Source organism: Quercus suber, unplaced genomic scaffold (assembly GCF_002906115.3).
Source record: "Quercus suber isolate HL8 unplaced genomic scaffold, Cork oak 2.0 scaffold_169, whole genome shotgun sequence".
In the NCBI taxonomy this organism is placed as follows: domain Eukaryota; kingdom Viridiplantae; phylum Streptophyta; class Magnoliopsida; order Fagales; family Fagaceae; genus Quercus; species Quercus suber.
The window spans coordinates 140414-206432 of record NW_027069629.1 but is presented as its reverse complement, the minus strand read 5'-3'; the positions used below and the strand labels follow the sequence as shown (position 1 = coordinate 206432).

Below are 66019 nucleotides of genomic sequence, written 5' to 3'. Positions count from 1 at the left end.
TCTGATGTAGCTTTTTTTAATATTATTTTAATAGACACGTCAGCATTTACTGTTGGACCGTTTGCCACGTATGATATTTCTGTTAAATGAGTAACGGCAGGGACAAAAATGGAAGCGTTTTTCAGGATAGGGACTAAAAGCGGTAAAAATAAAATTTAGGGACTAAAATGGAAATCGCCTGAAAATGTAGGGACTAAAATGTGCTTTTCGCCTTAAAAATCTCTAAATGACATTAACCTAAAACACTTTTATTCCATGAGAAAAAAGTCACATGGTGTGGTAATAGGAGTTGGAATATTCAATTCCTCTATGCTCTTGATGATTGGGAGGTGGAGAGAGTGGATGCTTTTTACAAGTATATTTATTCCAAAATGCCAAGGGGTGAAGGGGTTGGTAGTTTGTTTTGGAAGTTAACTTTGAACGGTGTTTTTGATGTGCACTCCTTCTATAATTCCTTATCTACTCCTTCTACCATTCATTTCTCTTGGAAGTATACTTGGAGTAGGGGTATGCTTGGGTCGGGTTGGATTAGGTTGAAGGGATGTTTTGACCCAACCCACCATGGTGGGTTAAAAAAAATCCAACTCAATCCAACTTAACCCATCATAGGAGTACAACCCAACTCAACCTAACCCACATGGATCAGATTGGGTCCGGTTGAACCCATGGGTTGAACTGTTTATTTATTTATTATTTATTACTACTATTATTATTAACTTGAGCAAGAAAAATATATATCCCACCTGCCACTTGAGTTGATAAATAAAATATTCATAAACTAGTATTTTAACTCAGTTATAAACGAAACATATCCAACTGAGTTGATAAACAAAATATACATGAAGTAGTATCCCAACTTAGTTATAAACAAATAAGAGTGGAATGGGAGAGCGGGAGTGGGAGGTAGTAGAGAGAGAAATAAGATTGTTAGGGTTTGCAAGGTAATTGAGTTTTAGATAGGTAGGGTTGAATACGAGAAAACATTATTAATTATATAATATATTTCCAAAATATATATAATTTAAATTTTAAATATATAATTGGGTTGGGTTGGGTTAGGCGGGTTTGTAATTGTTATGACCCGCACCTAACTTGACCCACTATTAACAAAAATTTCATAACTACATACATGGTCCATTATATAAGTTTTCACACTCGAAGCAAGCACACACGTGTGGACACACCTTAAGCATTAATAATAAGGGATCTAACATCAACACTTTCAAAGATAGAAAAAGATCAACACATTTTAGAGATTGTAGCCTTGCAGGAGACTAGAATTGAAATCACCCCAAGTCCTAAAAAGTGGGTTAATACTTAATCGTCCTTAGTTTGTACATTTAATAAGAAAGATAATTAGTAGGGTGCAAGGTTGAAACTTTTGAGGCCCAATCTAACGTGTCCATTGGACATGGCCCTAGCCCACCAATTGCTATTTTGCTTTTTATTAGGATATATTTTCTTAGGATATACTTATATCTAATCCAACCACATCCGGATTAGGATGCAAAAAGATTAAAATAAAAAGGGGAAAAAGAGAAACAAAAAGAATAATCAAATATTAAAAAATAAAAAAATTGACACTGTATGGTCTGTTTTTTGAGGGGGAGGAAGTTCCTTCCCTCTCAATCCAAACGAATATAATAACTCTTATTGTCTAAAAACCTTTATATTTACTTTTGTGTTCATATGTTCTAATAAGTATTATTGTTTACTTANTTAGTGACTTACTTTTAGTTAGTAGTGATTTATTGATTGCATTAATTGCAAAGATTCTTAAAAATTTTCATATATATATATGTGTGTGTGTAAAGCGTAAAGGATAAAATTTTAAATTAATATAACATTGCTTAGATGTTGTACCATAAAAATTCCTTATTTATATTTATTCATGCGATTGCATTGGTCAATGCAACACAAGATGTGTTATGTTCTCCAAATTTAACTGTGTGGCTTATTTCCCAATATTGTAACGTAGTTTAAATTAATTATGAAACCTAATATACAATACCTCTGTTCTAAAGCTGTACTTAAGTTTTATCAATTAAAAAATATAACCAAAACTTTTAATAAAATGGTATAATAGATTAATAGAGTGCATAAATGCTTATATTAAGTAATAGGCCATTTTTCACATGTATCTTGTAATACAAGCTTCCAGTTGTTTGCGTGGAATTGTTATAAGTAATCAATGCAAAAAGCATTTTGTTTGAGTTCAATAGAAGGATGCCAACCTAGTTTTGAGCCTATCCTTAATCCTCACAAAATTACATACATGGTCCATTATATAAGTTTTCACACTCGAAGGCAAGCACACACGTGTGGACACACCTTAAGCATTAATAATAAGGGATCTAACATCAACACTTTCAAAGATAGAAAAAGATCAACACATTTTAGAGATTGTAGCCTTGCAGGAGACTAGGAATTGAAATCACCCCAAAGTCCTAAAAAGTGGGTTAATACTTAATCGTCCTTAGTTTGTACATTTTAATAAGAAAGATAATTAGTAGGGTGCAAGGTTGAAACTTTTGAGGCCCAATCTAACGTGTCCATTGGACATGGCCCAGCCCACCAATTGCTATTTTGCTTTTTATTAGGATATATTTTTCTTAGGATATACTTATATCCTAATCAGACCACATCCAGATTAGGATGCAAAAAGATTAAAATAAAAAGGGGAAAAAAGAGAAACAAAAAGAATAATCAAATATTAAAAAATAAAAAAAAATTGACACTTATGGTCTGTTTATTTTGAGGGGGAAGGAAGTTCCTTCCCTCTTAATCCAAACGAATCATAATAACTCTTATTGTCTAAAAAACTTTATATATTACTTTTGTGTTCATATGTTCTAATAAGTATTATTGTTTACTTAAAAAAAAAAAATTAGTCAACAGAAAAGTGACGGTGAAAAACATATGAAGGGGGGGGAGAGAGAGAGAGAGAGAGAGAGGGAGTTAAAAGCATACACAGAAGATATATATATATATATATGTATGTATGTATTTATGTATGCGTGTGTGACATCTATCTTTAAAAAAAATATAATTTTTTGGTTAAATTGTGTAATCTGTTAGGGTTTTAAAGTCATAATTGAATTATAAAAAATAAAAGTCATAGCCTTGAATAATTTCCACCTCCTAGTTTGAGACGACAATTTTCTTTCAACCCTTTACTTTCTTCCACATCATATCTTTCAACTCATAAAATGCTTGTTTCCTCGGCCAATGAAATTAGGCAAACCAAGTTATTTCTTGAGATATCCTAAAATCTTGAGTCCTTAATTGAATAATGATGGATTTTTTTTTTGGTTGTTTAAGGGGTATTCAAACTTGGGAAAGAAAAAAGGGAGGTCTTAGCTCTACTCACCCTTTGTCCTAAAGTGGCCTAAAACAAAACAATAGTGTGTATATTGGTACATGCTTATTTTGCAGCTCTATTAAAGATAAAACTGTAATAATATGATGACCACTTCTATTAGTTGTAACACATTTGAAAGAGCCTCTAACCTTAGCATGTTTGATTAAAGATGTAACCCCACCAATACAAAGAAGGAATAGATAGCAAGATAAAAGATCCTCCTACTTCTAACCCTTAGGCCCTAGAAGGGATAAGGACATTATATCCTTTAGGTGAACCATTAAGATGAACTAAATAGGAAATATAAGATAGACATGTTAAAATTATGATTAAATGATTAAATTTACAATTTCTTAATAACTTAAGCTTCTAGGAGAACATGTAATTTATCAAGACAACCTATGATTAACTTTATCCATTTCTCTTCACACCCAACTTTTCCATTATTTCCCTTATGAAGGCCCACTTAATCTTACTTACCATAACTTTGCTCATAGCCAACTTCACATTCATCACTCCCTTCAAACCACTTTATGCATAAGAAGGGGCGGAACTAGGATTTTATGAATGAGTAGGCCAAAATTATAACAAATAAAAAATTGAATTAATTTAATTGAGTCATACAAGAAATATGAAGAGTTTGGGGGGCCAACCATATTTTTCTTTGTAAAGTTTAGGGGTAAAAATATAATATTTGAGAAGTTTGGAGGGGTCAACTATATATATTTTGAAAAATTTTCAAAAAAATTAGGGGTAATTTTATAATATTTGAGAACTTTGGTAGTTCCGCCCCTGTGTATAAGAATGCAATGGTTTAGAGGTAGCCAAAGTATTATCAGTTATCATTCTTCTAAGGTCAAATTTTACTATCATAAAATATCATTAGAAACACTTATTTCATTCTATTTGCTAAAAATTCTGTGATCAGCTTAAAAATAACATTACGTAAATAATAGGATTGGCAATTAGTGATTGAAGAAGGACAATAGACTCCAAAGAATAAGAACAATATAAGTATATTGAGATGTGTGCAACAAATGACCATAATTCAAAAAGGACAACACAACTACAGTCACAAAGATTCGTAACAAGTATGATAAAAAAAATAATTGACAGATAATATAGACTAGGTGATTTTGATGGATGCATTTGGAGAGGCATTGTAATCACCTCATCAACTGTAAAACGTTTCTACAAAACATCATTCATGTGAGGTTTCACCTGGCCATCCACACAATCCAACACCCTTTATGTATTAAGAGAACCTTTTAAATGTGAAAATTCCTTTATAGTAGTTGAGCATTTCCTTAGTCACCTAATAAATTTTGAACTACCTAGAATTCATTGTCTTTTTTGGTAAAGTACCTAATATTAAACAATTTCTTATTTAATTAAATTATATTTACTAAATAATTTATAATTAAATTAGATATATATATATATATACACAATTTGTTTGATTTTAAATATATTTATTAATATTCAATAAATTTTTTTTTTGAGAATGATATTCAATAAATATTTTTGAGAAGAAGGTTAGATCTTATTATTAAGGGAAGCCTTTTAAATCAGTTAGAAGTATAGACTTAACGTCTATTGAAACATCTTCCATACAAACTAACAATTAAGAACCTATAATTGCTCATCTTGCAAAGTGAATAAGCAACATATCTACAATGTTTATGTACATGAGAAAAGCTAAAAGCTGGGAAAAAAGAGGCAAGGTATTGTACGTCCTTTGCAATGTGACCCATATGGGTATTGTATGTCCTTTGCAATGTGACCCATATGTGCCTAGGAGGAATACTTATAAGAGATTTCAACCACATATTTTATAGCAAAAAAAAGAAAGAAAAAAGAACCATATATACAAAATTCTAATCTTTAATATTCACTCTACAAGTATAAGCTGAGGTTCAAGTCTTTAAAAGGGAGTTTTACACATATATACACTTAAATTAGGCTAAAGTATAAATCCTATCTTATATCAATATATATATATATATATATAGTTAAAAAAATAGATTTATGTTTTTGTTTTCCATTGAGAGTATATAAATGAATGGTTAAAATCATGCAAGTATGGTACTTGCAAAAAAAATACAAGCATAGGTACAATAAAATGATCTCTATTTACAAAATTTTTAAATCCTATATAAATTTAGAATTGATGTAATTGTAACATCAAAATTCAATTTGAAAACCAAGATAAAATTTTGTGATTTTGCACATACTTATCCTAAAATACATTGATTATTTTTTTATTACTATCTTTTTAGTTTTTTTTTTTTAAAATAATTATCCTATAAATCATACATATATAGCTAGAAGTTAGGGAAAGATTGGTGGCTAAATTCATGGGTAATATGGTAAAAATCCCACATATCCAAAGTCCAACTCCTCTCTACCTCCGTTTACTTTTACTCTTTGAAAAAAGAAAAAAAACACACACACACAAACAAAAACAAAAATTATAATTTTTTATATATAAATAATTTATTTATTTATTTTATAACTATTTATATTTTATTCAATAATTTTATTCTCTCTATCTCTCACTCTGCCCCCCCAAAAAAAAAAAAAAAAAAAAATCCCTAAATTGAAACCCTTATCAAATCCCCAATTACAATTACCCACATGAAATAAAAAAAATTAATAAACAAAATTAATTCCCCAAACTCTCTCTCTTACACACTGACTTTTTTTTTCGTTCCCTTACGATTCCATCTCTCTTTCTCTTCCTTCATCTTCGTTGCCCTTCGTTCTTTGTTCTTCTTCTTCGTCTTCACAACCCCAAAAAAAAAAAAAAAAATCTTCGCTCGTGTGAAATTCCCCGCACGTGCGAGCTCGTTCCCCAATTCGTACAAACCCTTAAAAAGCTTTCAATTTTGCTTTTTTTCGTTACCTTTCAATCTTTTCCCCCAAATCTTTGTTCACTGCAAAACAACAAAAAAATCGCCGATCGTGAGTGATTTTTGTGTGTTGTGCCTCCGATCGCCGCTGCTCTCGGTTGTACTTCCCAAGGTTCGATTCCTTAGGGTTTTTTTTGGTTTCTTCAATTTCGATTCACTCACCTTCAAACCTAGGGTTTAAAAATCACGACAATTTTCCCCCAAATTCGGATTTTTGAGTTAATTACACAATTGCCCCTGCTGTCACTACCTTATTACAATCGCCAATTTTTTGTTGTTGTTGAAATTCGATTTGGGAAAATTTTGATTTTGTGTGCTGATTTTTGGGGATTTTTGATTTTTTGGGTGTAGTGTTGGATGGTTATGAGTGAGTTATGCGGTGGAGCTTGGTGAGAAGAAGGAAAAAGAAGAGGCGATGAATGTGCAGGCGCATATGTCGGGTCCTGCTGCTGGTGCTGCTGCGCAGAACCAGGCGGCAGCCTCTGCCACGTCGCAGAACGGGAGCACGCTTGTTCAACAGATGCAGAATTTGGGCGCTGGAGGAGGTGGAGGAGGAGGTGGCGGAGTGCGGGGTTTTTTTGCAGCTGATAATGAGATGATTAGAGCTCGGGCTCATATGCAAGAGAAAATGTAAGCTTGATCGTTTGATTGATTGTTGTTATGTTTGAATTGAATGTGCTTATTTTGTTACTATTGGAAGTTGAAGTTAAGATGGGATTTGTTAGTGTTTGTTTTGTTGTTTTTACATTTTTTGAATTGAATGTGGGGTAATGTTACTAGTGGAAGTTAAGCTTTAAGAGATATTGACCCAATTGAGTAATGTTTAGTGTTGCACGACCGAAGCTTGAATCGGCTTTTAATACCAAATTTTTGTGGTGGGATCTTTTTGGGAATTCAACATTTAAACTAGATTGATCTCGAAGGGGTATTTTTTTTTTTTTGATAGGTCTTCATCTTGAAGGGTTTCTTGAGTAAGGTTTGATGTTTAAGGGTTTAGGTATTGAAAAGATGGGGTTTTGAATGTGTTGGTTGGGGGGGGTTTGATATTAAAACAATTAATTGATCATGAAATAAAGAAAGATAAAGTACTAGGTAATCAAACTTAGGTTATTCTAAGCAATCACAGTCTGTAGAAGAAGGCAATCACACCCTCAAACCTTAATATAATCTGCTGGGATTTATTAAAAGCATTCTTGCTATCTCTTTTATAGGCTCTACCCTTTCTCTTATTTCTTAGATTTTATGGATCATGATTGTACTCTTAGATTAAGATCTTAATGTAGTGATTCACTAGGAAGCACGGACAAGGACACGGGTATGACACGGTGGGCACGATACAGATATAACACAGGTATGGCACTCTAAGTGAAGTGTCCGTGCTTCCTAGGCTGATTCATCTAGTATACTTTTTGTGTACCGGATGTTTCTGATTTAGTGAACTTTCTGTACTTATCAAAAAACTACTCCTAGGATTATGACTCTAAGGCTGTGTTTGTTTCGTGTAAAACGTTTTCCGGAAAATACATATTTTCCGGAAATGTTATTTTCCGGAAAAGGAAAATAATTTTAAGTGTTTGGGTGTATTATGAAAATTGTTGTGGAAAATATTTTTATGTGTTTGGTTATATTAGGAAAATGCTATTTTCTGGGCAAATTCCGGCAACAACACAACAACGACGACAACAACAACAACAACAGCAAATTCCAAATTCCAGCAACAACAACACCAACAACAACAATCAGTTCATCCAAAAAAAACAATAACAACAATCAAATTAAAAAAAAAAAAACAACAACAACAACAATCAAATTAAAAAAAAAAAAAAAAAAAATGATTAGAGCTCGGGCTCATATGCAAGAGAAAATGTAAGCTTGATCGTTTGATTGATTGTTGTTATGTTTGAATTGAATGTGCTTATTTTGTTACTATTGGAAGTTGAAGTTAAGATGGGATTTGTTAGTGTTTGTTTTGTTGTTTTTACATTTTTTGAATTGAATGTGGGGTAATGTTACTAGTGGAAGTTAAGCTTTAAGAGATATTGACCCAATTGAGTAATGTTTAGTGTTGCACGACCGAAGCTTGAATCGGCTTTTAATACCAAATTTTTGTGGTGGGATCTTTTTGGGAATTCAACACTTAAACTAGATTGATCTCGAAGGGGTATTTTTTTTTTTGATAGGTCTTCATCTTGAAGGGTTTCTTGAGTAAGGTTTGATGTTTAAGGGTTTAGGTATTGAAAAGATGGGGTTTTGAATGTGTTGGTTGGGGGGGGTTGATATTAAAACAATTAATTGATCATGAAATAAAGAAAGAAAAAGTACTAGGTAATCAAACTTAGGTTATTCTAAGCAATCACAGTCTGTAGAAGAAGGCAATCACACCCTCAAAGCTTAATATAATCTGCTGGGATGTATTAAAAGCATTCTTGCTATCTCTTTTATAGGCTCTACCCTTTCTCTTATTTCTTAGATTTTATGGATCATGATTGTACTCTTAGATTAAGATCTTAATGTAGTGATTCACTGGGAAGCACGGACAAGGACACGGGTATGACACGGTGGGCACGATACAGATATAACACAGGTATGGCACTCTAAGTGAAGTGTCCGTGCTTCCTAGACTGATTCATCTAGTATACTTTTTGTGTACCGGATGTTTCTGATTTAGTGAACTTTCTGTACTTATCAAAAAACTACTCCTAGGATTATGACTCTAAATGACCTTTTCCTCGAAAGACTAAAAAGAAATCAAGAATTCTAAACCCTATAGAAAAGAACTCTAAACACAAAGTAAGACTCATGGGCTTGTAAAGCTGTCCATTCCAGAAAATCTGGTCTAATCCCTAAACCTCCCTCTTGAGTTCATTAACATGATGGAATTTTAACTCATCCACCAAACCACCCCAAAGGAAATCTGTCTGAATTTTGTCCATAGGATAGGCCACACTAGCCAGGATAGAGGGAAGAAAGTCATAAAGTAGGTGGGAAGACTTGAAAGTGTGCTTTTAATTAAAGTAAACTTCTCCCTTTTGAGAGATAAAATCTTTATCCAACCCGCTAATCTCTTCTTTATTTGTTCAAGAATGCCATCTCAAATAGCTTTAGAATTGAGCTCCTAAAGGCAAGCCCAAATGTATCAAAACTAAGGTTGAAATTTTACACTCTAGGATGTCAGCTAGTGCTCCCATATTCTCAACCTCTCCTATAGGGACCATTTCGGATTTATTCGGATTTATCTTCAACCTAGAGACTGCTTCGAATAGCAAAAGAGTGCAATGAAGATACAACAATTGTTGTGGCATTGCATCACACATAATGAGCATATCATCTGCGAAATGTAAATGTGAGATCTTCATCATATCATTGTTCGCCTTTACTGATACTCCTAACAAAAAATAGTCTTTACAGAAAAGAAAATGTTACTAATTAATGGTAGATTGTCAGTATCTTGGATATGGGTTTATTAATAAAGGATCTGGTAGTGTTTGTGTAGGTATTTGGATGCGATTAAGCTCTCTCTCAGGGTGTTTTTTTTATTCAATTTTTTTATTTTAAATCTGTGTCTTATGTGGACTATATGGAGAGTGGAACCATTGAATACTTGAGGGGGAGGATCCTTCAATTCTGGAGCTGAAACTTTTTTTCTTGCATACTTTGTATGATTGGATGTCTGTGATGAGTGGCCTCTCATTTTCTTTGCTTGTCAAATTTTTAGATTTGTGAACTTTCCGTTGGTATTCTTGGCCTTCCCTATTATATGCCTGTGTGAATTGGGAGTGGTCTGTGCTGTTTCTTTTACTTTTTTTTTTAAATAAAATTTTTATTTTTAATAAAGGTTTCATTAATCTATAGATATGGAAAAAAAACTATTTCCCAATATGCTAGACATTTCAAGATTTCTCTCAATGTGTCCAGGGACTACTGATCAAAATATAAGAAATGATAGTATTGGTGGATGTCCATCAATATCCTGACTTTTGTATGCCTCCCATATGTGGAGTAAAATCATATTATGCTTCATGTGCCAATTAACTCTTGTTTACACTTTATGTTTACACTTAAAGTGTAAACAGGAGTTAATTGGCACATGAAGCATAATATGATTTTACTCCACATATGGGAGGCATACAATCACATAACGATGGATCCCAATTATTGCAAAACCAATTGTATTTGTACAATACTCCTAAGTTAATTTTTGCAAATTAAGTGTGCCTCATAACTTATGTAGTATGATTTATGTCTCCCATAATTAACTTTCCTTAGGCTACAGATGAAACTCATTAGTGAGAATATGCTGTTTTAGTTTTTGACTCTGTCTTTTATGTGGACAGAAATTTTTAGATGTTTCTATCAACATATGCCTAGAATAGACAGCGTAAATATGTTTTTTTTTTTTTTTTTACTAGGAGTGATACATTGTTGAATGGATGATTCATGGTAGTTTGTCGAATCAGCTCTGATTTAATTCTCTTCTTGAGCTCGATTTACTTCCTTTTTTTATTAAAAAAAAAAAAAATCTGAGTGATTTGTGGTGGAATGGATGATTAATGGTAGTATGATTAAATTGGTTCTGATTTAATCCTTTTTTTTTTAAAGTTCTGTTTAAACATTTTTCTTAAATTCCCCTTCCCCTCCCCTTGGGACAAGGAAAAGGGAGGGGGAAGATTGTCCAGAAAATGTGGGACAGCTATTGGACCATTATTGAGGTATCATTCTTGTATGAATATGAACTTGATGTTCTTTTATAATAGTGTTAGATTATTATCCAAGAACTTGCTTTAGACATTTTTGCAATTTTTTATTGCTCAGTGTTGATAAAACTTTATGATCTTCTGCTCTTTTTCCAGCTATACTATCTTATCGCAGCGGCACCAGCAGCAGCCACTTGATGAATTTTTTTTTTTTTTTTTTTTTTTTTAAAATTTTAAATCTGTCTTATGTGGACTATATGGAGAGTGGAACCATTGAATACTTGAGGGGGAGGATCTTTCAATTCTGGAGCTGAAACTTTTTTTCTTGCATACTTTGTATGATTGGATGTCTGTGATGAGTGGCCTCTCATTTTCTTTGCTTGTCAAATTTTTAGATTTGTGAACTTTCTGTTGGTATTCTTGGCCTTCCCTATTATATGCCTGTGTGAATTGGGAGTGGTCTGTGCTGTTTCTTTTACTTTTTTTTTTAAAATAAAATTTTTATTTTTAATAAAGGTTTCATTAATCTATAGATATGGAAAAAAAACTATTTCCCAATATGCTAGACATTTCAAGATTTCTCTCAATGTGTTTGTAACAGGGACTACTGATCAAAATATAAGAAATGATAGTATTGGTGGATGTCCATCAATATCCCGACTTTTGTATGCCTCCCATATGTGGAGTAAAATCATATTATGCTTCATGTGCCAATTAACTCCTGTTTACACTTTATGTTTACACTAAAGTGTAAACAGGAGTTAATTGGCACATGAAGCATAATATGATTTTACTCCACATATGGGAGGCATACAATCACATAACGATGGATCCCAATTATTGCAAAACCAATTGTATTTGTACAATACTCCTAAGTTAATTTTTGCAAATTAAGTGTGCCTCATAACTTATGTAGTATGATTTATGTCTCCCATAATTAACTTTCCTTAGGCTACAGATGAAACTCATTAGCGAGAATATGCTGTTTTAGTTTTTGACTCTGTCTTTTATGTGGACAGAAATTTTTAGATGTTTCTATCGACATATGCCTAGAATAGACAGCGTAAATATGTTTTTATTTTTTTATTTTTTATTACTAGGAGTGATACATTGTTGAATGGATGATTCATGGTAGTTTGTCGAATCAGCTCTGATTTAATTCTCTTCTTGAGCTCGATTTACTTCCTTTTTTTATTAAAAAAAAAAAAATCTGAGTGATTTGTGGTGGAATGGATGATTAATGGTAGTATGATTAAATTGGTTCTGATTTAATCCTTTTTTTTTTTAAGTTCTGTTTAAACATTTTTCTTAAATTCCCCTTCCCCTCCCCTTGGGACAAGGAAAAGGGAGGGGGAAGATTGTCCAGAAAATGTGGGACAGCTATTGGACCATTATTGAGGTATCATTCTTGTATGAATATGAACTTGATGTTCTTTTATAATAGTGTTAGATTATTATCCAAGAACTTGCTTTAGACATTTTTGCAATTTTTTATTGCTCAGTGTTGATAAAACTTTATGATCTTCTGCTCTTTTTCCAGCTATACTATCTTATCGCAGCGGCACCAGCAGCAGCCACTTGATGAAAATACAAGAAAGAAGTTTAAGGATATTGTGAAGCGTTTAGAGGAGGGTTTATTTAGATCAGCTCATTCAAAGGTTTTTGTTGCCCTTACCCTTATTTAAGCAAGTGGGTGTCTTCACTGTTTCTCTGTTTCTCAAAGTCACACTAAAAGCATAGCACTTTTCTTTCCTTCTGCTATTATAATTTTTTTTTTTTTCCCTGAAAATGTTTTGCATTCTTGCATTGTTCCCAGGAGTTTTATATATCTGTCTGACTATATTGTTCCTGTTATCTAATGTTTGTAAATTCTGTCATAGGAGGATTACATGAACCTTGAAACACTTGAGAGCCGTTTGCATCAATTGATTAAACGCTCACATGTGAATCCTCGGACTCAATATCCACAGCTTGTTAATTCTTCCTCCCCTGTTGGTACAATGATACCAACACCTGGCATGTCACACAGTGGGAATTCAACCATGATCGTTGCATCTTCTGTAGATGCTTCAATGATCGCTGCTAGTGCACCTACGACTGTCAACCCTGGAAGCCTGTTGCCAAGTGGTGGCATACATGGTGGTTCCTTTAATAGATCTGATGGTAATTGAAATTATTTTACAAGTGTTATTTCTCTTTGCTTCTTTGCACCAGCATTACAGTCTCTACTCTTGCAGGTTCTTTGTCTAATGGATATCAGCAGTCTCCTGCCAATTTTTCCCTTAGTTCTGGTGGAAACTTGTCATCAATGGGTGCTCAAACAATTACAAGCCAAATGATTCCCACTCCTGGATTTAATAGTAATAACAATAACAGTAATATTAATAACAGTCAGTCTTATATGAACATGGAATCTTCTAATAATGGTGGTGGGTTTTCCAATGTTGAGTCAACGATGGTATCACAACCACCGCAGCAAAAGCAGCATCATGGTGGTCAAAATAGCCGCATATTGCACAGCCTTGGTAGTCAAATGGGAAGTGGAATTAGGTCTGGCTTGCAGCAGAAAGCTTATGGGTTTGCAAATGGGGCTTTAAATGGTGGTGGGTTAGGGTTGATGGGGAATAATTTACAACTAGTGAATGAACGAGGTACCTCTGAGGGCTATCTTTCTGCCACATCTTATAATAATTCACCCAAACCTTTTCAGCCTCACTTCGATCAACATCAGCAACCGATAATGCAGGGTAATGCCCCTCCTTCCCTCCTTTCTTGTGTGTGTGTTTATGGCTTCTTTTCTGTGTATTACATCATACTTTATGTGGGAAGATATATGTTAATTTTGACACAAATCAGCAATCTCACAAAGAACAATTTAATGATTAGGTGATGGATATGGAATGAGCAATTCCGATTCTTTTGGGTCTGGAAACTTCTATGGTGCTGCAACATCTGTTGGATCAATAATGAATACTCAGAACTTGAGCTCAGTTAGCTTGCCATCTATATCCAAAGCCAACTCTTCTCTGATAAGCAATCAGTCAAATTTGCAAGCAACGCAACAGGCTGCCTATATAAAGACTCCATCAGTTGATCAATCAGAAAAGATGAATTTTCAAGCTTCAATGACTTCAAGAGACAATCTACTACACTCTCATCAACAGCAGCAATTTCAACAGCAGTCCCATCAGTTTCAACAGCAGCAATTTGTTCAACAGCAACGCCAACAGAAGCAGCTTCAACAGCACCAGAATATGCTAAATAACGATACTTTTGGTCAGTCTCAACTGACATCCGATATAGGCAACCAAGTGAAACGTGAACCTGGGGTGGAGCACCACAATGAAGTTATGAACTCACAAGTTTCTGAACAATTCCAATTGTCTGAGATGCAGAACCAATTCCCGCAGAACTCTGCTGAAGACCGATCCAGGAGTGCTCAACAGATCTCTCTTCCGTCTTCACAGCATGATATCTGCTCACCAATTTCTCAAAATTCTCAACAAATGCAACAATTGCTACATCCAAACCAACTGGTTACGGATTCCCAAAGCGATTATAGCTGCCTTTCTGTTGGAGCACAATCAGAATCTGTACTGCAGGGTCAATGGCATCCTCAATCACAAGACAGGAATCATGTACCAAGGAGTATGCCGCTTGAGCATCATGTGCAAGAGGATTTCCGTCAGAGAATATCTAGGCAAGATGAAGCTCAGTGCAATAACTTATCATCAGAAGGATCTATTATTTGTCGAACTGCTGCTTGTAGAAGCACCACTGAGCCCCCTAATTTAACTGGTGTTACCTGTAGATCTGGAAATCCTAGCCTTGACGCGATGTATAGAAATCAACAGAAATGGCTCTTGTTCTTGCGACATGCTAATCGATGTACGTCCCCCAAAGGGAAATGTCTAGTACCTCAATGTGTAATTGCTCAAGAGTTGTTGTTGCACATTCGTAAATGCAATCTGGCTTCATGCATGTATCCTCGTTGCCGTCATACCAAGGACTTGGTTGAACATTTCAAGAAATGCAGGAATAACAGTTGCCCTGTTTGTGTTCCTGTAAGAAACTATATAGTGCGACAACAATTGAATGCACGATATATTGCACGTTCTCGAACAGAGTCTGCTTGTTTGCCAACTTCAATTACTGCGTCTAGTAAATCCTATGATACCGGAGACACTTCTGCTAGATTGATGTCAAAGACTTCCTCCATTGTTGAAACTTCGGAAGATATACTACCCTCTTCAAAACGCTTGAAGATAGAGCAGCCCTCCCAATCTCTTATTCCTGAGAGTGAAAGTTCTGCAGTATCAGTTTCTGCATTTAGCGAACCCCATGGGTCGCAGGATGTGCACCTCCAAGATAACCAACATAATGAGATTTGTATGCCCGTTAAATCTGAGTTTCCAGAGGTAAAGAAGGAAATTGCTGAAAGTTCTGTACAAGAAAGTCTTGGTGAGATGAAAAAGGACGATGCAAATGATAACTGCAACCAAAGGCCTGATGGTGAATCTATTGCATATAATGAGCCTTCTGGTTTGTCTAAGCAAGAAAATATTAAACTTGAGAAAGATATTGATCCAGCTAAGCAAGAAATTGTGACACAGCCTGCAGAAAATGCAGCTAGTACCACCAAATCTGGGAAACCAAAAATAAAGGGTGTATCATTGACTGAACTTTTCACTCCAGAGCAGGTTAGGGAGCATATCACAGGTCTCAGGCAATGGGTTGGCCAAGTAAGTTTTTTGGATTTTCTTTGCAACTAAGTTCACACTGTTAATTTTATTTATGTAAATGGTTTATAGAAAGGTCATTAGTTTACATTTTTTTTTTATGGTCTAGTTTACAATTTTCTGAACTTATTTGTTAGTCTTGGGATTCACTAAAATATCATCATTGAATTGGTTTATAAAAGAAATGAGGCCTGCTTTTGGAGAGAAAACAAGGGAGTCCATCTTTGAGGTTGTGAGATCCTTTTTTTTCTTCCGCACTACCTATCATAATAACTTTTGGTTATAATATATGTTCTTCATGTTTGTTTTCCTCCCTTATGACTTCTTTTGTTAAAGTGAATATTCATTAAAACAATTAGTCTTCTATGATCATTACATGGATTATTGGTGTTTATCTGCATAAAATAGTTTTAATTGTTGTGCACTAGAAAATATATCCTGTATATTTTACCCTTGGTATGCCACCTTGTCCTACAGTCCTTGATGTATACTTCCTGTATACTCAGGTGACACCCCTCTTCTTATTAATATATTCTTATTACTTATCAAAAAAAATATATATTAGTATATTGTTCTAGGCAAGTAATATGGACTACAATATTCCAATTATGATTTCTGGGGGTCTTTTGCTGTTGGACCTTTTTCTTTATAATAACATTTTATGAAAAAGTTTAGTCCAATAAACTAGATGACAATAATCCCAATTAGATGGTAATTCATTTTTTTTCCTATTTACAGAGTAAAGCAAAGGCAGAAAAGAATCAAGCAATGGAGCATGCAATGAGTGAGAATTCTTGTCAGTTGTGTGCAGTTGAGAAGCTCACTTTTGAACCACCACCTATATATTGCACTCCATGCGGTGCTCGCATCAAGCGAAATGCAATGTATTATACCATGGGTGCTGGTGATACACGACATTATTTCTGTATTCCATGTTATAACGAGGCTCGTGGAGACACCATAGTTGTTGATGGGACTGCCATTCCAAAGGCAAGGCTAGAAAAGAAAAAAAATGATGAAGAGACTGAGGAATGGGTATGTTCTCTCATTTCAATTTGCTTTTATTGGTTTATTGCATGATTTTACTGACTGTTCTTTTGTATTAAACCGTCAATGATCATGTGCAGTGGGTTCAATGTGACAAGTGTGAAGCTTGGCAACATCAAATTTGTGCTTTATTTAATGGTCGAAGAAATGATGGTGGACAAGCTGAATACACTTGCCCAAATTGCTATATACAAGAGGTTGAAAGAGGAGAGCGTAAGCCCTTGCCACAAAGTGCTGTTCTTGGGGCCAAAGATTTGCCAAGAACAATTCTTAGTGACCATATAGAGCAGCGGTTATTTAGGAGACTGAAGCAGGAAAGACAAGAGAGGGCAAGGCTTCATGGAAAAGGTTTTGATGAGGTGATTGCGTGTAACATGCTCTTATTTAATTGTTTTCTGGTGAAGATGATATAAAATGTTGCATTTCATCATGGCATCATATGGGGTTTCTTTGCTGAAGAATGTTAAGTGAAAGCTGCTAGCCATTATATACAACCTTTGATTAAGTCAGCGTTCAGTTTTTGATGGCAGATTCTAACTAGTGCGTACAACAACCAAGCCTTAATCCCAAATTTCTTAAATGTAGAAATTGCAATATCAGGTTTTGAACTTGGGTGCAAATAGTCCATTAACCCATTCATAATTGTGACTATATTTTACAATGGCCGTCAACCTACTGCAACCCTCCTTTTTCTGGGCTTGGGACCGGTTGTGAACAAATATATGACACTCAGCATAGACACATCCTAACTAGTGTATAGTTTTGAAAGTTCTACTAAAAATGGATCAATGTCACTGTTTGTAAACACTATAGAGGTTAAATATCATGAAACACTCATAATGCATTGAATATATAACCTGAAGTTCTGAGGTGAGGAAGTTGGTTTGTTTTTATTTTTTTATTTATTTTATCTTTATTAGGGAGAATGAAGGTTTTGTTTCTGAGTTAGTGAAGTTCTGATCTAGCTGATTTAGTGACCATCCTTTCCTTGAAGCATGTTGTACAAGGGTCTTCTTTAGGAGTCAATATAATGCTGAATTACTTGCCAAGGGTCCATTAGCTTGAGCTCCTGGCACTTTCTTGGAATTTTCTCCCCTGATATTTACAGATTTTTTTTGGGTAGTTACTTTATTTCTGTATGTTTCAGAGCTGATTACTTTCCTGTCTATACTAGATGCTACATAGGAGGTAGCTTGTTCAGTCATTTAGGTGGGATTATAATGTCTTGGGGTATTTATATATTTATTATTTCTTACCTATCAAAAAAAAAAAAAAAAAAATTAATTCTCTAAGAGGCAACTTTAAATAGATTGCTCATAGAAAGGGAAAATCCCCAAAAGAGTTTAACACTCTGGTGCAGGTCAACTAAACGGTCTTCCCATAGCAACTGGGGTTATTGACTTCCAGTTTATGGGGGGTACTGTGAAAAATGTTGGAAGTGATATTGCCAGGTTCCTGGACCAGAATCTCTTGATATTGCTAGCTGATATTAGTTATTAGCTAATTTCAATTAAATTGATATTGCTAGGTTCCTGGGGCAGAATCACTTGTAATTAGAGTTGTTTCATCCGTTGACAAAAAGTTGGAAGTGAAGCAGCGGTTTCTTGAAATATTTCAAGAAGAGAATTATCCGACTGAATTCCCATATAAATCCAAGGTATGAAGAGTCTCCATTGAGTTTGGTATGTCTTTAATATTGACAGAGGCAACACAAAATTGCTATAATAGTAGTTATTCACTAACTAAGTCTTTTTTGTTCCAGGTAGTTTTGTTGTTTCAGAAGATTGAAGGTGTAGAAGTATGCCTGTTTGGCATGTATGTTCAAGAATTTGGATCCGAATCTCAATTTCCAAATCAGCGTCGCGTCTATCTTTCATACCTGGACTCTGTCAAGTATTTCAGACCTGAGATTAAAGCGGTTACTGGAGAGGCTCTTCGTACATTCGTTTATCATGAAATTCTGGTAAGTTCCGGACTCTCACTTGTCTCATTACCTTCTAAGTGACCATTAGTTTGGAATCTTCAATCCAAGCTATTGACCTTCATATATTATGCTCTTTTCAGATTGGATACCTTGAATATTGCAAATTACGAGGTTTTACAAGCTGCTATATATGGGCTTGCCCTCCATTAAAGGGTGAAGATTATATTTTATATTGTCATCCAGAAATTCAAAAAACACCTAAATCTGATAAGCTCCGGGAATGGTGAGCCTTGTAACTCTCAGAACTTGACTTTTTAAATCATTTTACCGTTTTTTCATTCTAATTTAACTCTTGCTTGGAATGCTTTCTGTATCAGGTATTTAGCAATGTTAAGAAAAGCAGCCAAGGAAAATATTGTGGTTGATCTCACTAATTTGTACGACCATTTCTTTGTAACTACTGGTGAATGTAAGGCTAAGGTAACTGCTGCTAGGTTGCCATATTTTGATGGTGACTACTGGCCTGGTGCTGCAGAAGATCTGATTTATCAGATGCGTCAAGAAGAAGATGGCAGAAAACAAAATAAGAAAGGAACAACTAAGAAGACCATAACAAAGAGGGCTTTAAAAGCTACTGGTCAGTCTGATCTTTCTGGTAACGCGTCAAAGGATCTGCTGCTCATGCATAAAGTAATTTTCTATTTCATATCTTTCTGCTTACTGTTTTTCTTGCTAATCAGATTTTCAGAGATCTGCTGATTTTCAAGTGATTCTTATTAAAAAAAAAAGGTTAAATTATATCAAAATCTTATAGACTTCTACAGCATCAAAATGGTATTTTCTTGTTTGTTTGGAGGTTTTATCTTTTGTTCTTACAAGGCTTTCCTCTCCCCCCCAACTCCCCACCCCCTCCCAGCTTGGTGAAACCATCTGCCCAATGAAGGAAGATTTTATCATGGTTCATTTGCAGCATGCATGCACTCACTGTTGTATCCTAATGGTATCTGGAAATCGATGGGTTTGCAACCAGTGCAAAAATTTCCAGCTGTGTGATAAGTAAGAATTCTGCAATCTTTACCTTCATCATTATAGATGGTTTATTTAATGTGACCTATTAAAAAAAAAAGGATAGTTTATATAATGTGCGATGTATGTAAGTATATTCATAAGGGTTTGCTCATGTGTTAAGCTACAATTAATCAAGTTTACGAACACTAACATTTACAGAATCATTCAGTTCCCAAGATATTGATACCGACAATACAAACTACATAAAATTTATAAATATTATTCAAACCTTTTTTATTATCCTAAATCTGATATACCAGTGTACAGATATTTGATCGTAGGCATGGAATATACTTTTAACAAAAATGCTACATATATGCCCTTGCTTCCCAAAACCTTCTAGGCACTCTTTGTGGCAAAACTGCTTGTAAATCTGTTTTCTTTTTCTCAAATGTTTCATAACCTATCAAAAAAAAAAAAAAAAAAGGGTTTAATAATCTCATGCTCATTAATATGAAAATGGACTTCTTGACTGGTTAATTTTTTAATATTATATTTTCAAGACCTTTCTTTTGGGGGTGGGTTTTGTTTTAAGTAATATTTGTTACTGCTGGGGCTTTTAGGAAGTGAACTGATGCTTCTTGCTTAAGTCTGAAATTGAAAAATGCAGATTTTCCTTAATATTATAATTTTGTTTGCAGAAGATAAGAATTGAATGGTCTGGTTTATTTTTAGCTGATAAATTATCTTTTCTTTTTGGTAAGTAATGAAAGAGCTGTTTAATAAATGTTTGCTTCTGACTAGGAATTAACAGAAGTTTTTAATCGTTGTTAGATCCTTTATTCTTAAAACTGTATACTTGTTATTCTACACTGCAAGTTTCTTGTTAGGATTTAATAATATGTTCTTATCTGCATATCCTGTTCCCTTTGTACTATTGGTTCCAGCTTGGTGGAGTAATGTAAACTACATTGATGGGTTTGCTCTTTCTGTTCCTTGAAAATAACTATACATTTTCCTGAGATGGTTTTTTTTTTTTTAGTTCTGATGTTTGCATATGTTTCACAGATGTTATGAATTAGAACAGAAACGTGAAGAAAGAGAAAGACATCCAAACAATCAGAGGGAAAAACATGTCCTCTATCCAGTAAGTTCCTTTACCACAAAATACTTCTATTTTGAAAATGAGCAGTTTTGAAAACAGCTGAGTAAATTGTATTGGCAAATTTTTAACTGAAAAATGGAACATTGCTAAACCCTGCAGGTTGAAATTACTGATGTACCTGTTGATACAAAGGATAAAGATGAGATCCTTGAGAGTGAATTCTTTGACACTAGACAAGCATTTCTGAGTCTTTGTCAAGGAAATCATTATCAGTACGATACCCTGCGGCGGGCTAAACATTCTTCAATGATGGTCCTTTACCATCTGCATAACCCAACTGCTCCTGCATTTGTGACAACATGTAATGTATGTCATCTTGATATTGAAACTGGTCAGGGTTGGAGATGTGAAGTCTGCCCTGAGTATGATGTATGCAATGGATGCTATCAAAAGGGCATTGATCATCCTCACAGGTTGACAAACCATCCATCCATAGCTGACCGTGATGCTCAGAATAAAGAAGCAAGGCAAATAAGAGTTCAACAGGTTCTGCATATCATTATCTTTTTTGTAATTAAAGATACAGTGAAATAATATTTTGTCACTTGCTTTGGTCAATCTTTCAATGTTTCATTGCAATTTTTTTCTGCACACAAGTACCTCTACAAGCCACAATGCTTTAATATACTTGTTTTGTGTTTCCTTTACCTGAAAACATCACATTCCCCCTTTCTTCCCTCATTGTTTAGTATTATCATGAGTCACTATGTCTATGTGGGGTATTTACTTGACAGTTTGTTACATGTATAGTTCTTAGTCCTGAATTATCAATTTGGCCTAGGAAAGTATGGTGATGGGAGGGAATTAGATATTTCCTATAATTGTCCTAACGTTAATACTGTAATTGTCTCTTGTTTTTCCAAAATTTTCCCCATCTTTTGCCCAGGGCCTTGTAGCTCAATTGGTTGGCATCTCTTAGTATTCCCAATGGAGACATCTAGGGTTCAAATCCCTCCACCCCCAATTATCAAATTATCCAAAAAATTTCCCCATCTTTCCTTGTGGTTTTGCATGTCCAATCAAAGTAATAGGGATGTTTTTGTCTAAGGTTTTGCAATAATTTCTGTTAATTATATCTATCATATATTGACCATATGAACATGCAATTTGGAGACCTTGGCATCTTTAAAGATTCGGTCTAACATCATTGGTTATTTCACATTGCAGCTTAGGAAGATGCTTGATCTTCTGGTGCATGCATCACAATGTCGTTCCTCACATTGCCAATACCCAAATTGTCGCAAGGTGAAGGGTCTTTTTCGCCATGGGATACATTGCAAAACCCGTGCATCTGGAGGTTGTGTTCTTTGTAAGAAAATGTGGTATCTCCTTCAACTTCATGCTCGAGCTTGCAAAGAATCTGAGTGCAATGTACCACGTTGCAGGTTTATAAATCAACCTTTTTACTATTATCAAGCACTTGCCAACTTTGCTCCTTTAACTCCTTTTTTTCATTTTCTGTTTGAGTATTAAAGAGTCTTTTTAATAATTTGTTCAGAGATCTAAAAGAACATTTGAGGAGGCTACAGCAGCAGTCTGACTCTCGCCGAAGAGCTGCCGTGATGGAGATGATGAGACAGAGAGCTGCAGAGGTTGCCAGCAATGCTGGATGATCAATTTGTACATACTAATATGGAGTTTTGAAGAAAACCCTCTAGTTAGGGGGAGGTAGACCATAGTTTTTGTGCTGCTCCACCATGACACTGCTGGAAACCAGGCAGTGCTGGTAAAAGTGGTGGGTTTAGACGGTTGGAAGGGGATAAGCTTAGAACACTACAACAGATTGGTTCGTATTCACTTTTTAGGGAAATATTCTTTTCATTTATATCTCCACGACTCATTTCTCCCTCAGCAAGTGAAGTTTATAGACCAGAGCTACCCTCTTCAACCACTTAACAGTGCTGCTCGGGGTATTAGAGTACTGATGCTTGCGTCTCTCACTCTGGCCCGATTTGGTGATTCTTTGATTTTATGATCCTCTTGTATTCTGTAAGAATGTCATCCTTGGGTGGCGATTGTACTATAATTGTTCTAATCTTTCTAGAAAAATATTTTCTTTACAAAGGAATGTCAGAGGGATGTTAGTTCCAAATCCCTCCTTTTTTATATTTTTTGTTTTATATTGACCCTTTTTTTTTTGTAGAATGTCTTATTTAAAGAAGGAAAAATAAGTAGTGTCTCCAAAACTGAAGCATTCATTTTGATTGATACGGTTATGTTTATATGGTCTATACGTAATTGAACAAATAGTTTTTGATTGTTACTCTCTTTTGTTGTGTTGGTTGTACTTTTATAGGTTCTGCACAGAAAACATTTCATTCCATGATTATTGTGCTAAAATCCTATAGTCCCTGTAACTGTAAGCCCAACTAATATGAACTTTGAAGTATGTATGAGCCACAGAAGCTGCGATGTCTCAGCAATTTTTGGTACGATTTGGGCCACCTATCCTTGGAAATTCCAGTACCGCATGGATTAGAATCAACCTTGGAAATCTACATGAAAGTCTTTTCGCATTTCATTGTCTCCAGTGGAGAGAGATGCAAATAAAATCACCTGGCTTTGCTCTTTACTTTAACTCGTTATTCACTCTTGCATTTGCACTCAACACTAACAAAATTAACATTCAGATATGACGGCTTCAATTGTGCTTTACTTTTTTTTACCTTGAGTTACTTTGACAATTCCTAAAATTTTCAGTTTTGGTTTGAAATTTATTTTTAATCCCTAAAATTTAGAACAAGAACGATTTTATAGGTTTTTTTTTGAAATATTTTTTTTAAATTTATTAATTTCATCCTTTCATCTGTCTCCCATTAAATTATTTTAAGTCAACACTCCATTTGTTATATATGGAAACGATTCTCTTTTAAAAGTTTTAAAAGACAAACAAATTGCAACAATTTAAATTTGAGAAATGTGAAAATGTTAAAGACTAATTTAAATTGAAATGTTTTAAATTTGAGAAATGAAAATCGTATTTGGATTAAATTCAGCGAGGAAAAATATATATTTACCTTTTTTTCTTTGACTGTGGGTCAGATTTCATTATATGTATATATAAATTCATTATCTGATTCATAAATTTTCCTCTTTGGTGGGCATTTCTCATGGTTTTTCAACTGAGCACGCATTATCTGAAAGTATTAACCACCAATAAAATGAAAGTAAACAAGAGGAAAGTGGGTACTCTACGTGGCACATTCTCATGCCCTCTCTCTCTCTCTTCCTTCCCTCTCTTACAAACCACAAATCACATTCTGTGATCTAAAATCCATCTTCCACTGTTGGCTTCCTCTCTCTGACTTAGATTTCTCTTTCATACACCAAATACAAATCCTTTCATAGAATTATCCACTTCTTAATTATTCTCTCTTTTTTTTTTTTTGTTTTTGTTTTTTTGGTTTATATTCAAAACACATCAGTTTGAGAGTTTGTTAATGGTTGAAGAAGCATCATTAGCAACACCATGAATGCCACTACAAGTCCCAGTTTCAGTAACAGCAATACATACCATTACCAAACCAATCACAAAAGACCCACAACCAGTTTTCTTGGTACCTTAACTTTCACAAACTCCAGCTCCTACTACTACATTACTAGTAGGTGCACTAATACCAATCGTGCCCAAAACAACCGTCATAACCAAAATAACTTCCTACTAGTTCCCAAGGCCACTGCTTCCCAAACTGGCAAAGACAACAAAAACAAGAACAAGAAAAACAAAACAAAGAGTAACAAGAAACTTGTACAGGATGAAAATGCTGTTCCTGCTAATGAAAATGAAACTGAGCCCATAAAACTAGAACAACAACAACAACAACAACAGCAACAGCAGCCTTCAGTTTCAATAAGTTTGGATGATGTGAACCCTGTGGGGTTGGGGAGGAAGTCAAGGCAGTTGTTTGATGAGGTGTGGAGGAAGTTTTCAGGGTTGGGGCAGATATCAGGAACAACTAGAGCTGATGACAGGGATGCCCTTGATGCCCTTCTCATTAGAGAAGGTCCTATGTGCGAGTTTGCTATTCCTGGGGCTCAGAATACTACTGTGCTTGTTGTTGGAGCAACTAGCAGGATTGGTCGTATTGTTGTGCGCAAGCTCATGCTCAGAGGCTACACTGTCAAGGTCTGTCTTTTTCTTTCTTTCCTTACAGCATTCTTTTATTTTGATATAAGTGCTTACTCTTTTGCTTTTTGTTAGAATGATGACTAAATGATTGAAGTTACCATTTCCTAATAGCTTTCCTTGGGAGAATTCGTAATTTACCATTTCCATATTTCAAGTAACCATTTCCACTGTAAATGATTAAATTCACCCTTTTGTAATAGCGGAGGCTTTCGCAAGAATTGGTAAATTAACACTTTTGATCCCCTTTTTTGTATGTTGTGGTATGTATATATGGTGTGAGGGTTTTTATTTTCTAGTTTTACAATATGTTAGTGAATTGGCTAGTCCTAGTTAAATAAAAAGCAATAGACTATAATACATGTAGGAGTGATGATGATTTATAGGATCAAGTAAAAAAATTTCTCAAATCAAAATCATGATCTCATATATATATATAGACAGCCATTCATTGAAATCCAATTGGAAATATCATGAATTGTTTTGTTGTCTGATTTGAAGTCCTGTAATGTCTAAATCTGGCTGTATATGGCTCATTAATCCAAAATCATGATGTGAGGAACCTTTTGTGTACCTGGTTCATGTAGCTAGATTTTTTTTCTAACTAATGGAATATTATGAGGAAGTTCAAAGTTACTCATTAAGAGAAAGCAAGCAAAGGGAACCCTGATAGTATAACATCTGAGAATGGGCTTTTATTGTTGGTGGATTGAAAAAATCTAACTGATTATTTCCCTTCAAATATCATTCAGATGGTGTGACTTAATAATGTACAGAATGAACTTGTTCAACTGATATACTAATACCAAAAAACCATAACTCTGTCTCATTCATTGCGGTCTCTTAGTATATATGAAATCCTTCACTTATTTCCAGATGTAAATTTTTATGAATTTAATGGAATCTCTTTGTACACATGAATTGTGAATTTGGTTCATTGAGTTTAACCTAGTAATACAAAATTTTATAGAAGGCCTCCATACAAGAGGTTTTAAGGTTTCTTATTCATGATTATCAGGCTCTAGTGAGGAAGGCGGACGAGGAAGCGGTGAATATGCTTCCAAGGTCAGTAGAGATTGTGACTGGGGATGTGGGTGATCCATACACACTCAATGCTGCTGTGGAAGGATGCAGCAAGATAATATATTGTGCTACGGCCCGTTCTGCCATCACTGGGGATCTCGTCAGAGTTGATTACAAAGGGGTTTGCAACCTCACCAAAGCATTTCAGGTATGGCCTCATACTGAAACGTCATAACCTTTCTCTGGAAATTCTGTAAATGCCGTATGCACACACATTTATTCTGTTAAAGTTTGGCATAAAATTGATGCCTAATTCGAAATACAGGACTACAACAATAAACTAGCACAACTACGAGCAGGAAAAAGCAGCAAAAGCAAGCTTCTGCTTGCAAAGTTTAAATCTGCAGATTCATTGAAAGGGTGGGAAGTTCGCCAGGGAACTTACTTCCAGGATGTGATTGCTTCTAAGTATGATGGTGGAATGGATGCTAAATTTGAGTACACTGAGACTGGAAATGCTGTCTTCTCAGGTAATAATGGTGGACATTAGGCGACCATGATGTATGTTCAGTTTAGGGCAATTAGAACTAAGAATTACTAGATTTGCAAGTGCTACAATGGGGAGATGATGTCAAAAGAATCATTATTTATTCTTTCTTTAACTTTGTTTATCATATTCTACTGTAGGATATGTTTTCACCAGGGGAGGGTATGTTGAACTGTCAACAAAGCTTTCACTTCCTTTGGGTCGCACTCTTGACAGGTATGCCATTCTTGAAATCTTGATGGAAACTTGCTCTGAATGATGGTTATTTTATGGATACTTTATGACTAATTATACCTCAACTGTAAAGGCTTTCATTCTTCCACACTCAAAACTTTCATGTTTAGGTATGAGGGCCTTATTCTCTCTGTTGGTGGAAATGGAAGGTCTTATATTTTAATTCTTGAAGCTGGTCCTACAGCAGATACAACTCAAAGCAAATTGTACTTTTCAAGATTTAGTACAAAGGCAGGATTTTGTAGGGTAGGTCCTTTGTTTTATTTAGTAAACTTTGTTTCTTTTGGTGCCACCAAATTGTGTTCCCATTTTTTCTTTTATAAGCCTTTTGACAAGTCAGGACTGTATGTAATTGACAGGTGAGAGTACCATTTTCATCCTTCCGCCCGGTGAAACCAGATGATCCACCATTAGATCCATTCCTTGTACATACAATGACCATACGGTTTGAGCCTAGAAGACAGGTTTGTTGATTACCTGACTGATTGCAGGGATTTAAATTTGGTTAATGTGTTGTTTCCTTCATTTCTGTTTATGGCTTTTAACAATAGCATGGGATTTCTACATGCACTATCAACACTGTTGTGATAAAATTACTTTTGCGTACTAATTGAGTCTCTTTTATTACTCTAACTTGAATTTGGTTTATCCAGCTTAGAACAGTATAGAGTAGGTTTCTATAGCTTAAAAATATAAAGTTTGGTGTGACAAAGTTTTATTATAATGGTCAGGGTATGGCAAATACATTGTTTACACTATCCTTCTCACTCTTGGTACACTGTCGCTATGACGTAATAGGTCATAATATTTTTTTTCTTGGCAACATTCCAAGTAGTTTTGGCCTTGCCAATGCCGTTTCACCACATTCAATTTGAAATGTGTCATTCCTTTTTAAAAACATAATATTGTCTTCAGTACATATGAAGGAACCCTCTGAACTAACTTTGCAATATACGGTTGTTGCTTTTTTTCACCTTTACGCTTATTCATACATGTTTGTTTTTTTCCCTCTCTAGTACCTTGTCATACTTTTTTGGAAAACCATAAGGCTAAGTTGTACTAACTGAGAAATGGTTTGAATAGATCACTAGCTATTAATGTTATTAAAAATCCGTGAATTCTGAAGGGCCCAGAACATTAGATTGTTTTCTAGACCTACTTCTTTACTAGCATAGAGTGATTTCGAATGGTATTCTCTATCATAGAATCACCATAAACCACTTCAAAAAGCAACAGTGTCATGTTTTTTCTTCTTCTTTTTTTTCCTTGAAAATACTTTAAATATTGATTACTTAGATATTTTGACAAACTGTGTATGCTATACTACTGCTTAGAATTTCTTCTTTTAATTTCCTCCGTCATCATCATTTGAAATTTTTTTCTTTTTGACGGAATTTAAGTCTTTTTTTTTTTCATGCAACCAGGATCACATACATGTTTCCTAGAAGTAAGGTCTCAAAAGTTATTGATATAGTCTTGATTTGCATTGTGTTTTACTTGCATTACCATATTCTTTCATATTGTTACATTGATTCTATCATCTGTTAGTCACTGCAAAAATGCATTGATTTTTCCTTTTATATTATCTTCAAAATACCCCTTAATTGAACCACTCATACAGTGCAGTCTCCATATTTTCCAATTGTGAAAGAGAGCAGTCACAACTTAAGCTGTATAAGTCCTTTTATCTCTTCATATCTTTTGGTGTAGCTTGAGTATTTTGGGGACCATGACTTCCAATCATATAGCCTATCTTTTGCCCCTTGATGGAGTAGTACTTTTTGTCCACACACTGATTCAATTTATTATTCTTGTTGCAGAGACCTAATGAAGGACCTACAGGACTGAAGCAAGACCTGAGAAGTTTTGAGCTTATATTTGAATATATAAAGGCCTTGCCTGTAGGTGCCTTTATTTGTTATTTCTTGCAAATCAGAAACAATCAGTTTTCCTTACAAACTAGTTAAGGACATTGTATGCTATACCATCCGTTGAAATGTTTGCAAAATAATGTATTTTAATTTTCACTATTTCTAGTCATTAATATAGCTAAAATAGCTTCTTAATTCTTTCTTAATATTGCTTTTCATGGAACTTTATTTTATTTTCTCTCTTCGTGTGTCTCTCTTATATATGATGAATGAAGGAAAATATATAAGCTTAATTCAGTTTAGAATTGGCCATAACACACACTAAAAAATACTTATAATGCCGAATAAATCAATATCAAATCCCTCACTTCTCACAATGGCTGGAAACATAGATGGAAAAGTTAATTTGCATTGAAAATTCATGACATCAAATTCAAATAATAGCTCTTGTTTTAACAATTACAGATTCTCCTTGATTTGAACAAACCTTGTTGAGAACCTAGTCAATCTGTTTTTATGACTTTTATGTTGATTAAGCCCTTTTTTGGTCATCTAGCTCTAGAAATATTGTGAAGTGAGTCAGCTCTTAAAATTAAACTACAGAGGAAACAGTACCATGATTATTATTCTCTGAACAATTTTCCAGTAATCTGAAGATGCATTGCCATATATGTCAATTGTGCAATGCTGGCTTTGGTACCTTAATAAGTGTTTGTGCGGCACATATCTTATCATTATCTTTGTTAAATTACCGATTTTCCCAAAATTTTAAGTTACTGATTGTCCCAAAAGATTAAGCTATTAAGAAATAGTGAATTTAATCATTTAACCATAATTTTAACAATCTTAATTAGAAATTATGTTTTGATGTTTTTTCATGCTATACTGTATTTATATTATGTTTGCATCAAGATGGAAAAATGTGTCACTGGACAATAAATATTTTACAGAACTTTCTGTATTGACTTCATATGGAGACTAGGATGTATATATGTATTTTCAATGGGCTGTTATTGAGATGATAATTTATGTATTGCAGACTGGGCAAGAAACGGACTTTATCTTAGTTTCATGTACAGGATTAGGGATAGAACCCACCAGAAGGGAGCAGGTTCTTAAAGCTAAGAGGGTTAGTCAGTTATTTTCTTTTGTTCCTTTTACTATTGTAACAGATAATGTTCACTTCTACATTTGCTCACATAAGTAATGATCTCTTTCTTAAAATGTTCCCAGGCTGGGGAAGATTCATTGAGAAGATCAGGCCTCGGATACACAATCATTCGTCCTGGTCCCCTAAAGGTAAAGCCAATAATTGTTACCCAAAATTTAGGCCAGTTTGTCAATTTTCTTTAACTTCTTTTATTTGTATTTCCTTTGGTTTGGAGAATGTGTGTGTATCTGTTGCATGTTTACAAAACTTTATACAAAGCAATGGTAGATTGATTCCTCAGAATATTTAACCTTAGATCATTGACACTGCTAATATCAGTTTCACAGCTTCTTAGGCATTTGGATGCTTGGAAATAGATACATTGATGACTACCTTTATTATGTTAATGCTGAAATATATGCTCTAATCGTGGCTGTTTCGTGTTGCATGGGGAGATGTAGAACTTCCAAGTTCCTTTTCGCATTAGGAAACTTCAAACAAAATAGTTCCACTTGCTGTTAAGTTCTATGGAAAATGCTCTTTAATGTATGAAAGATTAAGAGGTTAAGAAACAAAAGATTTGACCATTCAGTGTGTGCAGCATATGAGACAGCCCTTGTAGTAGGAGTGGACTTTACAAATGACAAGAAAGATAATGTAGTATAGGTGGAGCATCTGTATACACAAGCTATATTACAAACCCAGGAATGACCTTGGTATTGATAAGCTGTATTCCATTCAGCCTTGGTATAATGTTTTGGGCAATAATATTCTAACAAACATGCACTAGAAAGATTGTATTGGGAAGTATTTAAAAAGATCTCTAAGGATACCTAGATCTAGTCAATATATTTGTGCTATACTTTCTATGATACTTGTGAATTTCACTCCTCAAGTTATGTAAATTTTGCCACTCTGATAATGTTATCTAGTTCTATTATAGATTGTTTGGTTGGTTCCACTGCAAAACTGATCAGCAATATTAGTAACTGATTCTTGCAGGAGGAACCTGGTGGTCAACGCGCCCTCATATTTGATCAAGGAAACAGGATTTCTCAGGTGAGAATGACTTATTCTTAGTTAAGAATGCCTTAATCTTTTCTCTCTATGGTAAGTAAAATGAATATTTTTTGTATAGTGAGAATGATTTATCCTCTGAAGTCATAAAATAGCATTTAAATGAAACTACTTTCATTCTTAATGTAGGGCATCAGCTGTGCTGATGTAGCTGATATCTGTGTGAAGGCACTTCATGACTCAACAGCAAGAAATAAGAGCTTTGATGTGGGTATCATTCTCCTCTTTTTTTTTTTTTCGTGGTTAGTTTAGGTGGGATAAATCTAATGTGATTCTTTGACATGTCTAGGTATGTTATGAATATGTTACTGAGCAAGGGAGGGAACTCTATGAGCTAGTGAGTGAAAATCAATCAGTAATTTGTAACAGAAGCCAATATAAATTCCTTTTTCAGTTCTTCTACTGCCACACATTTTGTCATAACTTTTGCCACAATTTGATGGCATGTACAACTATGATTGGTGAACCATCAATCGCACATGGACCCACTATTGTTTCTCTACCATTCATAGTTGCACATGTTATCAAGTTATGGCAAAGTGTGTAACAAAGTGTATGTCCATAAATACTTCTATTTTTTTTTCCCCTTAGGCTTGCTTAAATTTAAACTAATAGTGTGTTTCTGTCATCTGTACAGGTAGCACATTTGCCTGACAAAGCAAATAACTATTTGACACCTGCGTTGTCTGTTTTAGAGAAGAACACTTGATCATTCTTTTAGTAACCTTGTTTGATATATGTTCTTAAATATAGTTTTCTTTTGCAAAGTTATTAATGAATTTTATCTTTGTATCTTTTCTGGCCACCTATGTAACTACCCTGTCATACAATGTGTATGTATTCTTATTGTAAATCCAAATGTAGATGGACAATAATACAAATGATGATAAGCACAATCTTACAACATTCAAAAGCTAAGTCCGGACATTTTTCAATAGGATATGGATATGAGCAAGGCTGTTAAAACCGAATTGTGAAAATAATCAAAAAAATAAAAATAAAAATGAAGAGGTTCAAGTTTTAAGGTCAAAACCATGACAATGTCATAATTAATGAAAATTTAAACAATCTTTTAAATTTATAAAAATTAATATATTGACTAATCGAAAAAATACAATTCTATAAGTTAATACTTTACTAAATGGAAAATATACAAACGTTTACACCATAACACAACCTTTTAAAATGTAATTTTATAATTTTATTTACAATTTGAAAAAAAGATAAAGGTTGTTCTATTTTTTATTATTTAATTTTTTAAATTCTCCCAATCTATCTCTAGAATTCATTGCAATGTGATGTGAAGCGGCAAGTTATTTCTCAATCCAAATTTTGATAATACACACTTCAAAGAAGACCATCACTCGATGAAACATTGGCCATCCTAACATTCAACACCAAGAGGTTTTTGCCATTAATGGTGCAAGACTTTTCCTATTGAGCCATGTGGAAAACAATTACAAACAACATCTAATTTGCAATTTTTTCTTACAAAAATTCCTTTTTTTTGCATATAATCCCATCCGAAGGAAAAATAAATCTGGTATATTAGGGTGCTCTATTATTACAGTCTAATTACTCCATTCCATCATCAAATGGGTCTCCATCAGAGATGTAGATTGGACCATGGTTGTAAACATAGACCCTCAACATGCTGGCAACCAAAGATGACACGTAGATCAGCACAGAGACACAATCTAAGAACATGGACCCCGTTGGCCTAGGACCACAAGCACTATGTTGTTAAAACTGAAAAGATAAGGAAAATCTGATAGAGGGGGCTTGTTCCTTTCCTCTCTCTTTGGTTCTATACCAGCAGAAAGGATGCTAATTCATAGCCCATGTCCAGCAATTTTTCATAGAACCTCAACATATCTTGGAAGTGTCAAATGCAATATCAACAATAGCACTCTAAGCATCATCAACAAGAGCACTACTAGCAGTAGTATTAGCATCATAAAGAACACTACAACAGGTCTTATTGGTGCTTGTAGTAGCTGTAGAGTGGGACTAACTGGCTTTCTTGTAGCTGCTGTAGTGATAAGTTCTGCAGCAGGAGGAGTAAGAGCAATTGAGGCACCCCAAGACTCAGAGACTTTGTCTAATATACCACAAACACTTTCAGGTGAGTGCGCTTTGCCAAAGGATTGCAAGAAAGCTAGGATTCAAAGGCCTAAGTCAAGGAAAGCTGAGTCTTGCACTATCAAATGTGTCACCACTTGCATCCGGGTGGTGAAGGCTCCCCTGGTGAAGGCCCTTTTAATGTCAGAAGGTACAAGGTTTATCCACAGTATGATTTTCCTAAGTTTGTATTTTTGAATTTTAGATTCAGGAAAAAAAAAAAAAAAACTCTTGTGCCATTTATTTATGTATTCTCTATAGCGTTTCCTTTTTTTTTTCTTCCCTTTGTTATAATAGCATTTGCAAAATTTATGATCATAAAACGAAACTTTGTTATATTTTAAACTTTCAATACGTTTGCATTGCCATTTTGTTGGTGCAGTTCATGTAATTAACTGATAAATAGAATGAAAATTTTCTTGTAATTAATACACTAAAATTATGTATTATGGAGCACGTAGATAGGATTCCCTTTTGGATAGATACTTATGAATACAATGTTGATAGCCTTTGACTTTGATCTAGATTCAAGAGGCATTATATGTTACAAAATTATAGCAAATGTGATATCATGTCTGAATTTAGCCTATAAATAATAAATATAAGGGCAAAAATGGGCAGGACGAGCAGAGAAAATCATAAACAACGATTTCTATCAGACTTTTAATTATATATTTTTCCCTGTTAATGTTTAAATATAATCAATTAAGTCTATTTTTAACTGTTATTCATCTTCATATAAGCCAAGGCTTTGATAGCATTTGTTAATGCACCCAAGATTTTTTTCTTAGGAATAAAATGTGATTAGGCTTCATCCATTTGTTTTTTTATTGCTTGTTTGACTAGAAAATTTTCATACTTTTCTCTTATTCTGAATTAGTTATTCAACCTGATTTGGTTGAATAGTACTAGAGAGTCAGAGTAGTGAATGTAGGTGCTGTCTTCAACATGTAAATTAAAGTGGATATATTGACTGTGATCCCTTTGTAATTTCTTGCAGACCTCTAGTTGTTTTCAAGCAAGGGTTTCGAAGCCGCCAATACTGGTAATTGTTCTAATCTTGACATCCCTTTTTACCAAATGCTGATTGTGTTAAAAAGAAAGCCAAAGTAATAAAGAAGTTTATGGTCTTTATGAACCATGTCAAACTCCAAGAGAAAAAGAAAAAGAACTATATCAGTTATCAAAAACTTGTTATTTTTTTTTGGGGGGGCGGGGGGGGTGGGAGGGGGAGGATGCTGTGAATCTAACAATATACAAAGTATAACGATACTTAAAATTTAAATGACGTGATCACGTGACAATGGATCCTTTAGATTTGTAATATTTAATCTAAATTATAAAATGGATTCATTTCAAATTGAGATGATTCTTTTCTTTCCTAAGGAATTGATGAATGTATTTACTTCAACAAGATAATTAGTACATATAAAGACAGAACTTCACAAAACTCAACGTAAGGTAACATTAAGAACCTTAACGAAGCCAAGGCTTATACTGTTCTTTTGTCCTCCCTCTTCTATTTCCTTCCCTTTAAAAGAAAAAGTGTGCTTCCAAAAATAAATTTCGAATTCACAAATCACAATGTCTAAAATTAGTCACCAAATCTGAAAATGTTTAGGACTAATTTTATATTTTTAGTTCTTCAGCTATTCTTTGTTTCTATTCAACATGATACTTTTGAATACTCTAGTTTTAACATGTTTACATGTAATCTGTATTCTGTGTAGTTTGGTCGAGTGCTCAGATATTTGCAATTTGATTGGGGATGGTGATGATGGACCTTAAAGACTATATGTGATTTATTTAGCGGAACAGTAGAATCTTGATTGTAGATAGATTCTTTTTTCCCACTGATAAGAATGTATAGAGGTACTTTTTTGAGTTCTATCAATTTTGCAATGTTTGTATTCTTTCTCCAGACTTCAACTAGGTATGGTTGAAATGATAAAATCCTAAATTACAGTTAAATATGTATGCAGAATCATAAAATCGGAAATATTAATTTGTATCTTTTTAAAATTTTTCTACGTAGCATGAAATGCATTTTTTTTTCCTTCCAAAAATAAAAAATAAAAAATAAAAAATAAAAAATTAGGAATAAGAATAATATATTATTAAGCATAAGAGGAAGGTGGGCCAAGCCCACTTCAATTTTATGTTACTCTGTACAAAAAGCAAATAAGGGAGAGAGGAAACGGGCTGAGGCCCAACCCATTTATGGAAGGCAGCCTAGCAAAGCCGACTTGTGGGTCAAACATTTACAGCTCGTCCCAACAAAAAGGAGAGAAGAGCTCAAGAATTAGTGGACCATCAATGACTTGAAATGAATACGAGCAATAACTAATGACAAAGCTATAGTACATAGAATAATAATAACAATAAATAAATAAAGTAAATTTCTCTCTTTGTGGTCAGAGTAATTATAAATTAACTCTATGCTTTTTAGAGACCATCACTAAACGTTCATGTGATAATTTGGAATAAAAGAAAAAAATAAAGATTTTTATTTTGGTTAATGGATTGATTTGGACCTAAAAGAATGGTAGTAGACTAAAATGGACCAAAAAGACCAAAATGCTATGTTGGTGTGGCTCAACAGGAGCATAACAGTAATTTAGCTTTTAGATATTACTAATCGCAGACTCACGCGATACATGAGAATAAATAATTATTTAATATTGTAATATAAAGTGTAATTTTTTTTCTCTAAATTTTTTTGAAAATAATTTGTTCTCCCTAAAAATTAAACAATTTCTATTTGGTCCACTAGGTCAAGTTCAGTCCCCCTTCAGTCTATTTTAGACTATTTGGGCCTTAAATTGATTCCTTTTTTTTTTTTTTGTTTTTTTTTGTTTTTCAAGTTTAGCTCAAAAATTCAATTTTTGTTTTCATTTTTTGGTTGAAAAATATGAAATTTTATTAAAGTTGGGCTAAACTCTTTAGTTTTGAGTTAAAAAATACAAAGAAAAATACTAAAATAGACATTAGAAATTGGAAATATAAGTCCTAAAAATGCAATAAATTAAAATGATAAATATTCAAAAGTCTTATTCAATCCACATTGGTTCTATTCAGTCCATTCTATCGTCTTTGGTCCAATTTAGTCCTATTCAGTCCATTCGATCCTATTTAGTCCATTCTGTCCACTAAAGTTCTATTCGGTCCAATTCAGCCCATTCGGTTCATTCAATATGCTTTGGTCTAATTCGGTCTATTCAGTCCACATTGGCTCTATTCTGTCCACATTGGTCCTATTCTGTCTACTTCGGTCTAATTCGGTCCATTCAGTCGGCTCTATTCAGTCAACGTTGGTCCTATTTGGTCTATTTTGTCCACTTTGGTTCTATTAAGTCCTATTCGGTCCATTCGGTTCATTTTCGTCCTATTTGGTCCATTTTCATCCTATTTAGTCCATTTTTTCCACTTTGATTATATTCGGTCCATTATGCTCACTTCAGTCCTATTTGGTCTACTTCAGTCCACTTCGGTCCACCTTATTCCTATTCGGTCCATACGGTCCAATGTTCTCCATCAGGTCCACTTTGTTCTATTTGGTCCAATTTGATCCATTTAGATAACTGGTTCATTTTGGTCCACTTTGATTGATAGGCTAGTCATGTCCAACATCTTGCATAAGACTTAATTTCTTATGCCATATAGCTAGAAAAGCAAAGAAGAGAAAAACATGTATATGAAGATAACATTTTGCCATAGCATTATTTAATGAGTAATGATTATGACACACATTACCATGTGAGCTGAAATCGTGTTTTGAAAATATGATTTCAATTGAAAATGTGTAAAATGAAAACAAGATTTTATTATTTCTCAATTTAAATTGAAATCATGTTTTTTTCACCAAGAGTGTGTAATGAAGAGTGTATATCAAAGCTTAGTCTATTTTAACTTCTCATGCACCCCCTCAATGCCACATAACTCACAAAGAAAGAGACATTCAATATATATGTGTCACTCACCAATGAAAGCATACAATGACAACCTCGTCTCTTGCATGACTATTCACTACAAAACAATATATGCATATATAATGCTAAGTGGTGTTGAAACTGCCTTGGTCCTTCCATTGCCTTCTAAAGACACAAAAATCCCATCAAACATTAGAATTAAGACAACCCCATCTCTGTCAAAACAAAGACCTCGACAAAATCGATTCAAGCAAAAAAACAAGATAGTCACATAGATGGTTAGATAGATAGATAGATAGATAAATCCCATGGGAGAAAACACAACCACTAATAATAAGACTACTAAAAATAGCACCAACACAACTACCAACAAAGATGGTAATTCAACTTCAAAGTTTGTGGACAAGAGCAAGAGCAACAAAAAGGAAAAGCAGCAAGAGATAACAGAGGGGAATACTAGTGATATGGGTGTGGCTACTGATATAAGGAAGAACTTTGGAGCCATAAAGGAGAGGGTATTGGAGAAACTAGCTGCAGCTTCTGTCCCAGTTGATGCTTTGGACAACGCGAGACACTTCTTGGAGGGTGTGGTTAGAGATGTGACTGTGGCAGCTCAAGGTCTCACCAAGGATGCTTTGCATCGTATTAAGACACATCTTGTTGATATCATGCCTTCCCTCTCTCCAGCCATCACCAGAAAGGTCTTCCTCTCTCTCTCTCTCATACAATTATGATGTGTAATTGTGATTTTTTGATTGGGCCAAAATGTGGCGTTAGTTCCTAAACTTTAGCTCATGAGCAATTTTATTTAGTCCCTGAAATTAAAATTAATTCAAATACTTGAAGTGATCGATTTTAGTCCCTACCAAACTTAAATTGATGTATTTTAGTCCATGTGAAGTGATTATATGCTAGTTTTTAGTTTGACCATGTTATTTAAGGGACTAAAAGCTATTAATTTAAACTTAGGGGACTAAACTCCCCCGTGAACTAACTATAACAGTGTATTTAAGGAATTTTTTTTAGTTTAATAAATATAAGCTTATCCTATTTTCAAGTAGACTGTACATATTTAATTATTTATCTGGTTTTGCATAGATGTTCAGCAAATAACCGTGAATTTCTAAATTCATCAATAGGATTTTGCAAGTAAGATGAGATAATATAAATGAATGAACAAAAAAGACTGAAATCCTAGAGGTGAGGTGACTAATTAATTTAAATCTATATATTAAAAAAATGCATTACAATAATTTTTTTTCCTTGACTCTTTATAAAGCAACATTTCATAAGTGGCTGACAATGACTTGGATAAAGGGCGTAAAAGTTGTTTTAAGAGTTTGCATCCACCCTATTCCTTTTCTTTCTCTCCATTTTAGGTAGAGTATGCATCTAACTCACCAATTTGATCCAATTTAATTCAATTTGCTGCCTTGGATTGGTTTTTATAGGTTGATACTTTCTTTTTGTCATGTATTGGGTCGAGTTTGGATTGATAGTTTTATATACTCATCTGATCCAATCTAACACAACATATATTTATAAAATTATTATATTACACTTATTTCGAAGCATTGATTTTAATGTATTTGAAAATTTGGAATATAATTTTAGCACATTATGCAAACTGTAATAATTTATTAATAGAAAAGTGTTTTAAATAGTGAATGCAAATCTTTTTTTTTTTACTAGTGATGCAATGTTTAATCTAAAATCTCCAACCCACTGTGGTTGGCTTCTATGCTTGTGACGAGTTGGGATGAGTTTGAGTGTTTCTCAACCCAATGAGGTCTGCAATCTGATTTTGATCCAACTTGACCCATGCATGCTCCCAATTTTGGGGAGATTATGTTTTGTGGGCTTTGGTGGAAAATCATTCTCTATTTTCTTTTCTCAAAAAAAAAAAAAAAGAAAAAAAAAAAAAGAAAGAAAAGAAAAGAAAAGAAAAGAAAGAAGAAGAAGAAGAAGAAAAGAAAAACACCTATCTTCCCCCATTTTTCATCATTCCCCTTTCCATCCTAGTGTACTTTTCCTTTTAATCCTATTCCTTACAGGAAGAATATATTTATTTTAATATTTCAATAAAATTATTGTGTTTGGTAATATTTTTTTACCCGGTGATCATCTTTTCTATGATTCTATTCAATATGAAGCATGAAACTTAGTCAAGTGATTGCTTCAAAAGGTTTTTAATTTGAATCGAGTACATTTTTGTTCATTGCATAACCTATCCATAAAATTTCTAATTTTTATAGCAGTTCCAAGTAAAAATTAATTTTAGTTTATTGATGTTTATTTAATTTTAAATTTTTAATGTAAATATTGTCATGTTTAATTGTTTATATGACAAAGAACAGATGGTAGATGATGCAGAGAAGGAAGCTAATGGAGATCAGACAGAGTCTGCAAGTGAAGAGGATGGAGCTCCTGATCAACCACCACATAATGGCAAGGCCCCATATATGTCCCCAGCTTCCTCTCTGTTTGCTTCTCTGGTTAATAAACCATTTTCAAGGCTCTGATGAGAATTTGAATAGCCTCACCCCAACTTTTTTTTTTCCTATCTTTTCTTAATTAGTTCAAATATGAGGTATATATAACATATACAGTCAAATAATGGAACAAGAAAAAAGGAAAATTGTTCAAGTTGATAAAGGTCCAAAGGACGAGACTGAGGTGCCAGATGAGGAGCAGCTTTTCTTCAAACCTTCTTGGTTGTAACAAGAATAATGGAAAATGTTTGTTTTCATAAATTTGTTTTTTCTCTCTCTTTCTTTGATTTTCTATGTGTTAATAAAAGTCTTAAATGATGTTGAACTTGACTTTCCTCCCAAAGGAAAATTATTAGATGTCACACAAATTTTCTTGTAAATTGTCACATTTGGTTTTGGAGATGAGATGATATAAACAAGGAGATACATGTGGTGAGGAGAAACACATAGTACTTAGATTGATTCTGTGTTTCTTTTTCAATTTTTTTGCAATTTGATATGGATTTTTGATATTTGACGAATGATTACATTACCCCATATGTTTCTTCTTGGGTTGAAATTTTATTATTAAGTTTGATTAGCAAAGTTTAGTAATGTGGTAATAAATCTGTTTCATTGGTATATTTGATAATAGCACATATTGAATTTATTAATATATATATTTTTAACTATCTAAAATAAAAAGTGCAAGATAATGATGTGGCTCATACATGCACTAGCAATGAAAGCAATAAATTAAAAGTAGAAACTTAAATGTTTTTTTATTTTATTTTATTTTAGAAATTGATTTATTTTTCAAAAATTATTTTATAAAATTATCTCATTTTTCCATATTTGGTAGCATCTTAAATGAGTTGAAAAACAAAATTTTAACTTTCCTTATTTAACTTTCTGTAAGACTGAGATATAGTGGTTTATTTATTTATTTATTTATTAAGTTTAATGAAAAAAAATCTTTAAAAATAAGTTTTTTTTTTTTTGTTGACAATTTTTTTTTTTTTTGATGCTATCAAACATTAAAAAAACACAAAAAACTATATTTACATCTTATTTTCCATTGAAAGACGATGAATATTTGTATACTGAACAATAAACTTTTTTTTTTTTTTGAGGAACAATATACTGAACAATAAACTAGTAAGTCTATTGATTCTCTAAAAAAAAAAAAAAAAAAAAAAAAAAAAAAAAACAAAACAAAAACTAGTAGGTCTATTCAAATATAGTAAGTGCATCCTTTCCTATATAAGAACAGGAAGGCCCAATAAAACCCGCACACAATAATGCTAATATATGTTGGTGGCGCCGACATTCTCTCTGTTGGGCTGTGTGGTTCGGTCGAAGCCCATCAACTCCTTTTTTTTTTTTTTTTTTTTTTTTTTTTTTGTCTTTCATAACTAGTTAAAAATAATAAAATATGAGGTATGTATAAATGGAACAAGAAAAGGAGCATCGTTCAACCAAGCATAAATTGACTTATGTACGGCCACAAGGGTCAATAGGGGTGCATAATTAAATGTTAACATAAATTAAAGAGTAAATAAGGTTTTTAAAGTCTAACCTTTCTATATTTAAGTGAATATCAGACACATGATAGATAACTTGATAAAATGTTGGTTATGAATTTTCTTTGGACTATGTCATCACCAAGTCATTTATCAAAACATTTTGACTGTACAACATTTAACAAAGCTTTAGGAGCAGAGTCATGAGCTTCTTTTAGCAACAGACCTGTTCACTTTAATAATTTTAAAAAGTTAAAAACTATGTACCATTGTAGAAATATCATACGAAAGAGGAGCAATTTCATTTCTAGTGTTTTCTCTGAATTCCAAAAGCTAAATCAAAGCCAATGAGTATGTGCAAAAGAAAATGTCTTTACATCTCACTTGCAGCAAGTTTTCTTAAAGCAAGCATCACTGGCCAATTTTTTGACATCATCAATAGAAAGGAAAGAAAATGCAATGACAACCAAATTGAACCCTGCCTACACACAAAAACCAACTCTAACCCATAACATCCAGAACATTGCAGCATCACAAAGTGTATCAAGAACCCATGTACCTCCGTAAACTCAATGCACAGACTATCAATTTTTGGTAACAAAAGACCTCTACATTTTAAAATTTTAGCAATTGAACCCATGTATCTTTTTATTTTTTGGTGGGTGGGGTGTTTTCAATGGACATGCTATGCTTCAGTTAGATCTCTCTCTCCACACATTAGGTTAAGGAAGGATGGATTATCTAAGGTCTTTGTCACAGGCCTAAGAGTGTATAGATACTGGCACCTTCTACAAAATATCCATATCTATCAATAAACATACTCAAGCTCTTATAGCCAAAAGTCTTGTAGCTCAACAACATTGCCTGCTCTTCTTTGAGAAAATCAAGTTCAAATATCACCCTAACTATCAAGTAATTAATATATATTTGAGATTTTATAACTTATTCATACATTTCTATGAAAATCACCAACAATATTCATGTCTAGTGTGTGGATCATCATATGTGACGTGATTAAGTGAGCAGACACACACAAAGTCTTCCTTTAGTTCATGTGTTTTGAACAAAAAACAGATTCATAAATGCGACAAATAAAGCTACAAAACCATTTAGTTCGTAAGCATTTAGTAAACACCAGAAGGCTAAAGTTAAATGCCTTTGTATAACAGAGGGGCTGAGCATGAATTTTCTGTGGTTAATTCACAGCCCTTGGTTTCAAAAGGGAATGGCAGCACACAAATACCTAAAAATATTACAATCTCAAAAAGAACAATAGTTGCTGTTTGATGACAATCATGTACAGAATCCACTGCCACGAGAGGACATAACATTCCACCAATTTTTCCAGCTGAGCTTGCAATTCTGACGCCTGTTGTTCGAACTTTAGGTTTGGAATATCTACATTTCAGTGAAATAAAATAAACATTAAATTCTTGCTACTAATTGAAACACTTTCAAGGATAGACATGAAAAGTAACACTAACAAACAAGAGTAAAGAAAAAAACAATCTAACATATTTTTCAACTGCTCATGACTCAATTTTCATAAGAATGTCACTTCCATAGGTTAAAACAATGAGATAAGACAAATTAAAAGTCAAAAGTTGTGAAGACCTTAAAGCATCTGGATGATATTGGATCCAAATAAAGATTTCAGATGCAATCATCAGAATTCCACAAACAAAAGTAGATGAAAAGAGGTAACTTAATTAGATCCACTCGAAAAAGTGATGTAAGGGCTACTTGATTTGTAGGAAATGGTAATATGCAGTTTTATGTAGGCAGAGACAACATAAGAGATAAACATTTGTTATGCCATATAGCAAGGAAAGCAAATATAAACATTTCCCATTAGTGTTAATATCTTTAAAGATTGTTATTATAAAAATAAAAATAAAGAAATAAGTGAAAAGAATATGCTCTTTGTTACACATTTGACTGGATGTGTTATAAATCCTCATAATATAATGGGTAATGATTATGATATACTGGTTATTCCACACCCATCAATCATTGTACACACACTGTTACGTGAGTTGAAGTTTTGAAAACACAATTTCAATTAAAATTGTGAAATGAAAGCATGATTTTTCCATTTTCATAATTTTGACTAAAATCGTGTTTTTTCATTGCAAGTCAGTGTTTGTATAGTGTGCGCAATGAAGAGTTTGTAACAACAATTGGTTTATTTTAACTTCTCACGCACCCACTCAATACCACATATGACATAACTCACAAAAAAAGAAGAAAAAAAAGAAGGCACATTCATATATACTTGTCACTCTCCAATGAAAGCATACCATGACAACCTCATCTCTTGCATGACTATTCACTACAAAACAATACATGTATATATAATGCTAAGGACTTGATTCTATTTTTCAAACTTTTTCTCATAAACAAACAGGAAAATAAATTAATAAATGTCAATATAATTAAATTCCAAATAAGCATAAAACACAAGACTAAACACAATAATTAAATTAATTCTATTTTACTACTATTTTTTAGACCTCTGTTTTTTAAGTATTTTGTTGTTCAGCGCCCACTATTTTCCTGTGGCCACATGGTGCAATATTATTGGACAATACATGCCAAGGCAGCACTATTTCATAAAGCAAAAGGAAAAAGTCTTGGGCCAAGTTCATTTAAAGCCCAAAAAGCCCAAGTTTCCATCCAACAACATGGGTTGATCGCTAGCTGAAAATCCCCAGCGCTTTGCGGATTGGACTCATGGCCCACAATCCTCTTTACTTCGCAAAATAGGCTCACAACCCTTATATTTTGCACATCATGTAATGGTCTCATGCCTTGTATTATTTCCCCACCTCATGAATTGGGCCCATGCCTCATATTATTGTCAAAATCATGTGATGGGCTCATGGGCCATATCTTTCTTGCCTCGCAGGTTTGGCTTGGAACCCCTATTTTTTATGGGAGTTGAACTTGCGCAAAAAAACTCCAAACCCTCGCTAGAACCTTACTCAAGAGAGGTCCTCCTTTTTATATATATATATATATATATAATTAACTTGTACTTCAAAAAAATAATAATAAAGAATTAGAAGTACAAACAACTTTCCGGTGAAAGACTAAAAAAATACTTTAAGCAATTAGATTAAATTTCTGCATGTTGCACATTTCATCAAAAATTCTATGTACAATGTGAAGGGAATGTAGGAAAGTATAATTTACTTTTTATATCATTGAAGACCAAAAATCAAGTTAATGATTGCCAAATAAGATAAAATAACATGAATAGTTGCTAGAAAAAGTTGTGAGATTGAAGTAACTAATTAAACTACAATTTAAAACTCAAAATATCATCATCTTTTGTTAGTAATCCACATTATAAACATATATTCCATTTTAATGTATTATCACAAAAAAAAATTTGAAGCCAAATGTCTTATAGGTCAATGACATGATATCATCTCTTTTATAAACTCCTCTTTTCCATTGTTGTAATTACCCAAAAAAAAAAAAAAGGTTCAAAAAGGTTCAAAAAAGTTCAAAAAAATAAGAAAATATAGTTTTTAGGGTATCGCCATATGAATATAGGTTATAACTTATAAGGGGGAACTACATAAGCTCTAGAATCTTCTCACTTCCTTTTTCTTAGTCACTTTATCACAACTTTCTATAACTCCTCAATGTCCCATATATATGAGCCCATATAAATTGAACCAGTTATGACTTGAGAGATGATCATCTTAAAGTAAACCATTAGTATCTCTTTGGATAGTTGTCTTTCTTATACCATGTCATGCTCAATATTCTTTTTGAAAGTTTTGTTAAGTATTTCTTAGTTATCTTTTAGGTAAATTATTCTTACTCAATTATTCAAGTCTAAAAGAATGTCACTGGCATTAGCCATGTCCAAGGCACTTTAAGGCCCTTAAAACTTGTTAGCAAAAATTGCCCTACATATGTCACCGGCATTAGCCATGTCAAGGCACTTTAATGTTTACAAAAATGTTTCAAAATATGTCAACTAATGAAATAATTGCTAAAATCATGCTAAATGACAAAAAAATCCTCCCAATAGTTTAATCAAACTCGCTTAAACTTGGCCTAGTTCCGGTCAACTGAAATTCGTTTTCAATTTCACTAAAAAAAAAAACTTTACTTATTTTGACCCACTTTTATCGAATGTTCACTAAAATATGTTGATACAAATACTAAACTACGAGTTAGAAAAGTAATATTACTAAATTTTATCTTGAAAGTTTTTAATACCTTTGAAATAAGTTAAAACACTCTTGAAATAAATATATTAAAAAAAAGGCAGTTAGATTTGTCACTTAAATTTTACATTTTTCAATCCTCTAAATTACAACCCCTAATAAAAATACCAAAAAATTTTCAACCCTTGAAAAGAAGTTCAGAAAAACAAACTTTCTCATATCTCATCATTTTAAACTCATCACCCCATTACTCATAATTGTAAGAACATTCATATTAGTTCGTGCAAAAATTTCTATCTATTTTAGCGTAAGAATCTACTTTTTATATTTTACATACTCAATTTTCAAAACATCCCACATCAAATTCTCTAGTTTACACTATATTTCATTAAAATATTTATTTTTCTTGATTAAAAAAAAAATTTCTCCTTTCTTTACACACAACAACTACATTCACTCTCTTTCTTCATTCTTGAGATACACAACTAAATATAAAATTTACGTAGTCACTTAATGAAAAAAAAAAAAAAAAAGAGTATTATGTACAATTTCTTTCTAAAAATTTTACATTTATTTGTTTTTTTATTTTTTCATATGAAAATATGAGTCAGTTCGAATTGCCCATAACCAAATTAGCTAGACCCGTTGTTAACCCATTTAAAATGCCATTTAACTTGCAATACAATTAAACCCGAACCAATCCGACCCAATAATTTGCCAATTCTATTTTTTTTTTTTAGATTAACCAAAAAAAAAAAAAAATTGCGAATGACCAAAGACAGGTCTGTTTGGCTCAAAATGTAGTAAAGTTGTCATCAGTAGTTTTGCAAAAAATTTTCCCGCTTCATTCAAACCGACGTCAGCCATATTAAAAAAAAAAAAAAAAAAAATTTCTCTCCCACAAACAAAAACCAATATAGCTAGAGCTAAAACCTGAAAAACGCAAATCAAAACCACGAATATATCGACAATTTCCTTCCCCCAAAACTCATCTCTCAAACGCGAGTCTCCAAAAAAACTGACCCTATTTGAATCCACGTAATTTTTTCTTCATTCTTGCAAACGCAATCGGAGGCAAGAATTTCGAATGAATCAACCTAATTCAATGTTTAGAATGTCTACTTAGGTTTTGATTTGTTCATTGCTTTGCATTCTTGTTAATTGTTTAGATGACTTAGTTGCTTGGAATCCGATGGCATTGCTCTTACTTAGAAGTTATCAAAGAAAGAAAGTCACCAAGTCACTAAGGGGGTTCTAAACTAGGTTCTCCTCTTTAAGAGAATTAAGCAATACCGTTGATCCACAATACTCTTAAAACCTTCGATAAAATTTTTTGTAGATTCTTCGATTGTGTCTTCATATTTAGAAACAATACACACACACCCACATGCATGCATATAACAGTGTATACATAATAGTGCACGCATATAACAATGTCTTCATTGATAGTTACTATTGTTTTGTTTTGATTGTGTGCTTATTTGGGTTGTGGAATTACTGTGTTGTTGCAGTTGAGCTGTTCTATGTAATGACTATGTGTTTGTTTCAGTACCATAGCAGGACATTGAGATGATAAATGCTGAAATTAGTTGGCCTAAGGCAACTAAATTGTGGAATACCTCCCATGCTAGGTTCATCCAAGAGTCTACTATAGTTATTGATAGAAAATTGGGTAATGTTGCTCCGAGAGAAAGAGAGATTGGAGCTGCGTTTTTTGGTAGTAAGCATGATGCCGCTCAATTCATTTTACAAAATCTGGCAGTAAGTTGTTTCTTCCCTTTCATTTTATGTGTATAGTACTTTATTTTCTTATTTCTTTATAGTTCATCCAATTTTTCTCAAACAACTGAAACTTGATCTAGTTTTTTTGTTATTTTCTTTACACTAGCTTTTGAATCTAGAAGTTCACAACAACAAAAAATGTTTACTACAACGAAAAAATTGTTATGATAACATCAAAGTCATTGTAATAGTTTATGCAAAGTGTTGCAATAAAATTTGAGGTAATAGGTTTGTGTTAAAAAAATCTCGTTGCAATAAATTTTAAATATTTTAATGAAAATTTTGATATAATACTATATTTGCTGTTGCAATAAATAATTTACTACTTCAAATATCTTGTAGTAATAGATTATAATTTCATGAATTTTATTGCAATAGATTGCAAATAATTGACAAATATAATTTTGGTATTAGATTATTGTAATAATATATTTGTTGCAACTTCATGTTTTTTATTGCAATAGATTGTAAAATAATTGATATTTAGTTATTGCAAAAATATATTTGTTGCAATAAGCTGACACTTTGAAATTTCTATTGTAATAGATTGCAAAATAATTGGTACCAAGTCATTACAATGATTTCTTCAATTTTTTTTTTTGATAGGGATGATTTCTTCAATTTAAGTTATTACAAAAAATATTTCTTAATGCAATTTAGTATTAAAGCCTCTATTGCAACTTGTATGTTTTTAGATCCTTGTAAACTAGATTGTTTAACCTAATTAATTAACCAAGTGAATATTTAGGTTTGTTATTCAGATCTAGGTTAAAACAAAACAATCATATCATGCAAAGCAGCGGAAAAATGAATAACACAACGATATGATAACCCAGGAAAACCAAACCGGTAAAAAACATGAGGAGGATTTAACCTAACTATCCTCAAGGTAAAAAGCAAATGCACTATGAAAGAATTGAAGTTTGTACAATAAAACTTAGACTACTAACATTTTATTACTACCTCGAGTAGAAAACTTACTACCACGATCCCATGATAGCTTTGAGTCCACGGACTACTTTTTACCTTGATTTGCAGCAACCATAAGTTCTCTTACTTATGACTTTGAGACTCCACTTAAAGATTTTGGATCTTCTTGAAAGTTCTTTATGCAGCAACTAAAACCACTATTAAGTTCTTGATGCAAATCTTGATCTTGATAACCCTAAGTGTGTATAAAGGTAAACAACTCTAGATTTTGCAAGAGATTCAACACATAGCACATCAAAGACTTTAGAGAGCTTTTAGGTACAAAACCCTAGATCTACAAAAGAGGCACAAGATGCACTCTAATCTCTCTCTCAAAAGTCCCTTTTAAAAATGTGCTTAGGGTTTCCTTTATATACTAGAAGAAGTAGATTTGAAACCTTAATCCTTAATGGGCTTGAACTGCTGTTTGGGCCGACTTAAAATTTTGCAGATACGTGTTTGGATTGGTCGAGCTTGTTCTTCGATCGATCGAGCCTTGAAAAAATTGAATAGTAATTTCCTGCAATTACTCGATTCCAAACTTACATTAAACCAAACTATGAGCAAGTCTAAACCTAGACTAAATATTTTGATCATGGTTTGCCAACATATACAAAGTGAAGTTCTAATACATTAGTTCCTAAAGTCTTAAAACCTAACACAACTAAAAATTACAAGTTATTTTAACGAATTATTATTAATGTAATAATTTATCACTTTTAAATTATTATTGCAACGAATTTTAATTTGTAGAAGTAATATTATGTCTAATACTACTATACTAATTTTTGTTATATTAACACTTGATGTAATAGACTTATTTTGATGTAGTGGTTGATGGGGGCAGATGGGTTTTGGCTCCAGGTTATGATTGGAACACATTTTTTACAACCAAAGATCAAGGTCCAAAAAGAGTATGCTTTGCCATTTACGTCACCTCTATAGTTGAGAGTCTTTATAAAATCATTTACGGAGATGATATTACCATAGAATTGGAGGAAATTTTATACTGTCATCCACATGATTTCTCAAATGGTGTATTTAGTGACTTTTTCTAGGGATACCTAATGACGCATGGCTTACGCTCAAAAAGACCTAAAAATAAAATCATAACTATTGATGGTTTTGTGAGGATCACTAGCTCTAATGAAGGATATTAGTTGGTAGCAGTGGCTCATCAGCCAGTAATAGCACATACGAAGGTTGGTCAAATATTTCAAAACTGGAAAGGATGTGGAATCTATGAAGTATTATAAAAAAGTAAGAAGTATTATAAAAAAGTGCCAATTGAACTATAAGGATCTTGACATTTAAAAAAAAAAAAAATTCCCCAAAAAATGCCGCTGAATTATCCCTAGTCAATAGGAATGACATGTACAACTAAGTGTATTAACATATGTTGCGTGAAATTAAGGAAAAAAAAAAAAAAAAACAATCAGAATACATACTTGGTCTAAAATAGTAGGGAAGTAATACTCGTGGGGCAGCCACCTTTACTCCCAAATCTTCATTCTCCATCTTTCCGCCACCATTGACTTGACTCAATGTCACTTGGTTTTCTAGAATCTAATTCAATTTAGACAATGTAATTTAGACTTTTGGCTACTACTTAATTTTGCTAATACTTAATTTTGCATTTTATAAATTTCTCACTTTTAATTTATATATATAATGGAGTTATTATGGAAGTTTTTATGGACTTATATCAAACATAGGATGGGATAATAATTATCCTTTCCAAGCACAAAAATTAGTATCTATACTAATTCATTGCTTTTGAATGACATTTTTGTTGAATATTCTGTTCTTATGTGGTTCTTACTCCTGCATATAGATGATACGAGGTGAAATCACTCAATACGTTCTTGAGTGATAACCTCAATGTGGAAAATTAAGGCACTGACTAAGTCATATTAATTGTTTAGGTCGTTGTTTGCCAAGTTGAAGGAAATAATAAGGATGTTGGCCTGCTCAGTCTTTGTCTTTGCAGAAATTAGAGTCTCAAATTTGAAAGTTTAGTTCTTTGTGTTGCAATTCTCAAACCAGATCACTTTCAAGTTCTTGTATTTATCTTTTTCTTCAATACTATCTATAACAAGATTCCTCTCTTTAATTTGGACTTTTCTACACGGCAAAAATAGCCCATCCAGTAACTAATGGCTTCTCCTACAAATCTTTTAGGAATATAGTGAATAACGTCCAAACTTTCCCCATAAAATTCTCTTCCTTGAATTGAACTTTTATGTGTTTCAAAATTACACTTATACCCTAAGTTTAAGCATGACAAAACTTGAGATCAACATGGTAAAAATACACCTCTAATTTAGCCTAAAACTTTGCCTACAAATTGGACCACTTTCCCAACACTATGTACCTTCCATATCATCTAGCATATTACCGCAAGTACATCAATTCGTTCACCCCATCATTCCCTTATTTCCAACTGGAAATGACAAACTTAAAACACATACAAATTAAGGCACTGACTGACTCATATTGTTGAGGCCAACCTTCGCAAGTCGAAGGAAATAATAAGGATGTGCGCCTGTTCAGTGTTTGTCTTTGCAAAAATTAGAGTTCCTACTTTGAAAAAGTATATATTTCTTTACGTTTTAATTTTCAAACAAGATCACTTTCAACGCAGTTTTTTTAAGTGATCTTTCTCCCTATCAATGCAGTTTTTTTTAATACAGAAATACTCCTTTCTTCTTGTTTAAACTGGTTTTTATTTTTATTTTTATTTTTATTAATTCATTTAAATAATTTTTTTTATTTCATTATTTCATTAAAGAAGATGATAGTTCTTCTTGTTTAAACAGCTTTTTTTTTTTTAATTTTTTTTTAAAAATAATTCTTTTAAATAATTTTTATTTTATTTCATTTTTTCATTAAAGAAAATGATAGGTGGGGCGGAAAAATTTGAACATGTTGTCTTCATAGAAGCAGTAATAAGGATTCTCCCTACCAATGCAGTTTTTTTTATACAAAAACGCCCACTTCTTGTTTCAATTGCTTTTTTTTTTTTTTTTTAATTAATTCATTTAAATATTTTCATTTTATTTCATTTTTTCATTAAAGAAAATGAGAGTTCTTCTTGTTTAAATTGCTTTATTTATTAATTATTATTATTAATTCATTTAAATAATTTTTATTTTTTTTCATTAAAGAAAATTATAGTTGGGGGAAAAAATTTGAACCATGTTGTCTTCATTAGAATCAGTAAGAAGTATTATCAGAAAGTGCAATTGAACTATAAGGATCTTGACATTTAAAAAAAAAAAAAATTCCCAAAAATGTTGCTGAATTTCCCTATCAATAAGAATAGCATGACAACTAAGTGTATTATCATATGTTGTGTGAAAAAAAAAAAAAAACATACTTGGTCTAAAATAGTAGGGAAGTAATACTCGTGGGGCAGCCGCCTTTACTCCCAAATCTTCATTCTCCATCTTTCCGCCGCCATTGACTTGACTCAGTGTCACTTGGTTTTCTAGAATTTAATTCAATTTAGACAATGTATTTTAGACTTTTGGCTAATACTTAATTTTGCATGAGAATTAGCAATTAGTAGGTTGGATATTTACTTAAATCCACCAAAAATTGATAATTGAGAGGGAGAATTTGAACTCTTGTTGTGCACAGATTATGCTTTATTAAGTGTACTTACTTTTTAATTGCTGGAAATAAAAATATTTGTTTTAATTAAGCATAATATATATATATATATTTTTTTTTTATTAGGTTGCATTTTATAAATTTCTCACTTTTAATTTTAGATATATAATGGAGTTATTATGGAAGTTTTTTTGGACTTATATCAAACATAGGATGGGATAATAATTGTCCTTTCCACTCACAAAAATTAGTATCAATACTAATTCATTGCTTTTGAATGACATTTTTGTTGAATATTTGGTTCTTTTGTGGTTCTTACTCCTGCATATAGGTGATACAAGGTGAAATCGCTCAATACATTCTTTAGCGATAACCTCAATGTGGAAAATTAAGGCATTGACTGAGTCATATTAATTGTTTAGGTTGTTGTTTGCCAAGTTGAAGGAAATAATAAGGATGTTGGCTTGCTCAGTCTTTGTCTTTGCAGAAATTAGAGTCTCAAATTTGAAAGTTTATTTCTTTGTGTTGCAATTCTCAAACTGGATCACTTTCAAGTTCTTGTATTTATCTTTTTCTTCTATACTATCTATGACAAGATTCCTCTCTTTAATTTGGACTTTTCTACATGGCAAAAATACCCCATCCAGTAACTAATGGCTTCTCCTACAAATGTTTTAGGAATATAGTGAATAACATCCAAAATTTCCCCATAAAATTCTCTTTCATGAATTGAACTTTTATGTGTTTCAAAATTACACTTATACCCTAAGTTTAAGCATGACAAACCTTGAGATCAACATGGTAAAAATACAACTCTAATAATTCCGCCTAAAACCTTGCCTACAAATTGAACCACTCTCCCAACAATGTGAACCTCCCATATAATCTAGCATATTACCGCAAGTACATCAATTCTTTCACCCTATCATTCCCTCATTTCCAACTGGAAATGAGGGAAATAATAAGGATGTATGCCTGCTTAGTCTTTGTTTTTACAGAAACTAGAGTTCCTACTTTGAAAAAGTATATATTTCTTTACGTTTAAATTTTCAAACAAGATCACTTTCAAGTTCTTGTATTACTGATTGGTATCTTCTATTAAGTAACACATATAATTTATCAGATATTATTGGCACTAGGGGAATATTGGATTGAGAGGTTCAAGTTGTTAGGTTATTTGGTACACTTGTTCCTCAATTCATAGTGTGGCCCTGCTGTATCACCAAGACACCAAGCATTTTGTTCACCCTGTCATTCCCTCAATTCCTACCGGAAAAAAAAAAAAATTATAAAACACTTGTAAATTATAATAACTAATAAGGACTCTTTCTCCCTATCAATGTAGTTTTTTTATACACAAATGCTCGCTTCTTCTTGTTTATTACTTTTTTTTTTTTTATATAATTCATTTAAATAATTTTATTTTATTTGATTTTTTCATTAAAGAAAATGATAATTCTTCTTTTTTAAATTTATTTTTTTAATTAATTCATTTAAATAATTTTTATTTTTTCATTAAAGAAAATGATAGTTGGGTAGGAAAAATTTCAACCATGTTATCTTCACTAGAGGCGGCAAGAAGTATTTTTAGAAAGTGCCAATTGAGCTATAAAGATCTTGACATTTAAAAAATAATAATGATTCCCCAAAAGATGCCTCTGAATTATCCCTAGTCAATAGGAATAACATGTACAACTAAGTGTATTATCATATGTCCAGTGAAATTCAGGAAAAAAAAAGAACTATCAGAATATATATTTGGTCTAAAATAGTAGGGAAGTAATACTTGTGGGGCAGCCACCTTTACTCCCAAATCTTCAATCTCCATCTTTCCACTGCCATTGACTTGACTCAATGTCAGTTGGTTTTCTAGAATTTAATTCAATTTAGACAATGTAATTTAGACTTTTGGCTAATACTTAATATTGCGTAAGAATTCGCAATTAGTAGGTTGGATATTTACTTAAATCCACCAAAAATTGTTGCAAATCATTACTCAAAGGCCACAACTCTTATTATTCTATCTAAGTAATTATTCAATATTCACGAATTACAGAGATGCACTCATATTGTATAGTTATCACTGTGTCTTTAAAAAAAAAAAAAAAAATCAATCATTGTGACATATATAGCTTATAGTAGTTTTGTTTAATTACCACTGGTCACATGACTCACCTCTCTCTCCACAACAATAGGGATTTAGATATTGACTGTCATTATTATAACTAGTATGTAACCCCGTGCATATGCATGGGTACAATTAAAAACAATCACAATTTTACAGTTCAAATTATACATGATATTAACTTACACTTTTTTTAAAATTATACATTTCTAAAATATGAAATGGTTTCTCACATCATCTGGTTTCTAAACGTTTCTCTATTTGAAACATTCCAAGAGCTCAAAAGTCTGAATTTATCCTGTAATGTAACTGGTGGTTGGATTGAGAATGAAGGCCAGTTTTTTTTTTTTTTTCATTCATTTCTCAACCAAAACGGCATGTCTCCATCAAGTTGAAATTAAAGCCATTAGTCAGTCCATGTGAGTGTTGAAATTAAGGATTCGTTTGGATTGAGAGGGAAGTGGAGGGAAATAGAGTAGAGTTTACTAAAAATAAGTTAATTTTAGGCCAATTCTACTCTACTCTACACCCTCTTCCTCCCCTCAATCCAAATGGACCATAAAGCATTCTCTTAGTTACCTTTAAATAATGCATTATTCCATATCACGTCAAGGTGGAAATAGAGCCTTCATCGCTTTTGTGAATTTTTTTAAAAATGGCTCCAATGTAGTTTGAAGCTAAAATGAAAGTAGATAGAGGAAAAAAATATATATTTAAAAAACATTATTATTATCTTTAAGTGAAATAACAAATATTAATAGGGTTTTTTTTTTTAAAGTTGTTTGGTAGAAAATTTATTCTCCTTCATAAAATTTGTGTATATGTAATAAAATTTAGGGATTAATACATAATAATATAAATTTAATGTATTTACATTAAGTTGTGCTTAGTTTCCATCTAACTATCAAAAAAATTTCATATATAAATATTATTTGAGTTTAAATTAAAAAAGAATCTGAAAAAAATTTATTCATGTGTGTATGTTTGGCCTAATCTTGTTGTTGTTTGGGCTAATTTCTATTATTATTATTTGGGTTTTTTATTTTTTATTTTTATTTTTTGTTTAAGAATTTAAGGAATATATTTGGGGGGTCAAGATTATTTTTGTTGAACCTTAGACTTCGGGACAAGCACTAGTTGAGTAAGGTATATAGAGTTAAAAACTCCAAAAGGAGAGGCAGCAAACCGGGCATGGAACACGAGGAGAAGGAAAGAAGAGAAGTGTAGAAGCCGTCCCCTTCGCATTAAATGCATGACAACTACTCCTCTGACCGCATTAATGAGGAAAGAGGAAATGACCGTGAACAGTAGTGACACAGGCTAAGATAACATGGCAAATCAAGTTAGCATGCTTTGGATGGGACAGGAACTCAGGGACTGCAATCTCAGCCTCAAAAGTGTAAGACTTAGATGAATTGCAATTGGATATAAAGGCAAAAGAAAGACGCAGATTGGGGGGGGGGGGACAAAAAAAAATAGAGAGAGAGAGNNNNAAAAAAAAGAGAGAGAGAGAGAGAGAGAGAGAGAGAGAGAGAGAGAGAGAGAATAGAGAAAAAAGTTCCATTTCATTTGTAATTTCATCCTCAAACTAGACTCGAGGACCAACATTTGTATTTTTGTTTTGAACTAGTTCTTGAACTGTGGATTAATAGAAGGAGTTTGGTTTTTCCTTCCATGTCTATGTCATAACCTTCTCATCCCTGAATGTTGGATATCATAAATAGATTCGACATCCCATCTCTAAACAAGTTTATTATGATAGCAAACAGTAACAACCTTCATTAAGTTGATAAGTTGTATTTTTCACCGTTACAATAAATATGCCCAAATTTTTAGAAAATAATTTTATTAAATGATTGTGTATTATTTTACTCATGAGTGATGTAGGGACGAGTAGTTCTAGGGCCACAGACTCATAATCTTTACTACACAATTTCCCTCAACTATCTTATGAGTCAAACTATAGTTTATTGTCTATTACTTTCGTATGAACCTACTATTTTTTCTCCTCCTTTCACAATCTAGCGCATTAAAGTTGTGGGACAAAACATCGTGGTTTTGTACCTAAATTTTCATACTATAAAAGGTCTCAACTCTCTACCCCTTGCATGGTTTTGTTAAATGCACAACCATGGAAAGGGGTTCTATGACATTACAACTATTTTACTAGCGATATTTATGTGACCAATTTTAGGTCTATCTTTTTGTTTTTAAGAAAAAAAATGTACTCTTTTATTAATTAACTGATGGATCACATAGACATATATATTACTAATTCTTTTTATAATTCATCCAACCATTTTTTAGTTCCATTAATTCATGAGGGGTGCTTTGACATAACAACTGTACTTGCTATATTTTAAGGTGGTGGTGGTCTATGTTCTCTATTGCTATCAAGAATAAATTTGTTTAATTTTGAATACAAAATATAATTATTTTTATTTCTTACAATCTTATCATATATAGGTTCTGAAAGTTTATTGAGATTGAACAAGCTGGAGAGTTTAGATCTTGATGCTAACATTTTCAATCGGAGTATCATACAATCATTGAGGTTACTTTCGTCACTTAAAAGTCTGAATCTTTCTTATAATGCATTGGAAGGATCCTTGCCTATCAAAGGTATGCATTTCCCATTATATATTATTTATTAATTACGTAATGTATTCAATCAGAGTACTCTTTTATTTATTTTTTTTTTGTAGAACTTTCGGATTTCAAAAACTTGGAAATTTTGGATTTAAGAAGCAACATGCTCAATGGCGCTGAAACAGTTCAAGGTAGAGATATAGAGAAACGTTGATTTCGATTTAACCAGCATTATTAGTTAATACTATTTCATCCTTCCACATCAACAAAATCAAAATTTAGCATTTATGACAATGACTCAATAAATTAATTAATTGTCATGTTTTAATGGAAATTGTTTTTTGAGAGAAATGTTTTAATGGAGATAAATGCATTGATTTTCATGTATTTTACATGGTGCACTAATTTATATATATATAAATTATTTATATGATTATTTTAATAAACTTTAAATAATAATTATTATTAAATTAAAAGAACACATTCAATAAAAAAATGGTATGCTTAAATAAATAAAAATATACTAATTACGGTTGAATTCAACGTAAAATTGTAATATTTTTATTTTAATTATTAATCTTAACAATTTAAATTTCCTAATTTCTTTTAATGACATATAATGATTATGTATACTTATAGTATTCTAAATTTGTCCATGTAATTATATAGAGATTATAGGGTAAACCTATTTATTTTTCATGTTTCAGATATTTATAGGCCATCCAATAATTATTTATGTAAAATAGATTCTTATGATTATTATTTTTTTAAAGTATATGGAAATGACATTATTGCTCAATGATTTTCTTTGATAGTAATTGTAACAAATTACAGCAAAGATATAATATTTAATTTAATTACATTCAATCTTTTTTTTTGTGAGAAAAATTACCCTCAATCAAGAACCTAAAAGATAGTTATACATTTAAATGAATGAAAATAATTAAATATTTTTCAATTAAGTAATTGGTTCATACTCTTGATTACTCGTTCTTTTTAATAACAAGTAATATAATTGAAACTGATTTCATATATATTATGACACATAGTAAGTATTATATGTGAGATATCATTATCATATAATTTCTTATAAAATGTTTCAAAATGCATTGCACATTGACTAGTTCTAGCTAGTTGCTCAATAGTGAAAGTCCCCAGCATGACTAACAATTATTTGATGCTCTTTGAAAATGAATGAGCCTTGTGACATTCATGTTAGTTGAAATGTACAAATAATTTTTTATCATACACTATTTTATTGCAAATATATATATATATATATAGAGAGAGAGAGAGAGAGAGAGAGAGAGAGAGAGAGAGAGAGAGAGAGAGAGAGAGAGAGAGAGAGAGCTAAGAGAAAATTCAATTAGGTTTTAAATTAGATTTCAATTGTTGTCTAATTTTGCGCCTCATGTCCTATTTAAAATTTTTTAATTTTTGTTCTTAGTGAGTTAATAAGGTACAAAAAACGAAGGGGCTAATATAAATAAATCATAAAAAACTCAATACACAAAAAAAGAAAGAGTAAACTCATATGTATATTCAAAAGAAATTAAAAAAATAAAAAATAAAAGAGAGAGAGAGAGAGAGAGAGAGAGAGAGTATAATCTGAATACATATATGTGTAATTGTAATTTTTTTTAATTGTACCGTGCATATGCACAAGTTATACACTAGTTATATATATATATATATATATAAGTAAAGCTGAAAGAAAATCAAATTAGAATTCAAGTTGGAACTCAATTAAAGTCTAATTTTGTACCTAGTGTCTCATCTGATCTAAGTTTTAAAATTTTGAGTCAAGTGAATTAATTCGGTGTAAAAATTAGATTTCAATTAGAGTTTAATCTTGCGCCACATGTCCTATCTAATCTAAGTTTTTATTTTATTTTATTAAATTTTTATGCTAAATGAGTTAATTTAGTGTAAAAAATGATGAGTCCAATATAAATAAACCATAAAACACCTAATCATATAATTAAAAACAATTCAAATTTATAAGCATTTATGTCCACCGCCCACCTTTACTAGCCAACCCTTTCCATAGCCATTGACTTGACTTGATTCTCCTAACTAATATATAAATTAGTCTAGCAAAAAAATTGAGTATTACTACTATTACTACGCATTCCCAATGGGACGGTTCCTGGTGAAGTGGTTATTGTGAGGTTTAATAGTACTAGTCCATCTTCATGGTCACAGAGGTTGCTTTGAAGAAGAGAGGATGGGTCTGTTAGAAATCAAGGAGGAGTTTGTGGGGTCCACCACCAATGTGACCATCAGAGATCATCTTCTCCCTTCATGGGTCGATGACCACAAGAGTGAGTGTTGTGAGTGGGAGAGAGTCACCGGCAACTCCACCACCGGTCACGTGACCCATCTCTCTCTCCACAATATCTGGGAAATCGAATGGGTAGATTATCTCTATTTCATGCCATGGTTTTTAAACGCTTCCTTATTTGATACTTTCAAGGAGTTAAGAGGTCTTGATTTATCTTTAAATGCAATTGGTGGTTTGATTGAGCATAAAGATTTAATATATATCCTCTCTGTTTCTTATATATCTGTAATGACTGTAATTTATCCTATGTTAATATCAGTTTCGGCCAACAAATAGATCGATACCAAAGAAAAAAAAAACTCAGAAAACAGTAATTTTTCTCCCCAAATTTCAGAATTCACCTCCACTCTCTTACATTGGTCTCTCCTCTTCAATTCGTTGGCCTCTGTTCATACGGCCTGTTTATCTTGTTATTTATCTCTATGCGTGTTTGTCTCTTAACTCCGAAGGTTTTTTTTTTTTTTCCTGGTAAATGTAAGCGATAAATTATTTCTAATTTCTTTTTATTTTGCTAAAAGTCTTTTTTTTTTTTTTCTTTTTTGTTGAATGCTAAAAGTCATTTCAAATTTTCCATTGTACAAGTATTAGTTAGTATATTTTTGAGCTAAATTATATATTGGTATGGTAGAAGAGATATGAGTAAAAACTATACATTAATATTTGTTTTAGAAATTTATTAAAATATAATGGTAATCTCAAAAAGATATATTGGTATTGGTTAGTACCGAAATATATCGTTTGTTTGTTAAAAAATTAAAATACGCTCTAGTACAAAATTGACCCCCTTCTAATTAACTACTCATCTACTCATAGATAATGGCGTTAAAAAAAATTAACAAATCCTATTCAGAAAATAATAATAATAATAAAAATTGACCTCCTCTTCTAATTACCGCATATTTTTGATACGATGGTCACTTTATAAGTATAAGTGTTTGTGGGGTGTGAGGGGTTCAAATTTCCAAGAAGGAGTTTCATACATACATACACTTAAATTAAGTTAGAGTAAAATTTCTATCTTGTATTAAAAAAAAAAAAAATTCACCTCTTTTGATACAAGAACTTTTCATTCGAACCGTTGATTTAGAATATTAGCTACTTAAGTCATTATATCATCATCCTTATTAGCGTTATACTGTCATAGACTCATAGGACTGGCTCAAGGCTTAGGCTTAGTTCCCACGTTGCAAAAAGTCTTCAGCCCTTCATAAAAAAAAAAGGCTTCCACCATATTATAAATATGCCCAAATTTTAAGAAAATAATTTTATTAAATGATTGTGCATTATTTTACTTATGAGTGATGTAAGGACAAGTAGTTCTAGGACGAGTAGTTTTAGTAAATGTAAATTTAAAAAATTAGTCTCTTTTACTTACGAAATAACTAGCACTTTATACATGTGTGAGATGCCTGTGAATAATTTTTATCATTGACATTTATTTGTTAAAAAATATTCACAACATTCATTTTCTTTTTCTGAAGCTTTATAAAGTATAATTTGATAAGCTTAGTTTACTCCTTTTTTTTTTGTTAATCTTAATTTTTGCAGAAGAAAATATTCACAGCATCTATTTGAAACAACAAAAAGTGCTGATTAAACTATAAGGCTATTGACATTTTTTTTTTCCCAAATTTTGATTATTTGATTTTTGGAGGAGGGTTCTTTTTGAACACTGAATGTATTTTTTTAGAACAAAAAGAATATTTCAATTGTACTCTAAGGCTATTGAGTTGACATTAAAAAAAAAAAAACTTAAATGCTCCAAAACATGCCTGTGAATTATCCTTAAGTAAGCAATAAGCATATCTAGTACAACTGAATGCCTTTGAATTATCAACGATTCTCCAAAGTCCTAACTACTATATAAACTAGTCTAGCAAGCAACGAATAGTGGCGTAGTACTATTAAACTATATTTTCAGCCCAAAAAAAAAGAAAAAAAAAGACTTAACTGAATTCTCCTACCTACCGCCTTCACTTTGTATAAAACTGGTCATAGCAATGAATATAGGAGTACTACTAGTTTACTACTACATTTTTCACTATGGAATGGTCATTGGTGAAGAACCTATTGTGGGGTTTGACAGTTCTAGTTCAACTTCATGGGCACAGAGGTTGCTTTGAAGAAGAGAGGATGGGTCTATTAGAAATCAAGGAATTTCTGAGGTCCAGCCCCAATGTTAAAAATCATCTTCTCCCTTCTTGGGTTGATGACCATGAGAGTGAGTGTTGTGAATGGGAGCGAGTTACCTGCAACTCCACCACTGGTCACTTGACCCAACTCTTTCTCCACAGCAGCAGGGATTTAGATATTGACTGTCATTATTATCACTATTATGATCTCAAAGATGTCATCTGATTTCTAAATGTTTCTCTATTTGAAACATTTCAAGAGCTCAAAAGTCTTAATTTATCCTGTAATGCAATTGGTGATGGGATTGAGAATGAAGGTATGTATTTTTTTTTTTTTTTGGGATAGTAGAATGAAGGTATGTTAATTGTGCCCCCTATTTATATTTATTTGTTTCTTATTTTAATTTCAAAAGATTAAAAAGTGGCTTAACACAGAATCGGTTTTATTATACAGCTTTCAATAACATATCTACTACGATAATTACAAGTTTTACTTTTATCACATGAATTATATTTGTTTAGTGTTTAGTCTTAAATAATTTTGAATCTTTAAAGATATTTGAGTTTTTTCTTATTATTTAACAATTTTTAATTAATTAACCCATGCATCATATACGTGCATATAGGTCATAATATTAAGTAGTTTTATCATTTTCTCAATAAAACAGTTAAATTTTGCTAACAAGTTAATTTCACATTTCTTCAGCGATTTTTTTCCCATTTAATTTATATATCAAATAAAATAGAAAAAGCATATGTAGTGTTTATTTGGCTAGCTTATTTTTTGCCAACTTATTTTACTATTCAGCTTATTTTTTGTACTATTCATGAATCTCATTGTAGTATTTCAACTAACATTTACCTCTATCTACAATATTTTCAACAAAAAAATTTTCAGTTTCAGCAAAATAAACAAATCCGTAATATACTAAAAATTGGTCTTTGAATTCTCTTCAATTGACTATATCTTTATTTTTTATTTTTTTATTTTTTTTATTTTTTTTTAACCATTGACTATATCAATAAAACTACTTATTGGTGTTTGATATTGTTGTTATTGTGAATAAAAAATATAATTACTCTTTTTCTTACCATTTCATTATAGGTTCAATAAATTTGTTGAGGTTGAAGAAGCTAGAGAGGTTAGATCTTGGTTCTAACGTGTTCAATAGGAGTATTATCCAATCATTAAGATTCCTTAAATCACTCAAAACTTTGAGTCTTTTTGATAATTTTTTGGAAGGATCCTTTCCTGCTAAAGGTATGCCTATACATCATAACATCTACAAAGTATATAAACGATTCCTACTTTTCACTTTTTTTTTTTTTTGGTAGAACTTTCGGTTTTTGAAGAGTTGGAGATGTTGGATTTAAGCGACAATCAACTCAATGGCTCCCCAACAGTTCAAGGTAGAGAGATAGAGAAGATCATATTTTGATTTAATCAGAGTTACTAGTTTATAATAAAGTAGTGATCATATTTTGATAGCTTTATGATCAATATGCATCTCCATCGTGGAAACACATTGTTTGGGTAGAGCACGTTGCTTCCAAATTTTCTTTTCCAAATTGCATAACATCACTTTAGTAATTACCTTAATTTTAGTGAAAATGGTGTTTTGCTCTGCTTATTACCATACAAAAGTGTTATTAATTTAATTGCATACAATAATTAGTTATTATTTTCATTGTGTACTCTCAGATTTCAAATGTTTGTCGAAGCTGAAACACCTAGAGGTCCTAGACCTAGGTCGCAATAATTTCACAAGAGAGATTTTAAGATCTTTGGGCACACTGTCGGCGCTTACATCCTTGAAATTGGATTTTAATCAAATGGAGGGCCCCCTTTATGACCAAGGTAATGCAAGGTTCTTTTGGTTCTTACACCCAAAATAAAGAATTAATAAACAAATAATATATATGAAAAGAGTGGTTGATGGAGAGTGGGACTACTAAAACGTTACTCAAAAGTTGTTTGGTCTTACAAAAATAAACACGTAAGGACTTTGTTATTTGGGAAGAAGTTGACTGCTGCCCTGCTTTTCGATATATATATTATTTAACGTTGCAATAAATAAATAATGCTCTGTTTCTTCTAAATTTGTTATATTCATATTGCTGCATATCTTGCTAGTCTAAGAAGCTTGGAGGTCCTCAATTTTGCTGACAATTATTTCAATGGTTCCTTGCCAAAATGTAATGGATTTTTCTTTATTCTCTTTACTTCTTCTTCTTCTCCTCTCTCCCTCATAAATTCTATGGTTGAATTAGCTTTGGGTGCATGTCTATATAATGGTCATGTTCAAATTACACTACGTAATAATTTTGTATTTGATGAGGTTTTTTTTTTTTTTTTTTTTTTTGAAAAATCCACACTTTGAATACATTATTTAATATATATATATATATATATATCTCTCTCTCTCTAAGAAAAGAGTTGTTGATGGGACTTGGGAGAGTGGGACTACTAAAACGTTACTCTAAGTTGTTTGGTCTCCCAAACCACTACATGATAATCTAGAAATTGATCTTGTTTTCATGGAACATATTCTCATTGAAATGTCTATTTTAAAATCTAAAGCATGCTCGTCTTCGCTTCTTAAATATAAAATTAAATCATCAATTGTATCTATTGACAAACAAATCACAAGAGATATCAAATTTTAAAAGAAAAGAAATAGTAAACCAAACATTCAATCAATTAAGATAAATCCTAAATCATGAGAAAAACATGATTGAACTCATATTGAGAATCCTATCTTAGTCAATTAATATGAAGTAAGAATAGTTTAATCATTAAAGAACAATCATTATGGGAAAAATCAAATCTCAAAATAAATACCAATAATCCTCAAGAAAGTTTAATCCTCAACCTTAATTGAAAATTTAGCTACTCATGGTAATTGAAATAAATAAATAAAATACTAAACATTAAACTCAACAAGTATAATAAAATAGAGAAAGAAATAGTCACTATGCATGGAAGAAAGCCACAGAGGCAGCCACCATTGCGGCTCCCCTGCCTCTCTATCCTTCTCTTCTTTTTTCTTCTTACCCACAAACTGACATAAAGCCTTCATATAAGAGAACGCACTACTAATACAAGTTGCACAAGGAGTAAACCCCTCTCCCCCACCACAGCCCCCAACCCCCAAAAAAAGAAGGAAATTCGGATTGGGAAATTCGTCAAATTTTCAGGCCCATGTTGCAAAGGTGTAGCCCTTTTGAGTTAAATTTCCTATCCAACTTGAATCATTGCAATCCAATATCTGAACTGAGAGTAATACTCAAAATACTGAGACCTATGCAGAAAAATTCTGATTTTGGATTTTGACATTTTTTTTTTCTCCAATTGGTTTCTTTTCTTAATCGGTTAAAATTCTCCACATCTTGTAGGTCTTTGAGTTTGAGTTGGTTTCAGCCCACTTGAGTTAGAGTCTATCCTTATGCCTTAGATAAAGTCCATTAGCATGTAAATTCTCAGTTACTAATAAAACATAGGTAATTCAAATTAGTCACTAATCATCATAAAAATAAAAATAAAGATACAAATATAAGAGTATTTTATTATATTTATTTCATATATATCGAAACACAGAACACAACATATATGTTGGTTTAATTGTGGGCAACTAAATATCTTATTATTATTCTCTTTACTTCTTCTTCTTCTCCTCTCTCTCTCCTAAATTATGGTTGAATTAGCTTTGGGTACATGTCTATATAATGGTCATGTTCAAATTACACTACTTAATGACCAAGGTAATGCAAGGTTCTTTTGGTTCCTACACTCAAAATAAAGAATTAATAAACAAATAAAATCTTGTCTGGATAATGTTTATTAAGATCTAATCTAGCTTGTAAGTGCAAAGAAAATAAAAGAATAAATTTGGAAATATATATATATATATATATATATATATAAAAGAAAAGAGCGGTTGATGTGAGATTTTTATTTAAAAATTCTTTTAAATAATTTTTATTTTATTTTATTATTTCATTAAAGAAAATGATAGTTGGCGTGGAAAAATTTGAACCATGTTGTCTTCATTAGAAGCAGTAATAAGGATTCTCCCTACCAATGCAGTTTTTTTATACAAAAACGCCCACTTCTTGTTCCAATTGCTTTTTTTTTTTTTAATTAATTCATTTAGATATTTTCATTTTATTTCATTTTTTCATTAAAGAAAATGAGAGTTCTTCTTGTTTAAATTGATTTTTTTATTTTATTTTATTAATTCATTGAAATAATTTTTATTTTTATTTTGATTTTTTCATTAAAGAAAATTATAGTTGGGGGGAAAAAATTTGAACCATGTTGCCTTCATTAGAAGCAGTAAGAAGTACTATCAGAAAGTGCCAATTGAACTATAAGGATCTTGACATTTAAAAAAAAATGTTGCTGAATTATCCCTAGTCAATAGGAATAGCATGGACAACTAAGTGTATTATCATATGTTGTGTGAAAAAAAAAAAAAAAAATACTTGGTCTAAAATAGTAGGGAAGTAATACTCGTGGGGCAGCCGCCTTTACTCCCAAATCTTCATTCTCCATCTTTCCGCCGCCATTGACTTGACTCAATGTCACATGGTTTTCTAGAATTTAATTCAATTTAGACAATGTATTTTAGAATTTTGGCTAATACTTAATTTTGCATAAGAATTAGCAATTAGTAGGTTGGATATTTACTTAAATCCACCAAAAATTGATAATTGAGAGGGAGAATTTGAACTCTTGTTGTGCACAGATTATGCTTTATTAGTGTACTTACTTTTTAATTGCTGGAAATAAAAATATTTGTTTTAATTAAGCATAATATATATATATATATTTTTATTAGGTTGCATTTTATAAATTTCTAACTTTTAATTTTAGATATATAATGGAGTTATTATGGAAGTTTTTCCGGACTTATATCAAACATAGGATGGGATAATAGTTATCCTTTTCAATCACAAAAATTAGTATCTGTACTAATTCATTGCTTTTGAATGACATTTTTGTTGAATATTTTGTTCTTCTGTGGTTCTTACTCCTGCATATAGACGATACGAGGTGAAATCACTCAATACGTTCTTTAGCGATGACCTCAATGTGGAAAATTAAGGCATTGATTGAGTCATATTAATTGTTTAGGTCGTTGTTTGCCAAGTTGAAGGAAATAATAAGGATGTTGGCCTGCTCAGTCTTTGTCTTTGTAGAAATTAGAGTCTTAAATTTGAAAGTTTATTTCTTTATGTTGCAATTCTCAAACTGGATCACTTTCAAGTTCTTGTATTTATCTTTTTCTTCTATACTATCTATGACAAGATTCCTCCCTTTAATTTGGACTTTTCTACACGGCAAAAATACC

General features: G+C 32.3%; 4 protein-coding genes and 1 non-coding gene across 7 annotated transcripts; all 5 read left to right on the top strand.

The window, feature by feature from the left end:
- The first annotated feature begins 5959 nt into the window (after positions 1-5959).
- Positions 5960-23113, top strand: LOC112034234 (histone acetyltransferase HAC1). Of its 2 annotated transcripts, XM_065777925.1 has the most exons (17): positions 5960-6385; positions 6625-6903; positions 12508-12625; positions 12848-13130; positions 13205-13714; positions 13854-15709; positions 16445-16741; positions 16834-17112; positions 18282-18410; positions 18516-18716; positions 18818-18960; positions 19055-19367; positions 19594-19733; positions 20754-20832; positions 20950-21336; positions 22018-22235; positions 22349-23113. In XM_065777925.1, exons 2-17 carry the CDS (start codon positions 6689-6691, stop codon positions 22461-22463), a joined length of 5283 nt encoding a protein of 1760 aa, XP_065633997.1. In that variant the 5' UTR covers positions 5960-6385; positions 6625-6688; the 3' UTR covers positions 22464-23113. The 2 variants fall into 2 exon arrangements, with proteins under 2 accessions (XP_065633997.1, XP_023922818.1); XM_024067050.2 differs by lacking the exons at positions 5960-6385; positions 6625-6903 and adding an exon at positions 8111-8139.
- A 907-nt stretch (positions 23114-24020) lies between these two features.
- LOC112040250 (protein HIGH CHLOROPHYLL FLUORESCENCE PHENOTYPE 173, chloroplastic) lies at positions 24021-31792 on the top strand. 2 transcript variants are annotated; one of them, XM_024073145.2, is made up of 13 exons: positions 24025-24976; positions 25995-26207; positions 26325-26529; positions 26687-26762; positions 26891-27026; positions 27140-27244; positions 28601-28681; positions 29691-29780; positions 29885-29950; positions 30804-30860; positions 31008-31085; positions 31168-31215; positions 31516-31792. In XM_024073145.2, the coding sequence occupies exons 1-13, from the start codon at positions 24320-24322 to the stop codon at positions 31585-31587; spliced, it is 1884 nt and encodes a 627-aa protein (XP_023928913.2). In that variant the 5' UTR covers positions 24025-24319; the 3' UTR covers positions 31588-31792. The 2 variants fall into 2 exon arrangements, with proteins under 2 accessions (XP_065633996.1, XP_023928913.2); XM_065777924.1 differs by lacking the exons at positions 31008-31085; positions 31168-31215; positions 31516-31792 and having other exon boundaries at positions 24021-24976; positions 30788-30866.
- Positions 31793-32145: 353 nt separating this feature from the next.
- LOC112040251 (uncharacterized) lies at positions 32146-34910 on the top strand. Its single transcript, XR_010630657.1, has 3 exons — positions 32146-33150; positions 34000-34044; positions 34730-34910. It is a non-coding gene; the product is annotated as an uncharacterized LOC112040251 (transcript).
- A 2244-nt stretch (positions 34911-37154) lies between these two features.
- Positions 37155-39882, top strand: LOC136069416 (uncharacterized). Its single transcript, XM_065777920.1, has 2 exons — positions 37155-37629; positions 39286-39882. Exons 1-2 carry the CDS (start codon positions 37237-37239, stop codon positions 39448-39450), a joined length of 558 nt encoding a protein of 185 aa, XP_065633992.1. The 5' UTR covers positions 37155-37236; the 3' UTR covers positions 39451-39882.
- A 15946-nt stretch (positions 39883-55828) lies between these two features.
- LOC136069418 (receptor-like protein 15) lies at positions 55829-63013 on the top strand. The gene is made up of 5 exons (XM_065777923.1): positions 55829-56222; positions 56306-56380; positions 61771-61926; positions 62001-62075; positions 62368-63013. Exons 2-5 carry the CDS (start codon positions 56353-56355, stop codon positions 62559-62561), a joined length of 453 nt encoding a protein of 150 aa, XP_065633995.1. The 5' UTR covers positions 55829-56222; positions 56306-56352; the 3' UTR covers positions 62562-63013.
- The last annotated feature ends 3006 nt before the right edge of the window (positions 63014-66019 follow it).

Excerpts from the sequence above, each read along its gene's own strand:
- LOC112034234 (XM_065777925.1), top strand. The coding sequence starts at position 6,689 with ATGAATGTGCAGGCGCATATGTCGGGTCCTGCTGCTGGTGCTGCTGCG. Across the intron at positions 13,715-13,853 it reads TCAGCAACCGATAATGCAGG|GTGATGGATATGGAATGAGC; the intron begins GTAATGCCCCTC and ends TTTAATGATTAG. Across the intron at positions 16,742-16,833 it reads ATGAAGAGACTGAGGAATGG|TGGGTTCAATGTGACAAGTG; the intron begins GTATGTTCTCTC and ends GATCATGTGCAG.
- LOC112040250 (XM_024073145.2), top strand. The coding sequence starts at position 24,320 with ATGAATGCCACTACAAGTCCCAGTTTCAGTAACAGCAATACATACCAT. Across the intron at positions 27,027-27,139 it reads CAAAGGCAGGATTTTGTAGG|GTGAGAGTACCATTTTCATC; the intron begins GTAGGTCCTTTG and ends TGTAATTGACAG. Across the intron at positions 29,951-30,803 it reads TTCGTCCTGGTCCCCTAAAG|GAGGAACCTGGTGGTCAACG; the intron begins GTAAAGCCAATA and ends TGATTCTTGCAG.
- LOC136069416 (XM_065777920.1), top strand. The coding sequence starts at position 37,237 with ATGGGAGAAAACACAACCACTAATAATAAGACTACTAAAAATAGCACC. Across the intron at positions 37,630-39,285 it reads CTCCAGCCATCACCAGAAAG|ATGGTAGATGATGCAGAGAA; the intron begins GTCTTCCTCTCT and ends GACAAAGAACAG.
- LOC136069418 (XM_065777923.1), top strand. The coding sequence starts at position 56,353 with ATGCTCAATGGCGCTGAAACAGTTCAAG. Across the intron at positions 56,381-61,770 it reads TGGCGCTGAAACAGTTCAAG|GTTCAATAAATTTGTTGAGG; the intron begins GTAGAGATATAG and ends ATTTCATTATAG. Across the intron at positions 62,076-62,367 it reads TGGCTCCCCAACAGTTCAAG|ATTTCAAATGTTTGTCGAAG; the intron begins GTAGAGAGATAG and ends GTGTACTCTCAG.